Source organism: Rhipicephalus sanguineus, chromosome 8, assembly GCF_013339695.2.
Source record: "Rhipicephalus sanguineus isolate Rsan-2018 chromosome 8, BIME_Rsan_1.4, whole genome shotgun sequence".
In the NCBI taxonomy this organism is placed as follows: domain Eukaryota; kingdom Metazoa; phylum Arthropoda; class Arachnida; order Ixodida; family Ixodidae; genus Rhipicephalus; species Rhipicephalus sanguineus.
The window spans coordinates 84,045,787-84,117,875 of NC_051183.1; the positions used below are offsets into that span (position 1 = coordinate 84,045,787).

Consider the following 72,089-nt stretch of genomic DNA (forward strand, 5'->3'; position numbering starts at 1 on the left):
GCAGCGGTGTTCCTGTAAGATAAGTTCAAGAAAAAAAATATTAGATTTTGTTCACTTGACTTATTCGCTGAGTGGTGCGTACAAGTGGTCTAGACAGAGCGGACGTACGATTTTATCACAAAATATCTCGGGCTTCGCAAGCATAGACACCTGAACGAGATAGCCAGGAGGCGTGAATGAAGCTTTATGGTATTGTGCGTACTTACACTGAATCGCATACAACAGTTAACATGACAATAAATAGTAGCTTGCTGGAAAATGTATTATTAGCATATAATGAAGGGGACTTACCCAATTTTTGTTACAGGGCAGAGGAGCGTTGCTCGTGCGTACCCACAGCAAGGCAGAGTTCTCTTAAAAACTGCGTAATATCTTATCATATTTCTACAGTACTTGATGTAAGAGATATGCTGCTTATTAGTTCATGCAGGCGAGGTTACTATAATTCAGCCAGTATACTGCCATTGACCATTAGCACGGCACGTTGTTTTGTCACTGTACAAGATAGCTCAGCAAATTTTACCAGCATTGTTTTAACGCGATAGCGTTAAAGAGCTCGTATCGCAGAAATGCGGCCGTCGGCGTCGGCGCCGTTGGTTGTGAGCGAAAAATCATCATCTTGTCCGTGACCGAAAAATCGAAAAAGCTGCAAATAAAATAAATAATAAAATGTTGGGTCCAAGTGAGAATCGAACCCAGGCCGTCTGCGTGGCGAGCAGGTGTTGTATCACAAAGCCACGCCTCTGCTTAGAGCTGCACTGAAAGTAACCTTCATGCTTCCCAAAAATACGCGTCCTGTATACGGGTGTCACAGTACGAAATATATCGCAGTAATATTGCGTGGTACAAGCGTACATTGCCATCGGGCGTCGCACCATGTCAACATCATAACGACTTGGTGGTTTAAAGACAGCCACCCATTACAAAAGGCACACACATTACTGCGCGTATTCCCTTAACACCATGCAGTGGGTGCATCGCAACTTCGAAAAAGTTTCTCGCGCATAACTGCTCCTGGTTGAAAGCATGCTACCCATTACATAGGGCACACACCTTAGTGCGCGCATTCTGTTAAACACTCGTAGTGTTCGAAGTGCGCACTAGGGGCAGGATATCGCTATTGCGTTCAACTCTTAAAGGCGAAGCTTAAGCGTCCCCCAATTTTTCTTCTGCCTATTTTGATATGCATTTTCCACTTTCAGATATTTATTCCCGCCCTCAGCGCTCTTTTTGGTCCTTCTCTATGTACAGGACGGTGATTTTATGACGGATATTTGCCAGTATGCGGCCGATGAGTACAGTCTTGAGCTGTTACCCTGACGTTTCTTTGACGTTGATGCACCTGATCGAAACATAAAGTTCTGCCACAAATGTACATGTCTACACTCTATATGTCGCACGCGAACATAATAACAAGGCAAAACTTCACAATTAAACAAACGCGTCATGTGAAATTTTGCAGTTGAGCCATGGATATCTCTACATGTGATAATGTAGCAATACCCCATATATTAGGTTCTGAATACTAGGTTAGCAATTAAATCTCAATATTGTGCACCAGTTTTGGGAAAGCTTCGAAGCAGAGTCGCGGCGCCCAATAAAAAATTGGTATTGAATGCGTAGTCACAGTGCTGTAGATTCCTTGCAACTTCAAGTACAGACAGCTTTTGTCCTTAAAGTTAATTTCGTTTTTTGACAGTTGTACCTGTTTTCAGTAGTATACAGTGCAAAACTAGCGTGACAACTGTTTTTTCGCTGTTTGCATTGTTATGCTCTGGAATACATTATTGTTTGCACTTTTGCAAGAAAGGTATGAAACGTTAAGGAGACTGTTCAAACCGCGTAAATATTATGTAACGAGGTTAATTGTTTGCAGTTATTACACATCGTCTTGTAGATGAATGCAATAGTGCAAAAAATGCAGCCAGGCTCGAACATGAGGAAGATACGTACTCCGAAATGCCCTGGGGATTAGAGCTTGGAATCTTCCTGGATTTTGATGTCCGCCTGGACCTTGCTGTACTCTTGTACCTTGATGTACTCTTGGACCTTGGTGTACTCCTGTACCATGATGTACTCTTGAACCTTGGTGTACTACTAGAGTTTGAGGTGCTCTTGTGCCTTGATGTCCTCCTGCAAGGTAATGAGTGGAATGTCAATATTGAAACTTTGGCTTTTATTATTCATTTGGTGCGACGCACTCGTGGTCAAAAGAGGGAAGCTGTCAAATTGACTATCACCACTTCAATGAAAAACAAGGAGGAAAATGAAGTGCTAACAGTTAAATCTGCATATAAGCAAATGGGTTGATTTGAAATATAATTGCAAGTTGTTTATGCGATCTCAACAGGTGCAGTTTTATTCTAGGTTGCATATCCCTTGAACATTGTATATGGGCGGCGTCGGCATGGTGTCCTCGTTCTAGCTTTGTCAGCGTCTCCAGCGGCCTTATTGAAGCCGCATCCCGTTACCACAGAAACGCACGTTTCGCATCGAATTGCCGCACCTTCGTATTCTTTCTGATATCTGCAATCCTTCAGTCAGTTTTTCTTCTTGTCCTAGAGTAGAATTGTATTCCTTCATAAAACGTTCTACTGTGCAATCGTTCTGCACCAAGGGTGCGATCCATTCATAGGGTTCACATACATTGGTGTTGTGTAACCCACTGTTTAAGGTACTTGCCACCTGAGCGTGGGGCAAGGGGATCAAGCCGTGCACCTCTAAGATGACTTCTCTTTGGTCAGTTTATTATTTTAGACTGACGATCGTCTATCGCGACTGAGGGACGGACGCGTACTATTTTTCTTGTGTCGTCATATATATTCCTATGCACTTAAACTATCGGTGCCGGAGATTTTTCAGTAATATCTCTCACAACCATATAAGCTTGTATGTGGCAGCTAAGATGTGTGGGCGAAGCTTCAATAATATATTAATGGATACATTCAGTGCAGTAGTGCAGTAGAATAGAAGCTGGCTATTAATGTTACTAAACTTGTTTCGGAGTAGTATACAAGTAATTTTTCGTGAGAAAGAGACGAGTGGTTGCTTCTGTTTTTACGCAGCAGTGTAGGCCTGAGTTTTTCGCTCAGCGCGGTGGTAACATGTTACAATGTTTACACAGAAAAATGTGTTGACAAGGAAACCGCCCAAATAGTTCAAGCAGGCAAGGTGGCGGCGATTTAAGTTGCATAACATTAGTGATTATAAGCACGGCACAATCCTTTTTCAGCATGCTAATACCTTTCATCGCTTAATATACAATATTTTAAACATAATATTTTAGTACTTTGTCTATATTTGTTATTTGTGTTATATATTTTAGTCCACATTAACCTCAGTTCTATGAAGTCTTATTAAAGGTACTTCTTGCCAACTCAGGAGTCCCACTGTTAGTGGTGCAGCCTCAGAATTCTCACTAAGTAATGCATGATTATCGTTGACAATTCATGGCGGGTCATGAAATTTAAAAAAAAAACGCGAAGTGCTGCATCTGTTTTCGCACAAAAAAACAAGTACAGTGACATGGGTTTTAAGTATATTTCAAAATGTTAAGAAAATATGCAACATACATCGCCATAAGGAGAGCTGCAGAATGACAAATATTCGGCGTACTTTTCATGCCTCTGTACCAAAACAAAATATATAGCGATGATGTGCAATTGTATGGTGTATATTTCCTCCGGGAAAATAGGACAAAACGTTCAAATTTAAGCAAATACTTCGAGGAACCTGTTGCAATAGAGCAACGACTGTCTCTTGATATGGTCTCAAAAAACATTACGACAAACGTTAGGTCCAAAGTACGCGATTAGTGGATGAAACTGAATATAGCGTACAAGTTTTGCAGAAGTTTTGTAGAAGTTAAGACAGCGAGCAATACATGCCTTGTAGCGAATGGGGAGTTACAGTGGTGTCGATTGCTTGTAGGAGAAATACGGATAAGTTTTAGTAGAAATATACTAACTTCGTTTAAGGTGCGCTGTATATCAGTATTATCTTTTGTCAAACTAGCGTAACTGTTTTCTTTTCGCTATATTTGCGGATATGTTGTGGCATACATTATTGAAGGCATTGCGATTGTATAGAAATGTAATGTGCAGCTGGTCGATGAAAATGGGTGCATAAGAAATGCCTCAGAAGCCTAAGCGACTCAGGACAGCTTGACCAAGGTCACTGCTTTAAACTTTTCACACATAATCGCCTGAATGTATCGAATAGACTGAAAATATGTAGATTTTTCGCAGGCTGGTATGTTAGCAAGATACGTACTCTGAAATAGTATAGAAAAAAGCGGTGTTCGTCCTCCTGGCGATCGGGGCGTTGTTCCTGTGATACAATGACTCAAATTTAAAACATTCGATTTTTTAAAAACTTTTATTTCTTTGTGTCATGCTAAGGCAGAGTTCATAAAGGGAACGGAAGAATAGCAGATGCAACGAACAATAGATCGAAAATAAAGTTAAAATGGCGTTAGACTTTTTTTATATCTCTCGCAGTTCACATGTAAAGGCATACGAACGTGGCATCTAATGATGCCGGAGCGTACCTTACTGCCATCGTACATGCTTACACTAGATGAGTTGTTACACTGATTGAAGCTCCACGCTATGGTGTTTATGAGCATAATTCTGAGTAGAAGGTAACCAATTTTCGATGCCTATGCGTTAATGCAGCATTTCATGATAAAGTTGTTCCCTTCCAAGTAAGATTACATCCATAGATTGGCAAAAAAGTGAAGCACAGTCAGACTCACTCAAGAAATATATTTCGCGCTTTTAAGTCTCCCTCGGACTCCAACTCATAAAAATTTTCCTCACCTGGGCTAACTCGGGTTAAGACGCGCTAGTTCTTCTCAACCGCACTCACTCGGACTCCTAAGCATCATTATTTTCGTCAACCGGACTCTCTCGGACTCTTACCGAGTATTACTACCTTACCGAGTAATACTCAGCCGCACTCACTCGCACTCATACTCACGGCTCGACCTGAGTCTGTACGAGTCGACTCATTAGTGGGTTTGCCACCCTACTGTTGCATTTATTCATGCTCATGCAACAAATGGCGTTTACAGGTAAAACACATTTCTTCATGTAAGCTCGGGTACTGTGATTCCGGCAGATACCCTTAGTGATTATTAGCACGGCCCATTCCACCGGCGCAAAAACTAATCGTCTTGTACTCGATGAAGCGTGTAGTGCCTATTGCTACTCTGTTTTCTATGTGGCTAAAAGGTTCACGGAAAAAACGCCTCAATTTTTGGCTGCGTAATGCACGCATTTCCTCTTCCTTGTGCTTAGGTCTATAGAATACGCGCAAAGAGGCCTTGCAGCCGGTTTTCTAGATATAGGACATGGTTATCCGAGTGTTTGTTTAATTTTTGCTATAATGACGTGTTTCATTCCGTAAGCGCTGTAATACTGGCATCACTTGAGATTCCTGATGTAAGGGATGAAAATAAGCACAATACGTACCCTCGCGCGGAATTTGAGGAAATGTCACGATCAATTCCGTAATATTTGACACTGTAGAAAACAAAAATATGTTTTCAGAGGGAAAACTTGTCGGCGAAAATCCTGAATCATAATTTCTTCGGTAAAAGCATGCCATCGTGTTCTTTTACACGCAAGTCTTATTACCATTTGCCTCTACCATATTTTTGTGGACACTGCGATGCGTTTTCTCACATATATTAGCGCTGTCGATCAGGCCAGCGTAGTGACAGGCAGTGATCACAGTCATCCAGTAAGGTGTTTTCATGTTCGTACATGCTGGACCGGACGACGACGAAGTGTCTGTCTGTCAGAACGTTGTTTGAGTATCTCCTGCCTTTTTTCGATTATAGTTTGCAAACATCGCTTCCGTGTTCGTCGGCGATGGACGTGGACCACCACGGACGCATGCCAAGTCCGGCGGCGTCGGCGGCGGCCACATCCAGGAAGCGCACGGGCCCCTATAGCGACTCTGACAGCGAGGGCACTCATGTCTACTCACTGAGCAGCGAGGAACCTTCCAACGACGATTTTGAGCTTGTAATGAGCCGTAAGGCGAAGAGGCGGAACACCAGAACCTCTTCGTCATCGAGTACGTTGAATGAGAGAGCGCAAAGGAGACCCGTGACCAACACCATCCTTTTCGTCCCTGAGATACCGCACGGCAACATGAAACGCCTCAACAGGCAATCTGTTTCGGCGCTGCTGGAAGGACTGGTGCCAAATGAGATCACGGACATCCGAGTGAACACGCGTAAGAACTTCTTGGCGATCGACGTTTCAAATGCTGCCGCACTTAACACACTGCGCAACGCCACCGAACTGGATGGAATGAAGGTTCGTTCCTATATTCCGTTGGGCTCTAGCGTCGTCACTGGAGTGATCTACGACGTGGATACTGCCATTCCCAGCTCTGAATTCGATATCCTTTTCAAGCCGGCAAATGAAGACAGCGTCATCGCAAAGGTTTTCCGTTTGGGCAACTCGCACTGCCTAAAGATAGTGTTCAAGGGCGACTCTCTTCCTTCGCACGTAAAGGTGGGCCATTTTCGACATCCTGTGCGACCTTTCATACCGAAGCCACTACAGTGTTATAACTGCATGAAGATGGGCCACGTGAAAAGCGTATGCGAAAACAAGACAGTGTGTTCTCGCTGCGCCGAGACCCATTCTGCGGATGAATGCAAAGCAACTATCCTCAAATGTTCGAATTGCGATGGATCTCATGCAGCTTCGTCAAAAGAATGCCCAAAAATTCAAAGGGAAATAGCAGTGTTGAAACAAATGGTGAGAGACCATTCTTCGCATCGGGAGGCTGCCAAGACCGCCAGAAAGAGGCGACATCGTCGCCGCAGTTCTTTAAAGAATGCCACAGACTCTGCATCGGCCGCGCCCCTCCACCGCCCTTCTTTTTCACCGCCCTTGCCTCCAAGACCGAAGGCGGCCAGCGCGACCAACAAACCGACGAACAGCATTGTTGCTGTTGAGTCAGTTTGGCCTACATTGCCGAAGTCACAGCCACCTGCAAGTTCCAAGTTCACATCGAAAGCCATAACCTCCGAACCAGCCGCCGACAAGCTGCCTGGGGAGGACAAAGAAGTCATCACAATGTTTCGAACGCTGCTGGATGCCCTGCGAAAGCTCTGCAGCAATCTGAAATCCCCGCTGGCTCAGAGTGCACTACAAGTACTGGATGCTCTAAATCCAGTATTTGCAAGCCTCCAGTAGAAACCATGGCTCGTCCAATCCTGTCATTCCGCAACGAGGTCAGACAAGCGTCGATTCTACAGTGGAACGCAAGAGGCCTGAGGTCCCGCATCTCATCATTCCGACCGTACGTATTCACGAATCGGATTCCCGTAATTGTTATCTGCGAACCAAACATAGAAAAACCTATCAAACTATCAGGGTACGAAGCTTTTGTTTCTTCAACGTGCGTGGAACGCAGCAAGGTGGTTGTATACATTCGCACGGATTTTACGTATGTTCACCACGCAGTTCAACCACATGATGACAATCAATATGTCTGTTTACGTGTAAGAAAGGAGAAAGTGTCATTCACACTCATTGGTGTCTACATATCGCCAGCCGGACGATTTGAACAGGACAGACTACGAGACATATTGTCAGCAACTAGTGGCCCTTGGGTCATATCTGGTGACTTCAACGCACATCACTTACTTTGGGGTAGTTCGACGATCAATGCTAAAGGAAGAAACCTCGTGTCATTCGCCTCTAAGCACGACCTGTGTTTTATAAATGATGGCAGTCTTACATACCTGCGGGGGCTTACGTACAGCAGTTGCCTAGATTTGACCCTGGTATCCAGAAGCTTCCGGTCGCAAGTCCAGTGGTTTTCAGACATTGAAACACATGGTAGTGACCACATTCCAACTTATGTGCGAATCAGAGGTCTTACCAACTCCTCCTCTAGGAATAAAATACGGAGAATCGATTGGCAAAAATTTCAGCGTCTCATGGAAAATGCATGCCGAGAAGACTTTGGCCATAACTTGGAAGATGTTATCAAAGAGGCAATGAGAAAAGCTTTCTGCATGCTCCCGTTTGCCGGCAAGCGTTCAGACTTTGACGTTGAACTGGAGAAACTGTGCACGCTTCGCCGAAGGGCGGAAAGGAGATACAGACGCACGAAGGCAATATGTGACTTATGGCTGGCACGGCGCATACAGAAAAAAGTCCAACGACGTTTGGACAAACTTGAAGAGCAGCACTGGAAATCATTCTGCGAGTCATTGGATGCTCGCAAGCCATTGTCACGCATCTGGAGCACTATTCGTGGCTTGCGCTCGACTCCCCAACAAAGACATCCTTTCATGGCTCTAGCCCTACATCTAGGCCGGACCCAACTTGAAGTGGCGAATGAATTTTGTACGCGAATCGCTGGTGTGTGTGCCATGCCCGCTTCCGCCGTTCAGAGTGTTTTTCCTGAGCCCCGCATCCTAGAAATGGACAAAGATTTCACTATGGAAGAAATGGACGCATCCTTGGCGGCTTCCCGACGATCATCTTCACCAGGGCCTGATGGCGTCACCTACGCCGCTTTAGCCAACCTTGAAAAAGAGGCGAGAGGAAAGCTGTGAGATATTACAACCACTCATGGCATGCTGGCATTGTTCCCCAGCAATGGAAGATAAGTCGGCTTGTGCCACTACTCAAACCAGGAAAGTCTCCATTCGATTTGACGTCATTTCGCCCTATTGCCCTGGCAAGTTGCGTCGGGAAAGTCATGGAAAGGATGATACTTCTACGCCTAGAATGGTATCTCGAGCGCTACAATGGGTACCCAGACTGCATGACGGGCTTTCGGCGAGGCAGGTCATCCGTTGACAACGTCATTGACCTCACAACCTTTGTCCAACAGCAAAAGTGCCTCAAGCGCATATCACTGGCGCTATTTCTCGATGTGAAAGGGGCGTACGACAACGTAACACATGACGCGATCCTCGAGTCCTTGGAGGCTGTCGGAATTGGCGGTCGGATGTTTCAGTGGATCCGCGATTATTTGACGAGGAGGTCCTTCTTTGTGCAGACAGAAGATGGTCCCACTGCCAACCACTATACTTCCCGTGGCGTCCCACAGGGCGGGGTTGATCCCCACTTTGTTTAATCTTGTGATGGTCGGCATTCGTGAGCTTTTACCAAGTACTGCTCACATATCAATATATGCTGACGACATTTGCCTTTGGTCTTCGGCTGTGACCCGTCTCCAAGTGCGCGCAAGAGTCCAGCAGGCTGCCACCTTAACCTGCTCATATCTCCGCAAACAGGGTCTTTCTGTCTCTACCGAGAAATGTGCGTTGGTCGCGTTTACACGCAAGGCCATGACACCATATCCTGTTATTATCAACGGCCAAAATGTCTCGTACCAGAAGAACCATCGCTTCCTAGGTGTGATTATTGACAGGGATCTTTCGTGGAGCGCCCACTGCGTTTACTTGAAGAGAAGACTAATTTCCATAGTTCACATATTGCGCTTCCTCTGCGGGAAAACTTGGGGCACATCGATACGTTCCATGATGCAGCTTTACAGAGCATTGTTTCTGGGATATTTACGTTACAGCTTGCCGATGCTGGCCAATACATGCAAGACGAACATCCGCACCCTCCAAAGTTTGCAAGGCCAGGCACTACGCACGTGCTTAGGATTACCACGCTGCACCTCCACGCACGGGACAATTACGATCGCAAGAGAGCATCCGATTCCAACATACGTCACTACTGACAATTTAAGAGCTCACATTAGACATCTCTGCCGAGTTTCCGGTCACCATATTGCTGCGTTGCCACTTCAGAGACCGCAAGCCATGTTTTCAAAGATTGGTTTCGACTCATAGAGAATGCCTTCCATCGGGCTTTACTCCAGCAGCAAGACCACTGTCGCCTCCGTGGTGCCTACAACAACCACAGGTAGGCCTCACAATTTCGGGAATAACGAAGAAGAGCCGTCATTCGACAGTGGCTCTACGACAGGTGACATTGTCACTACTCAACGAGGAGTATGGCCAAAGGACACACATTTATACCGATGGATCAGTCTTAGCCCACAGCTCCACAGGTGCTGTTGTTATTCCGGCCTGCCAAGTGACTGTCAAGTTCAGGGTGTCACACGGGACGACATCAACAGCAGCGGAGCTTGCCGCCTTACGTGCTGCTATCCTTTACATCGCGGAAGCCCAGCCTCAAAAGTGGGCTGTCTTTTGCGACTCTAAGGCATCCCTTCAGAGTCTGCAATCAGCATTACGACGAAGGGTGCACGAGCAGTTAGTGAACGAAATGAGAGAAGCTCTTCACCAAGCTTTATCGAAGGGACATGACGTTGTGTTCCAATGGCTGCCGGGACATTGTGGTATTGTGGGTAACAACCTCACTGATGATGCTGCTCGGTCCACTCACGAGGATGCCCAGATAACCCCAATACCCTTGTCGAGGACAGACGCTGCAAAGGGTCTACGCTCGTTCGCTGACACCATGACGCAAACTTGGTTGAGTGACCCCAGTGTCTGGAACCGTCGCGTGCATGAACTAGACCCATCGAGGAAGCTCCAAGTTCCATCGCACCTCTCCCGCCGTGATGCAACTTTACTGTGCCGCCTGTGGTTAGGAGTAGCTTTCACGAAGGCGTACTCTTTTCCCATAGGAATGGCAGACACCTCAAAAGGTGACTCGTGCAATAGCAACGAAACGATAGAACATCTACTGTGTTTCTGTGGACGTTTTGTGAACGAACGAAACGTTCTGCGCGATGCGCTGAACAAGTTAGACGACAGACCGTTTTCCGAAGAGAAGATCCTCGGATCGTGGCCCTACGCATCGCAGGCCAGCAAAGCGACGCGAGCATTACTGCTGTTTTTAAAATCGACCGGTTTAAACGACCGCTTGTAGGCATTCAATGGACAGGTGCATATGTACCCTGACAGTGCCTTCTTCCCTCTTCTTTCTTCCTTTTAATCCCTTCATCCCTTCCCCCCAGCGTAGGGTAGCAAACCGGACGCGCGTCTGGTTAACCTCCCTGCCTTTCCTTCATTTCCTTCCTCCTCCTCCTCCTCGTACATGCTGCTTAGGGCTCTATTCGCTACTGTATTTGAATAAGCGATTATTTAGTTTCATATGACAGGGTAAATAAAGGCACAATGCTTACTTTTTGCTGATGTCTAACTTGCTGATATCGCTATTATTCCTCAGCCTTTCTACCGATACTGTAACTTCTCAGCCGTACCATGCTCAGTCAGTGTGTTTTGCACTCACGCAATTTTTGTGGTAGACATGCGCAGTGGTCAAGCCGAAATATTACTAAAACAATGAGTTGGCGATAGATCCATGTGATCGCTCGCTTGTTACCTCATCCATGCCACCTTCGTATTAGTCATGCGGCATGACATTGTACAGCGAGAAATGCGTCTAACATTGCGTATGTTGTACCTTCGACCAATATTGTACACTAGTATTACGTTAGCGGCGTATTTGGCTTCCGATTTATCAATCGCCACAGCTCAATAGCGCCGCTTTAAAAAAGGTCTTTATTAGTTCTGCGTGGAAATGCTTGAACAGTAGGGCCATTCTCTGAGTATTCTCACGTGACATTGGCTTCAGTTTTCGCACTATAAGTAATGCCAGAGTTTGTAAGTATCGTGATATAATTGGTGGCTATGCCGCAAAAATGAAAAATTAACTAAATTTAACGGGTCGGAGTTGCACAGTACGACAATTGGCAGCAGGTGCGCCAAGATGCATACTTTTGTGTTTCGGAAAGCCCATGCTATATGATGTTCGGTTTGCGGTGTAGACATTAAAATAAAAAATACGTACTCCGTCGGCCTTTTAAAGCAAGCACGCAGGCTAGTTCAAACGTGAAGAAAAGAGATAAGCCCAGCAAGAATTGAAGGTCTTGACGGAATACCTTCATCCTAATTGACTGCCTGAAAACGAAGACAAAGTATTATTACACTTTGAATTTCAAATATACATGTTTACACTATTTGCGATTCTACAATAAAGTTAAACTTTTATCACATTGCGCTTCCATTGGGCGCACTTACCTTGTCGCCTTACTTTTCAATCTGTCGCCTTACCAATACACAGACACAGTCTTAGGGTTCCTCATATCAGCACACCTTATATTTAGATATTGACATCCAGCATACTTTACTTTGGATAGAGCTAACTGTTCTGTTTTCGTGAACCATTGCTGCAACTTAGCAACGTTGCTTGTTGGGCGAGTTGGAACGAGTCAGTCATAGCGTAGTTTAGCGCAAAAAACAGGCAACAGACGAGTGAGAGGACAAGGACACAGCGCCATTGCTGCAAGTCTGCGCCATTAAGTACTGTAACTGAAAGTAATTCAAGCTAAGGTACGATGTCTGTTCTAAAGAAACACTCCCTTTCTATAATCATATATAATCAGTAGAAGGGAAAGTTTCGCTTGAATGATAAAATTTGCTTCTGGCATAATCGAAGGAGCGTTCAATTGCAGTGCGCGCTGACCAGCCTGAGGAGGCGGGTTCAATGCCCGTCTACGATAGCCGTGTTTGGATGGTGTAGACATGCAACATACCAGTGCACTAGATCTCCAGGTGGTAGAAAGGGACTCAGAACACCCTACTAATGTATGCATCATCAGCACATCGTAGTTATGATTTTCATTTCTTTTGTTCATGTCATTCATTGGGTTGTCTCACAGATTTCCACGAGGGAGGAAAAAGAAGCGTGTGTCTTCTGACTTGGAGGCACTTCAAGCGTATACAGTACAAAACAGAGAAATATACAATTATAAACAAATATGCAATGAACACTGCAACAATCGGGGCATAAAAACACAGGCACAAGCAAACTGCTCGACACAAGAATAAATTTTACAAAACACAAAAATTCAGCACAACTTAGCACATGTTGAAATACATGGAAATGGAAAGTGCAGTAAGAAAAACAATAAATAATGCACTGAACACAACTGACACAGAATTGCATTGAAAATATGTTTCCTAATTTTTCACTGTTTTACTCAAGCTAGCATATTCAATTATTTCATTATTTCCCTCAGAATATCTGTAAAATGCACGCTACCCTATTTTTCTATTTTCTTCGGTATCAAGTTTCGGATCTGCGGTCACTATATGCCCAAAGTTTGACGTATTCCCTTACCAGTTACAGTGTGTCACTAGCTATCTCAAACCACTGGTCTCTTCTTGTACTGGTGAGCATTATTTTCGTTTTTGATAACATGGCAGGGGAGTCTATCCTCTTCCTCACCCGAAGCTCAGCAGAGCTCAGTCAGCTCCTCTGAGAATGATGCAGACGGGGTCTTTCCCGTCGCGAGGCATTCTCAGTAATATGTACTCGGACGTTGACCCTGGTTGCCCCGACTGCAGGGAAACCTTTTGTTCCCTGCCTCACATGCTCTGGCCATGTTCCGCGTTGCCTAAAAACCTTCTCTCCAGCGAAGCCGAATGGGAGGAGGCAACCAGGAGCACTGCACTCTGGAAGCAAGCCCAGGACATCCAGAGGACCCAGTAAAGGGTGGAGCGTCACGGCGTTCTGTCCTCTACATGGGCACGGCCAGCGGTTACAGCGACCTCCCATTAGGGGTTCATGTCAGCAACTCCTCAGGTTCCAATAAAGTTCGTTGTCTGTCTGTCTGTCTCGTAGAATAATTTGTGACCCAGCATTATGCAAATGCAGTTCAATTCAGTGATTATACCTTGCGAATGGTTCCCTAAGGTTCCGGCAAGATAAGTCAATCAGCGAACTGTGTGAAAATAAGTTATTCTTCATTAACTCGTACCTCCAAACGATCTCAAAGCAGGGTTCCTAAAATCGCCTACAGACATGTGGTTAACAGAATTGGACATATTCACCTTCCTGCATTACGCACTTTATTGAAATTTTATTGCTTGGTTTAGGCGGGAACATTATGAATGTGGGGACGTTGTAGGTCCTTGGAACCATGCTACGAGCGTTTGCTTTTTCTAATATTACGAATATACCCCGCCACGGTGGTCTAGTGGTTATGGCGCTCGGCTGCTGACCCGAAGGTCGCGGGATCGAATCCCGGCCGCGGCGGCTGCATTTTTGATGGAGGCGAAAATGTTTGAGGGCCGTGTACTTAGATTTAGGTGCTCGTTAAAGAACCCCAGATGGTCGAAATTTCCGGAGCCATCCACTACGGCGTCTCTCATAATCATATCGTGGTTTTGGGACGTTAAACCCCGGATATTATTATTATTATTATTATTAATATTACGAATATACGCACTTCGTCATGTTTGAGTAGCTCACAGGCGTTGCTTAATGAGACATGCTTCACCTGACAGATACCGCGACTATGTCAGAAGTTGCGATAACGCCATCTTGCGTTTCGCTTACCGTACGAAAACTATCTTGGAAGTATATTTGTGATACGAGACAGAAAGCCAGCGTCTGTCCCCAAGATAGTGTGTCCCATTCCCAGCGGCTACACCGCCAGGTCACGTTCTTGCTTCCATGAAGCTCAGTGCGGTCAATGAAAAACTGTCTGGCGCACAGGCTGTGGGTTGATTCGAGGAGGCACCGTCACTATGCTGCCTCACTCTTGCTTATGCAAGCATGTGTTATCTGCGTGTTCGTTTCCCACCAAGCTCTCGGTTGAATTCGAACGTCGCTTCGGTAATGACTATAAAGAAAACAAAACGTATGGGAGCCCCACTAATGTGAAACCGGAGGAAATACGTAGCACGGGCAGCCAAAGATTTCCGTTCGTAGAGTTCCCACTGCTCCACTTACCAAACCGTTGATGACACCACTGTCTGAAGTAAGCATGTAGGGTTTCTCCGCCACGAGTAGAATCTTCTTAGGAAGATTCGCAAACACGGTGTGCGGCATTTCAGCTACTTTTTGCTGCGCTTTATGGACGTCCTGCTTGTTACGGCATTAACATACGCGTAGTCTGCGGTGAGTTCTGTCAGGTAGTTTCCCCTATCAGATGCAGCGACGCAGCGGCGGCGAAAAAGTGCCGGGGGAGGGGCATTCGCTCTCGGCGAGGTGGTGGCGCTCACTCTTGGGCCGCGCCAAGTCAGTCACGCGTTTCCGAAACGTTTATAGCGACTTTACATCAATTACTTGGTTATTTCTAGTAACTATATTATTTTATACCTTGTTCGTTCATTTTAACCTGCTTTTGAGCATTGCTAGCGTTGTTGTCACCTATATTGAGCGCTTAACTGGGAGCGTGTTCACGTCACATGAGATGCATGGATGGACAACAAGCCGGGACTCTGAAAACTAAATGTTAGCGTTGGAGAGTTTCGATCTACATCCCCACATGTACAAGGTGAATATATTTACCACTGCTATGAGCACCGCCCGCTAAATAGCAGTCCTCTGCCCTCGGCTTGACGACATGTCGCTTAAACTTGAATATTGAAGTTACGTCAAATGTGAAGTAGATCTAGCCTATGAAAATTTCTGTACACGCACTATGACGTGATCAAGCAGAGTACACAAGCCTCCTATATAAGAAACGCGAAGCACTGTTCGCATATCTCTCTCTCTAACATTCACTGAACTACGCTGCTGCGCGCTTCTGCGTCCTTGGTGGACATTGTTGCAACTTCGGTCTCCCGTCGCTGCAATAAAGCGTTGGTGGATTGCGGTATTCCCAATTCACTCTGTGGAAGCACCCACGGATTTTTTTGCCTTAATGTAACAGAAACGTTGGTGTGAATTTTCATCTAACGATTCCAAGCCCGTTTGGTTATGAACGTTCGCTCAGTTTGATTCGTACGCTTAAGAAATGGTGTGGGAAGCGCCACGAAGCTGTGCAGAAACATGGTCCATCCGTTCAACCACGTGCTTGGCTTGACCAACGCGCAAGCGCCTTCTGCATACGGTTGCGCAATATCTTTACTTTGCACTGCAGCCTCTGGAGCCGCAAAAGGTGGTTTTCCTTTCACAATGAGACTACGTCACTGAAAGAACCTATTCAGCAACCTCACAGGATCCCGTATGCACACACCTAAGGGCGACTGGAAGGCAAAAGCTAACGTCGATGTATTGATCCTGCGCCGCCACTCATCGAAAGCTTTCTTAACCTAAAGCAGTTTTCCACTGCCTCCAGAATCGGAGGCACGTCACCTGGCTTTGCACTGCCTCCGTGATCGACGAACCCTTGACTAAGCTACACTTTCTAGTGATGACCTCATCTTGTGACATTGCGTCACGTGACGCTACTTTGACCTAATGATGACGTCACAAATAACGTGATAATTTTTTTAATCCCTCGTGTTGGCGCCGCCAACGGGGCACGCCGACGTGGGACGGCGGTAAGTTTGCACGTTGTATCAGGCATCTAAGCTTTTCGCCTTAGTATTTAGCGTTTTAGATAAATCAACGGGCAGCGCAAGGCAAGTCACGAGCTTGAGAAAAAGCAGTTATGTTTTAATGCAACCGTGTTAAAGAGCCCATGTCGCAGGAATTGCGATGTCTGTGTGTCCGATTGGCAGGGGCTGGTCGTGAGCGAAAATTGCGATTGATGCAAATAATAAAAATCATAGCTGATAAAAAGAAGAGGTTCGCGTCCAAATTGAACCCGGGATTTCTACGTGGCAGTCAGGGCGTCTACTACAGAGCCACACCTATGGCTGAAACTGCTTTAAAAAATATACAGGCTCATGTAGTCCGAGGAGTCGCGTTAAAAAATGTAATACTACATTAAAGAAGCGTAGCATCGCACCAGGTGTCACACTATGCACAATGCGCAGTGAGTGGATGGTGAAAAGACGCACCCTTTATAAATTAGAGATCCGAGACTGATCAACTGTTGCTGTTATTAACTGTTTAATCTCGACATTCGATCTTCTTCGTCTTCTCTTGTCGCTACCGCTCCTCTCCGTCTTCTGTTCGGGACAATACATCCTCCGGGTCTCTTATCGCCATTCCTCCGCGGATGGTATGGCACTAGGTTACTCACAGTTGTCACTTCTGTCTTGCCGGATGGTCCTTCTAAGTGCACAGACTTCAGTATACCTTGTTGTTTCACCGTTTTGAAGACGATATAAGGACCTGTAAAAGCATTCTTCGAATGATCAAGACCTTTCCGCACAAGTACCATGTCTCCGGGTTGTATATTGGGCATGCGAGTTGCATGGCGCAAGTCGTAGTACTTCTTCATTGAATTTTTATATTTGGTGGTTTCCTCGATTGTCTTCTTGCGTTCAGGAATATGAATCTTCCCTACTATGCCAAGTTCGTAATCTGCTGGTAGCCACGTCGTCTTCTGAAAGGCAGCAAACTGAGGGCTACAGCCAAGTCCAGCCGTGTGAGATTGATTGTGATGCCTCACCGCTGCCTCAAGGGCACACTTCCATCCTCCACAGAAGTCATCGTATATGGAAATAAAAGTCTTCAAGTCACGGATGAGGCGTTCCGCGAGAGCATTTCCTTCGGGGAGCTACGGTGTAGCGAATCTTAAGGTGATACCCTTTTCTTCGGCCCACCGTTGGAGCCTCTCACTGCGGAATGCAGGTCCATTATCAGATACAATTACCTTGGTGTGCCTAAATGCCTGTCTTTCCAATAATGAAATGACACTGTTCCTGCTGTTGCCGCAGCCATACGTGTGCGCTGGTCAACAGCCACTAGAAAGGACTGAGTTCCGCGTACACCCTCCCCTTTCTTTTTGAGCTCAGCAAAATCTAGGTGGACAACTTCGAATGGCACATCTGAATATGAAGGAATCACCATCTGGTTTCCTTTGGGGCAGAACTTCGCTTTCATCGTCTGGCATTGGTGACAGGTTCTTACGTAATTTTCTACATCGGCCTTCATGTTCTTCCAAGCAAAACGTTTGCGAATTTTCCAGTACGTCCGCCAAAAGCCGTCATGACTACCTGAATGTGGACTGTCGTGATAGAGCCACAATATTTTTGATATGTAGCTTTGAGGCACAACAAACTTTCCGTTCATCAGTTCTAAATCTTCGGTGCCTTCCCATACACTTGCGACGTGCGCCTATTGATAGTCATTCTTTTGCACCATGTGCAATCTTGATAAGGCGTCCGCGTCAGGTAGTTTGTCACTGGGTCTGTGGCTGACATCAAACGTGAACTGCTGAATTTCGCTGATCCACCTTGCTACTCTGCCCTTCGGTTGTGTAAGGCTCAGAAGGTACGTCAATGCTTGATTGTCTGTGAAAAGTTTGAAGTGACGGCCTTCCAAATAACTTCTGAAGTACCGCAACGCCAGCACCACTGCTAAGGCCTCCTTTTCCGTGGTCGTGTGGTTTACTTCAGCTCTTGAAACGTTGTAGGAATAATAACCGATGACCTTCAATTGGTGGCTTCGGTCTTGGGTTATGTCTCTTTGGTATAACACTGCTCCTGCTCCGTAATTGGACGCATCGGTGCAGAGCTCGAATGGTTTGGTGAAATCGGGTAATATGAGGATTGGGTCTGAAGATATGGCACGCACCAGTTCTTGATATGCACGTTCGCACTCATCGCTCCATACGAAAGGGACTTCCTTTTGACTTAGTCTTGTAAGGCACCTGGATATTCCAGCAAAATCTTTGATGAATGCCCTAAAATGTCCGGGTAGCCCTAGGAAGACGCGCAGTGAGTGGACATCGCAGGGTTTCTGCATCTCCTTGATGCGTTGCACGGACTGTTCCTTTGTGGTCTTTGTGAAGCCGTCGAGGACTCTGCCGAGAAACACCACTTTTCTCTGGAAGAATTCACTTTTCTTCTTATTTATTTTCAGGTGTGAATTGCTCAGTGCCTCTAGTACCTGAGACAAGTGGGAACAATGCTCTTCCTCTGTACGAGAATAAATGATGACATCATCGACATAAACATTGTAGAAGTCTCCTATGAACTCTTTAAGTACAGTGTTCATCATGCGCTGAAACCAAGCTCCTGAATTCTTCCAACCGAACGGCAGGCGGTTGTATTCGTATACATCAAATGGCGTTATAAATGACGTGTATGTTTTCTATTCTTCCTGGAGAGGTACCTGCCAGTAACCTTTGCACAAGTCGATTCGGGAGAACCATTTGCAGCCTCCGGTGTCGTTAATAATGTCGTCAACAAAGGGCATAGGGTATGGATATAGCTTTGCTTGGGCGTCGTTTTGCCGGTAATCGGTACAGAGTCGCAGTGAACCTTTAGGGACAATCGACGCAAACGGTGACATCGATGGCCTTATGATTCCAGCGTTTAGCATTTGTTGCAGTTCTTGCTTCAGCCATGTCTTCTTTTCATGGGATATCCTATAGGCTCTTTTTCGCACAATAGTCGTGTCGCGAAGGTCGAAAGGTGCTTCGGGTACGAAAGCTGCAGGTGGATATGTGTCCAAGCATACAAGCTCCGGAAAAACTGTCCATACATCACGAGCGCATTTGACAGTTTTCATCTGCGTCGGTGTCTGGATAGATGAAACCATGGAATCTAGAGTGACTTCATCTTTCCAAGAAATGTTCATTCTTAGCTTCTTGATGTCGGGTCTTGACAGTATAAACGAAAATGCGACATCACGCATGACCAGTGCTTCTATCGTGAAGTCTTCCCCAGCCAAATGTGCATTAGCTCTAGTCCAGGTATGCAGTGTACGAGATGATCCATCATAGCTCTTAACTGTAATCGTTTTACCTTGTCGCATCTCCTCTGGCTTCACCATGATTTCATTGATCAGGCTTACTGAAGCTCCTGTGTTAACTAATGCATTTACTTTTCTTCCATTTATAATCAGTGCAGTTTGTAAAACATTTGACTGAATCAAGTAGACAGCCTCATTTTGGTTACACGGGTGGGGCTGTTACACCCACGTTTATTAGTTTTTTGTCTCCTGGGGGTCTCCGTTGCTAGACCGATAGTATGAAGCGGTACTTCTTGGGACTGTTGTGACTGCTGGCGCTGCATTATCTGCAGGAACTCTCACTGAGTGAGTCAAGTTATGCTGTGCAGCGTGCCCAGACGTCTCATGGTAAACGTCCTTAAGACATCCCAATAATTCTTCAACAGTCTTGGGCGACCTCATTTGCACTTGCTTTTGACATTCCTTCGTCATACCATGAATGACTAAAGGCACAATAGATGATTCAGGCAGCTCATGGTCTGCAAACTGCAATAGCCGTCTCTTCTCATAGAAGTAATCAATTAGTGATCCTGAACGTTGCTTGAAAAATATAGCCCTGTCCCACCGGTCGACAGGGTTTTGGTCAAAAGCCGAGATGAAACTTGCTGTCCAGTGATCCCAGGAATCGTCTTGATGGTCTAATATTCGGCGCACGTACCACTTGGCATTGTGAATGAGGAACAACCTCATATTCTGCACTTTATCTTGTGACGTCGTCCACCTATTCTTCTCACACGCGTACTCGAAGAATTTTAGCCAAGTAGGTGCTGACGAGGAGGCCCCGTCGAACATGTCCGGCTTGAATAAATCATTTTTGGGACCAGTCTTAGCTCGTAGTGTCTCCGTTAGCACAGCAAGTAATTGTCCATGTTGCTCAGTTTGTAATGCCTGCACTTGCAACATCTGCTCCATAAGCACCGCAATGTGCTGGTTTGTGCCAGTTGAAAACGGCTCGTCACGGGTTAGCTGCCTGAAGTGCTTTTCATAGTCGGACATCTTGATATTGATTTTCCATGTACCTCGGTTGATGAGGTCCGCCTCGCTGATATTCGCCTTGCTTGCGATGCACTGTAGCAGGCTTGGTGACGTCGCTGACTCCTGGAGTTCGACTTGTTGCTCGTCTTCAGCTTTGTAGGACGTGACGTACGGTTGTCCCGCAGCAGTAGTACCAACTCTTACTTCTATCCACATCCTGTCGGGCTGCGCCAAATATAAAATAGAGATCCGAGACTGATCAACTGTTGCTGTTGTTAACTGTTTAATCTCGACATTCGATCTTCTTCGTCTTCTCTTGTCGCTACAGCTCCTCTTCCTCTTCTGTTCGGGACAATACACCCTTTACAAAGGGCTCAGATATATATTCTCATCATCAGTGAGATCATTAAGAAAGCGTGTAGCAGCGTAGGTTCGCTTCCTGCCTATCAGACGCGGAGCAATTCGCAAGTTCACAAAATCCATAAATATGGCGTAGGGGGCACTTAGCAATATTACTGTGCCGCAGGGGTAGTCAGAAGTTTCCAGACCGCAGTCTCATGTAATATTATAATAGAGTGGCCTGTTAACATTTGACCGCCCTCTCCATGCCATCGCGCCAAAGCCGATAACTTCATGTTTCTTTAGCTCTTAAATCCAGGCCTCAATCGTTGAGTGTTGCCCCGCCAGATGTCACTCGCCCATCTCAGCGCCGCAAGTGGCGATGGCGTCAAGGTTGGCGCAACTACTACCCCTGAACAAGCTGATTTTTTAGTCTCCATGTTTGTCGCGATATGATTGCATCACTCTTCTTGCTAATGAGGCCAACGCTCACTCACGCGTTTTGGCTTCGCACTGCTAAATTTTCGAAATCTGTGATCGACCCTCGTGCCAGACCAAGTATGCCAACTACCTAATCAACATTGGTTATGGCCGACTCCCCGTTTCCCTCAACGTGTTCCCGCATTAGAGTGAAATGGCATTAAAAAGGAGCTACCTTAGTGCTTGCAAAGGACACCGTCGAACCATCACCCAGCTCTTGGGCTTCCCCAGTCTTATTAGTGAAGACGGTTCCTAGCGTATCTGCACTAATTATCGGCTTGTCAAAACAAATTGAGCAAGAGGGCGCGTAATGTCTTCCAAGTATTCGACGCATTCGACAGCATCCATGGTGCGACACGTATACCTCCCACTCCCTTTTATAATAACAATGGTATATATTTAGCAAAAACAGCATCCTTGTAAAAGAACGTGCTACGCCACCGAGAGAACACACCAGCCGCCTGCTGCAGGAACATATCGCGTCCTCAATTTACCTCAATCTCAAGAGCAATGCGCGATTACCTATAGTATTGGTACTTTGCAAGTTATAAGTTTGTACATATGGCGATGTATGCGAATTGATGTAGCTTGTGGTAAATCCCTTTAGGATGATGGGAATGCTAAGCGGCTTCTTAAACGTTTGCTTAATTATTATTGCTGGATTGTTTCGTGCCAAAGTCTGTTATGAGACACGCCGAAGTGAACGGCGGCGTGCCTTATATTGAGAGCGGGGTTCCTTAACCTGCACCTAAATGTAAGTACGCGGGCCTATAGCCTCCCTGAAAATACTGCAGCCGTAGCCATGATAGAAGCGATGACTTTAGGAACATTTGCTTACCTATGTACCATGTGATTAGCTATTTCCTAACGAGGTAACGCTGCCCAGCATTTTGACAGGATCACGTCTGTTCGAAATATTCACACGTTCTAAGACCATAAACCATTCGTCCGTCTTTATCTCAAACTCCCCCTGCCCCCACCACATATAGAGCTCTTGGTCTACGTTTCACTTATACGTAAGAGTTTAGAGTATGCAAACATTGTCTGGTTTGATTACGCACCTACCTGCGCAGCTACACTTGAATGGGTGCAGCGAAAAGCTGTACCATTTGCTACAAGTGACACCGGGGCACATATTCACCTACGGAATGATTTCGACTTGCCGGCTTCTGCCGTTTGTCTAGCAGATAGAAGCTTCATCGTGTAAAGTTTCGTTGCTTACTTCTGCACAATTTCTTCAAGATTAAAGCTTCAGGTTACATCAATATGAGTCATTCTTGGAACACCCGACACAAACACCCACTCACTCTTGATGAATTCTTTTGTAGCAATAGCACTTCTTAATACTCCTTTCTTTCCGTTTTCGGTGCGCGAATGGAACGCGCCAGACGCCTCAACTGTATTTCAAGCAACAGTACACAAGTTTTTAGAACGTGCCGAGCTCTACATTACGACACCAATATGACGAAAGGGTGATACACTAGTGCTAAATGCTTTTGCATTATAAGATAGATTAATGAATATTATGCTGCTTGTTTGATGCTTAACTATGTACGTAACCCATGTGAATTACCTATGTTATGTGTGTATGTTAACACCTGCTTACCGATCTCTAGGCACCTATGTATAAACTGTACCTATACACGCATTGTAAAATTTGTGTATCTTGATTTCTAGACCTTTTCACTCATGTTCGCCCACCCTTGCGAAAACCCCATTTGGGGGACCGTATAAAAATAAAATTAAAAATAAGAAATTTATCTCTGTAGTTATAAAACGAACAAAGAAACACAACTGATGTTGAATACCTTTCATTAGTAAAACCTACTGAGACTTACTCCTTAATTCCCAGCTGTCATGCCCCAAGCAAGTCATTTGAAGTCAGCAGAAGCAAGATTAGCCATGTTCATGGAAGAAGTGTAACGCTGTAGACACGGAGACAATGTATTTATAGTGTTGTGAACTTCGCAATACCATTCCATAAATTGACAATATCAAGTACGGCTAATATTAGCGCATTTCTAACCGCAAAATTTGTAACATTTTTATGTTCCGGGAGGATGAGTCAAGTATTATATTTACCTCATGATGAGGTGCGCATCGACAACAATTATCTGGTGGCTAAATAATTCTTAGCACTGCAGTATCATTCTTCATTTATCATGTGTCGCCTTATAGACAGCGAGACAATTGAAATTTTCAGCACATGCCAATAAAAGCTAAAAAAATATGCTGAATTGTTCATGAAAGCGGTTACCGTGAAGGATTTTGACGTCTACATGAGCAGATCATTCGAATGTACGATGGTTCGTCTGGCTGTATAAAGGGCTAAATGAAAAGCTCGCGCACATATTTTCTTGTATATCTACGCGAGTTGCACAGATTAACATATCTTCACGCTCATAGGAGTGTAGGAAAGTGAATACCCAAGAGAAGAGTTGGCAGGATATGAATCTAATTATCGATCATAGGTAACTGAAATAAGTGACGAATAATAGACATACGACGACCAAATGCGCTGTAACAGCACATTTTGACAGGCATCCTTTGACACGGTGACATATGGTACAATGATTTGCGTCTATAATTATGTACCCAGCACAAAGTGCATGCATGTATAAACAGACTTATCACGGCAACCGGTTCTGTTGCCGCCAGTACCTTCACCGCTTTTCTTGCCCTTCATCGGTGGAACCTGCATTGCACGTCTTTAGTCCATGAAGGGCAAGACTCGTTACCGTTACCAAATCTCAACTGTGGCGTAAGGAGGCTTGGGGTACCTTTTGTTACATTTGTTCCTAATATGTGGAGAAAACATCCGGTTATCTTCTGTACAAAAGCAATATTGATGGCTACTTCGGAACATCATTGGAATGATTAATGGTGCGCGCCGTTGCATATGAATCAAAAGCTACAGTTCATGCTGCAGTGCACTTGATGCACTGCTCAGTGCATAGGTATACAGTAGGGGTGTGCAAATATTCGAAAGTTTCGAATATTCGTCGATTATTACATTCGAAATATTCGTATTCGATTCGGAAATTGTGTATTAGAAAAGTTTCGAATATTCGATAACTTCGAATATTCGATAACTTCGAATATTCGAAAAATTCGAATATGCTGCACTACCACTCGTTCACTATGCGGGACCACTTCTGAAGAAAGACAGTGCCCCACGTGACTGGTGGCGAACTGTAGGCACCTTGAGATACACCAGTCTCGCAAAGCTTTGCCCCATGTAACTCCCTATACCAGCCACTTCTGTTCCAAGCGAGCGTGCCTTTTCAGTGGCATGGGGGGGGGGGGTTGTCTCTGTTAGAAGGGAGCGCCTGCTGCCTGATCATGTGGAGCAACTCATATTTCTTCACGACAACATGTAGTCAATACTTTCATTGTGCCGTGATATTCGCTTCTGTTGTGATGTGCATTGTGCTAGCCTGGACTTTGTGTTCTGGAGATAGCAGTGTATGTTGTGTTGCTAGTCAGGCTTTTAACGTTTTTTTTTTCAAATAGCTATATGTTAAATAAAATATCTTTACTGTGGAGACATTTTTTCTTTGATATTCGATTCGATATTCGAAGGTGGATATTTGTATTCGATTCGTATTCGAAAAATTTGATTTTCGCGCACCCCTAGTATATAGGTAAGCGAGTAAGGGTGTGAATACATGAACAAAGTAACATTAGCATATGAAGGTATGTATATGCATAAATGTTACCATGAAACAAAGTGACGTATATTCAACAGCATGTGAAGCCCGGTGGCGCCATAGTACGTCATTTTGACATGTATCCTTTCTCGCTATGATGTAGGCAATAACTATTTCCGTTTCTCGCAATGTATCCAGCAAGAAGCGCATGCATACATGACGAAGATCGAGCATGGAAAGCAACCTTGTTATCACCTCTCTCAAGGCATAATGCGTGCCATTATCACTCTTCTTTTCACTAAAGGCCAGACATGTTAACAGAGCGAAATCTCAGCTTTGACGCACGCAGGCTTCGAACAATTCTTTGAGCACTATAATCGCTCACATGCTAATAATAAATGTAAGTTCCACCCAAAGCCGTCGCTGACTCACCCAGAGGAAATTCGCATAGGTGTCCTATCCATTCGCTTTTGATCAGCACCGTGACGTCCAGAGAGCTGGTTTTTCGTTGAAATCTTGAATTTCCTGTCAGATTTCACCAAATGTACCATCAACACTCTGGGGAAACCTTACATTTGAAGTACGGACGGTGATTCCTAATTAGTATGCCTGGTACTTAACATTGTGAACGTACTTACAGTTACGGCGATAAGCACCTGTATTCAATACCCTATCCCGACTTGTGGAAGCACGATGAAAACGAGGAAGGCTTTATTTTCCCAAAAATGAGGAAAGGAGCTATTGACCTCCCGATATCCACTTCTAACAGACGTCTTCTCGCTCTTGAAGTGGTAAACACCTTCCAGGAGCTCAAATAAGGTGATTGAACAAAGCAATACACACAAAGGACCACAAAGACGTGATCGGACGAACAAATCGACCACACATCCAATATGATATGCACATACAGGAAAGATGCAGAGTGCCTGAACTAAGGAGATGCGCCGTTCGAGTTCGACTTCTTCTTAAGAAGATTGATAGAGAAGACCGCACTGGACACCGCCAAGCGAGGGCGGAAGCTTTGGAACGTCTATATAGCAATAAACTTGGAGTTTACTATGTAGATGTCGCTGCGCGAAAGCGCGGTAGATGGTCTACGGCAGCACTTATACATCCGGGAAAATAGTTGGATGGTCTCAATTATTGTGCACCGGGTACCACACAAGCAGAGGACGTAGCCATCACCCTAGCTGCCTCAGACTCTAAGTCTGAATATGTTAATACGAATTCGCGTTGTGCATATCGCAGTTACGTGGCTGGCTGAGACACCGAACTTGCCAATCGAATACTGCAAACTGCAGCAGAGATACACATCCCACAACCCGCTGCATAGCCTGGACTTCTGGCCACCAGTACCTTCAAGGGAATGAAACTGCTGATGCGGCAGCGCGAGCACTCACTTACCGCGCGTCCTGTTTGACTCCTGAGAACCTGGAACAACAAGGCGGAATGCAATCAGTCAGTCAGCATTATTTTATCCGCTTCAATATTTAATGTATATACCATTTCCTCTCTTTTGTCCAATTCATTTAACTTGCGAAGACATTGCTACCTATTATAAGGACAGCGATCACCGATACCCCGCCGCAGCTAAATAACTAGGAAAAGCGAACGAGCTTCATTTGTCCAGATTTCATTTGTCTAGATTACCATAATGATGTTAGCGGCAATATTGTCACTTTGCAAGTTATAAGTGCTAAAATATTACTGCACCCAATCGCTGTCAAGCGCTTCTAGGCAAACGGATTTTCTAAGCAACTCTTTCAACATTTGGGGACAAGTCTGGGTGCCTAGTGAGCCATAAACCAGAAGATCGCATTTCCTAGCAATATATCAAAAACACATGCGTTTGAAGTGGTCACACGTTGCAACACTCTCAACCATCCATCCTGCCTCCAAATGGGATCCGTGCAGTAATAGAAGGAAAGAATGAAATGCAGTGAGTTCGATTACACTTACTCCTTGTTTCACCACTACCAACAACCTATAAATCGCTGTGAAACCTGTAGCGACCCTGACGGGAAGACCGCAGTGCGTTAGACAGGCCGGCAATTTATATGAAATACGGTGAGTGGGTTTATGCAATCTGAGTATTGGAGGATGTGATGTGTGACTAATATTGGCGCAACATTACATCAACCAATACTCGATTTTATTTCTATACACCAACAGGATGAGTCAAGTAATAAACTTATATTAGGATGAAGCCCGCATCGGCTACGAATATCGGATGACTAATTGATTGAAAGCCCTTGAGTTTAATTGCTGTACTGATCATGTTATGTCCCACAGGCCGCCAGATGATAGATATTCATAGATCATGCCTTCTGAACGCAAAAATCAAGATTAGTACAGCTATAATTTTAACTAACACAAGCTGTCTACAGCCCATTCTTCCATGGCATCTTGGCATCTTTGTATTTTACATTTCAATATATAACACATAAGGGCTTGATCATGTCCTTCATCTTTGACGTGATAAAGTGCGTTGCAATCAATATTGCTTACGCTGAGACTAGCCCAAAGCTTCACTTTACTAGGTTGAGAATCAAACGGATATTTATGCTCTCCTTGAAAATGTGACTCATCTTACTGGGGCATTGCGAGATAATGCTTAAGCATGCCTCTCATTATGATCACATTACAAACAAATTATAAAAGTGTTTAAAATTTGCAAAAATAACTCGATATTAGCTGTCCTGTAGCGAACACTAACCTCGATTTGTGGAATCTAAGTATCACTCGACGTTCATGGTAATCATGTTCCCATCCAGCTCATTTAGCCACACGATATCGCTCTCTGAAAGATTTCCAGTTCATCCTATCTTGTGCGAGTTGATTCCATTTCATCTCTTCGAATTTCATCGCGCCAGATAAATCGTTGCCATACTCAACCGCATTTAGTATCACCTGGTAAACACTATGTTGTCCTATTTCATCTGCGGTTGTCTGCCAAACGCATTATTAACATTTATCTCGCTCGAAGTAAAATAGAATATACTATACCCTTGTTTGTTCCCTGATTCATTATAGTGTCGCCCGGTTTGTCAAAGTTACGGCTATCATATTACTTTCGATTTTGCGCTGCCTCGTCCTGAACGTTTGGTCTAGTTTTTTCGTTGTCCTCCACTTTTACAGCGAAAGCTGTTATGAGATCATTTCACCGGCTGTTTTTGGCGCCGTAGTTGTCCGCCGCCGCCGCCGCCGCCGCCGCCGCCGGTGTCCGTAACCAGTATCGCTCGAGATAAGGAAAAAAAACGAAAGAAAAAGAATTCCAGGATGGAACGAGGTTCGAACCTGGGCCCCCTGCGTGGGAGCCCAGCATTCAACCTCTGCGCCATGCCGGTGCTTGAAACTGCTTTGCAAAAAGGTCCTATACAGGCTTCATCTCGGGAAGGAACCACATTAGCATATGCAATATAGCGTGGTAGAAGAGTAAAATAAGCACCAAGCATCGCAGAACGCGAATTCTGTAACCAGGCGTCACACAATGCGAATTGCGCAACGAGTAGGTTGTTGAATGCTGCCATCCTATTACAAAGGGTTCCGCCATAATTCTTCGTCGTCATAAGGCACAGCATCAACAAAGTGCGCATAATGCCTTACATGCCTTTAGCAGGCACCACGGCTCTCCGTAGAATGACGAAAAATGGCATGGTGCCTGCTGCCCTACTTCTAAAAAATTACAATTATTTATAGCGTAGTGGGTTCCTCCCAAGTGCACTTGTATTGGTTGCCAAGAAAGCCCATAAGCTCATGATCCACTTCCTTGGGGTCTCAGTAAATATACAATGATTTATAGCCTAGTAGGTTCCTCGCAAGTGCACTTGTATTGGTTGCCAAGGAAGCCCATAAGCGCATGATCCATTCCCTCGGGGTCTCAGTAAAGTTCTTCGCCCCCCCCCCCTCCATCTCTCTCCCACGTCAACGTATGTTATACAGCATGACGGGAGAGGGAAGTAGCAACCGGGCGTCACCCAATGCAAATAAATAACTGGTGGGCCGTTTAAAGATTCCAACCCATTACAAAGGGCTGAGCCATAATTCTTCATCGTCATCAGTCGTCGCGTCAACAAAGTGCACATAATGCCTTACAGACGTGTAGCTGGTCCCTCGCTTCTCCGCAGAATGACGAATTATGGCTTAGTAGGTGCTTCCCAACTTCTCAAAAATTGTGATTTATGGCGTAGTGGGTACCTCTCTAGTGTACTTGTATTATAGCCCCAAGAGAGCTTACAACGGGATCAAGAAACGCCGCTCTTCAAGCTTTCGCTGTGACTGTGCTGCGGTTTCAGCGCAGGCCTGGCGTTTTTTAACCCCTATCCGAATGACGTGTTGGTGTGCAGTGATTGTATACATTAGGTTTTAAGGAAAGGGACTGATGGCCTGTCATTATTTTGAGTGCTTGCCGTATGTGCTCCAGCTCGTCGTTATTCTGCGGTGCAATTGTTTTTCGTGAATAGAGCCCCCCCGCCCCATCCGCCAGCTAATAATTGACCTGGGTGTACATATTCTTGCATATACTGCAGTGGCTCATTTCCAGCCATGAACTCGCCAGGCTGATGATCGCCATCATTGTCTTCCGCATAATTATTAGATGCGAAGCAATTCTTTTCGAACCTTTGACACATTGAGCGTTTCTATATATCTATCAATCAAGCCGCCTACGTCTGGGTGCTTTCATGATCGCCTCCTTAACCTGATATTGAAGAAAATTGGCATTGTAGGGTAAGATGATTTGACGAATATGACTGTCGGGTCATGACATGACTAACTTGAAAATGCTGACGTGTACATCGTCAAACCTTTTCCTCCAGACATGTTTCGCTCATACCCGTTTACCATGGGCCGCGGTGTACGGGTATGCGCCACAGGTGATTGACAGCTTATATCTACTTTGTAACGGTGAGAACAGACATGGGTAATATAAATGCTAGGGCGTTAAGAAAAACCGACGTCACCAGCGTGGACCCGACGAATGGAAATAATAAAAATTAGGATCCCAGCAGGAAGCGAACCTTAGCATTCTGCGTGGCAATGAGGTATTCTACCACAGAGCCACGCCAGGTCTATAAAATGTTTTGAAAAAAACAGCCTATGCAGACATAATCAGTGCAACGTCAAATATGGTTTTGGTGCTGGCTATCAAATTTTACAAAAAAGCAATAAACACTACCTATGTACTAATATGACACAGGTGTCATGTAAGATTAAGTCAATGGTGTCAGTGTTGGCTACGCTTTCATAGCAGTCTAATAAACATTACAATTGTATTCCTATGTTTCAACAAGTTGCACTGAAGCGTCGCTTGACCCTGGAGGTATACATTAACGAAAGTTACGCGCAATATTCACATGATTGCACAATAAGGGGCACTTCGTCTCGATAATACTGATGTATGTACTCTAACGAGGGCTGACGTTACGTCGCACATTAAGTTACCATTTAAACGCCAGTGCTGTCAACGTCCCGAATATGCCCACGATGTGCACATAGCTACTACACTTACAAAAGCCCGTCGATCCACCTCGTAACGCTTGGTTCAAAGCCATAAAATACAGCATAGAAGTACTCGCCAACTGCTTCGCATGAAATCGATTCCCACAGCACGTGGGATCTGCCGAATTTTTTAGCCCTAGTTAAATATTATTTCAATATTTCTAGGAACTTCTAGGCGAATTCGGTTCGAATTTCATTAGGCTAGCACGCCATGCAAAAGAACAAAATACCCTGTCTGAGCATATCGCGACTTTTCGCTTTTCTTTTTAAATTTCAATGACTTCTGTCCTTTCTTTTCTTTTCTCTGTGAACTTTTTTAACATTCTCTACTAGGGCTTTTATGTTCTGTTGTCCTTCTTCTGGTCGTTGTTTACAGAATGTGCGGCGTTACAAAAACTTAAAGCTGTTTATTGGCACTTTTAAAACTTAACGATTGGATAAACCAATAAACTGGAAACAATACTTTTTGCACAGTGCCTAACAATATTGTATCGCTGAGCTGCATTTGATGAAGCGACAGACCAACATCCGATGGGCGAAAGAACAGGAACCTTCATTTGAGGCTCGATTATATAGGCAGGCCAACACGTGTGGCCAAGGATAAAGAGAAAGGGCGTATCTTGCGCCGAGTAACTAAAATACAGAACACTTCGGTGCATGTCTTATCACAGGGCGATGCAACCTTCTTCTGAACAAAAAAAAAAACGCAACAAAAGCATCATAATACGAACAGTGTTCACGGCACTTGGTTAAAGTTATGGTCGTACTGTAGCTGCGTGGGGGGCCGTCTCTGCCTACTCGATCTTCTAGGCAGAAGAGCGGATGCTTGCGCTGTCACCTGCGCTGTGCTATCATCCGCACTTGGTTGCACTGTCACTTTCACGTCCTGCGTGGGATTCTCGCCGGGATTCACTGGTGTAGCCGGCGTGAAGTGACGAACGTAATCGTCGCTGATGTCACCAAGAACATCGGGGTTGAAAGCTTCCTTTGTGGGTTACAGATGCTGCCTGTTCCGCCTAATGAGCTTGTTTCCCTGGGTTAAAACATTGTACAATCTCGGGGGCGTCTGACCAATTACTTGGCCTTTCTGCGACCAATCTTTCCTCTTGATGGCTGACTTTGCACTTGCTTTTGCTATGGCCGCAGGCAGATTAAAGTGACCATATACATTTATTATGCAATCATTTATGAAATGTAATATAAGTAACCACGCGAACAATGCGGGGGTTTTCGTGAGAAAACGTTTTAACGCTGAGTTGTACAACTAATCTTCAGAAGTACTTACGCCATGCCGAAGTTTGCCTCAAGGCGATTGTCTCTTCTTTTTCAAATGATTTGAGCGGGCTTGTCAGTCACACTCGTTTAAGCTTTCTTTCAGCCAGCAATATTCTGCGTGTTATCCGGGGTTTCTTTTTTAACATAATATTAACACGAAGGAATTATTTTTTTCCTGCAACATTGTATTGCATCAAGCGAAATATAAAACAATTTCCCATATGCCAGGCCCGCGAGATGTTGGACAGTCTAAAACTTGCCACGTGAAACCGGGTGGCCTCAGCCAGGATGTCAATCTACACCTTTTCAACAAAGCTTTGTCCTGTCTAAGTCCAGCCTTCAGTAGTACCATGTTCACATACTACAATAACGGAGTAGAAATAAGGTGGATGTGGTGGCACACTTGTTCTTCGCATAAACGAGACGAGTTGACTGTTCAGGTGGCGAACTTTTGTACGGTTGAATTAAAGAAGCTGACGAAGGCCTTGGGCAAAAATGCTTATATATGTTATATAATCGTTAGGGATTTACGTTCCAGAATTACGCTACGATTATGAGACACGCCGTAGTTGAGCGTTCTGAAAATGTCCACCACCTGGGGTTCTTTAGCGTGCACGTACGTACATGTAAGCACACGGGCATCTAGCATTTCGCCTACATCAAAACGCGGCCGCCATGACCTGGTTTCAATACTGCTACCTAAGGGGCGACAGTCAAGCGCCACAGCCACTTAGAAGTTAACATAATCACAGTGCATAATCACAGTTAACGCAGTGCTTAAAAGTTAACATAATCACGAACAAAAATGAAGACAGTTTGGGCAACCCAAAAACCGCCAAAATATTTTACTATTGGAAACATTATTCACAGAAATAGTGTCCTCACTTTTCGAATGCAATTCGTCTTTATTCTTCCTGCAACATCTAATAATACCGATATTTTAAAGTTCATAGCAGCTCCCTATACTTTTATGCACCAATCCTAGCTGTGTAACCTATTGATGATGCCCACGAACAAAGCAAGGGCTATTCGCAATTCCAAGAAAATTGGAAGAGTGCAGTTTTTGGACATATTTGCAGTAAATATCCATGTTGACCAGCCGATATGCTCTGTAAAAACTATCACTTTGTTCCTGAAACATTTTCCTTTTGTCATTACACGTAGTTTAAATCAAATGAATAAAATAGTGACATTACTTGAAAAATTTGCCATACTGCTGCCAGCGCATGTACCGAAAATATACTTCGAAAAGTCTATCTGCTCGAGCTGTATCATTACGACGCCCAACAATGATAGCACATTCTGATATATGGATTTTCATAGAATAGAATCTGCTATAACTAGGTACGTCTGAGTCATAAACATATATGCACATGAGTCATAAAGATCAAGCACGGCACCTATGAAGTTCCATGCCTTTCTGCCGTGTCAGAAAGCGCGGGCTCAGGTTACATCATCTAACGCCTGCGTTGTCTGCATGCCACTAATAAATGAAGTTTGACACTTCATTTATTAGTGGCATGAGCAAAAAAGTGACACTCTTGCTTCTCTTCCAAGAATGTCCGGTCGAGCGCTTTCTTTCGTTTTTCTGAATATTCATAAAATGCCTTCTAAAAAGTGGAAATCGATGGTTCTCGTTCAACTTAAGAGTTTTATGGGATACATGTGATATTGGAGCATAACATGACTGAAAATAATGGGCAGTTTACTGTACAATTATGCAGAAACATAATTGATTAAGGTCATTCAAAGATTATGGGCGGCTGATTTCGTTGCCGCACCTGGCGAAGCAAATCTCCACCAAACGCTTCTTTCTACCTTGCCTTTGACACCGTCTTCGTCAAACTAATGCGAAATCGACGGTTTTGGTTCAAGTTAGGAGTTATGATGAATTCATAAGATATCAGATCACAACTCTAAATAAGATAAGAACCAAAGAGCTGTCAGTACCACTAAAACGATGGTTGATCCCTCCTTTATAGGAATCGGAATAACACGGAAGTAAAGCGTGCCCTTACAGAAGTGACTGAATGTTTACAGAAGTAACTGAATTGATATAAGAGAATTTGCACAATGTATATTGATGTCTGGCAGCTATAGCACCATTTACCGTGTACCTAGCTTAAGGTGCACGTTAATGAACTCCAGGTAGTCGAAATTTCCGGAGCCCTCCACTACGGCGTCCCTCATAATCATCGTGGATTTGGGACTTTAAACCCCAGATATTATTATTAATATAGCACCGTTTAACGTGGATGCACCCACTTCGATGATTGGTGGTGCATCTCTATCCCGACGACTAACGTCCATGTTAAATGATTAAACAAATCCTTGTGGTAGCTGTAGTAGTTAACGGTGAAAGCGTAATCAGAGAACGAGGTGTGATAGCCAGAAGAGCGTCGCATATTGGACGCTGAACTAGGTCGCCTACCCGCGGCATGTTAAAATGTTACTGAACACCGCGGCCGGACTAGAGGGAAACGCAAAGCGCGTCCTGCCACCCCGGTAGCTCAGCCGCGATTTTGCTCGGGGCGAGCGCGTTAGCGGTGAACGCGGTGTTACAGCCAGGTGAGGCAGGCGCGCGTCGCAGAGCTATGAGCGAGGCCGACGCTTTTACGACGCTTGGTCTAAGATCGCCACCTAGCGGTATGTTAAGGCATTGACAAAATTGAACTTCTATTGAAAACGCGCCGGATGGGACGGACGTGTAACGCGTTGCAGGTGCTAATCGTGGAGGCCACAGTAATGACGAATTACTTTACAATACCGCTCCCAGAGGGCAACACCACACCGCCGACCGGGAGAGTGGTAGATATAAAAGGCGTGTTTGTAAAGCCTCTAGAGTATGTGGCCGTGGCGCAGTGGATAGCGTGCCCGGCATCCGTTGTTGCGGACCGAGCGGTCGTGGATTCGATGCCCGTTGACGGAACTTTTCTTCTTTGACATCTGATCGTGTAAACTTTTTCTACGTCATTTCCATGACGGAAATACGTCACTGAAGTCTTGGTTGACCCCGGCATAAAACAGTTTCGTGTTAAATTTAATTGAATGAGTTCATTCAAAGATTGTGAGCAGCTGGGATGTCTACGGCACCTGCCAGAGCGGATCCCAACCGCCCGTTACTTCGTACGTGGCCTCTGAGAACCTCTTCGGCAGCGCGCGAGACACAAAGTTAGCCCAAGGAATACACCCGGGCACACGAATGCCCACCAGCGAGTGTCACTACCAGACACCTAAGCCAAGGAGCAAGGTCGCCTCCAGAATTTTTAACACGTGTTTTATGCCACTGTACACCAAGATTTTTATGACGTATTTCTGTCACGGAAATACGTCATCAAAATGAACTCCGTCAAATGGCAAAGAAAAAGCTATAAGAAAAAGTTCCGCCGACAGCAGTCAAACCTGAAGGTAAAAACTGGTAAGCGCAAATAAACAAGACAGGGACACAGGAAGACTGAACACGGACAGGCGCTACTTTCAACTAACTTTTATTTATCTTCAACCTTCAATATATACTCATGATACAGGGATGATCCTGAGCACGTGGTCACATGGTCACAAATCTAACCGGTTACAGAAAAGCACTCAAAAAAGCACGTTCACTAGCAAACAATGATACGGACGTGTCGCTAACACATGCCTTCCCTCTTGCAGATATATGGAACGCCTCCATCAGTTCACGGGCGGTAGTATCTTTACTCCTGCCTAATATCTTAATGTTCGCGAAAACCGGTGCACACATGCAAGCCTGGCAATGCGCAGGTAAATGCGCGTTCCCATTATTCCTAATTGAGAGCTCATGTTCCCTTGTACGGTCGTTCACGCAGCGCCCAGTTTGGCCCACGTAAGATTTCCCACAAGACAGCGGTATTTCGTACACGACGCCAGTCGCACATCTAGTATACGCCGAAGCCTGCTTCTTTCCGCAACCGCCAGGTTTTATCTCGCCAGAGGAGATTCTGGGGCAAAGCCCAGCCAGCTTACGCGGGGCGGAAAAAACCAATGGCACATCATGCCTGCTCGCTATCTTCTTCAGGTTGTGGGATACGCGATGCATATATGGCATCACCTCGGGGCGCCTCCTACGTTGCGGGCCAGGGTTCACTTCATTGGAACGGGCTGCCTTAACAACACGCAGAAGTACCTCTGCGATCGCCGTCACGACCGTGCAAGGGTAACCAGCAGCTAATAAGCGCCGAACCTGATCGTTAAAGCTAGCTTGCATTGCATGTGGGCAAGATTTTGTGAGAGCAGAACGCAGGCACAGTTTGGCAATACCCCTCTTTACAAGCTTCGACTGCGCAGTATCGTAAGGCAACAGTGCCTTCTGCGCCCGGGGACTATAGCTCCAACACAAATGGTCAGCTGAAACGAGACGAAGATCTAAAAACTGCAGCGCGTTGTCAGTGGGTAATTCATAAGTGAAGGTCAAGCCTTTCGCGCACTGTCTAAAAGTGTTAAGAACAGCATCAACAGACTTGTCTAAGGATAAGACCTGCGGCTTCTTCAGAAGAATTAAAAAATCATCTACATACCTAAAAACTTTAAGAACACAAGTATCGTCAAGGTTACTGTTTAAACAACGATCAACGTCCGCTAAGAAAATATTGCACAAGACAGGCGCCACACAAGACCCAATGCAAATTACTTGCTTGTGCCAATATTTTCTTAGCGGACGTTGATCGTTGTTTAAACAGTAACCTTGACGATACTTGTGTTCTTAAAGTTTTTAGGTATGTAGATGATTTTTTAATTCTTCTGAAGAAGCCGCAGGTCTTATCCTTAGACAAGTCTGTTGATGCTGTTCTTAACACTTTTAGACAGTGCGCGAAAGGCTTGACCTTCACTTATGAATTACCCACTGACAACGCGCTGCAGTTTTTAGATCTTCGTCTCGTTTCAGCTGACCATTTGTGTTGGAGCTATAGTCCCCGGGCGCAGAAGGCACTGTTGCCTTACGATACTGCGCAGTCGAAGCTTGTAAAGAGGGGTATTGCCAAACTGTGCCTGCGTTCTGCTCTCACAAAATCTTGCCCACATGCAATGCAAGCTAGCTTTAACGATCAGGTTCGGCGCTTATTAGCTGCTGGTTACCCTTGCACGGTCGTGACGGCGATCGCAGAGGTACTTCTGCGTGTTGTTAAGGCAGCCCGTTCCAATGAAGTGAACCCTGGCCCGCAACGTAGGAGGCGCCCCGAGGTGATGCCATACATGCATCGCGTATCCCACAACCTGAAGAAGATAGCAAGCAGGCATGATGTGCCATTGGTTTTTTCCGCCCCGCGTAAGCTGGCTGGGCTTTGCCCCAGAATCTCCTCTGGCGAGATAAAACCTGGCGGTTGCGGAAAGAAGCACGCTTCGGCGTATACTAGATGTGCGACTGGCGTCGTGTACGAAATACCGCTGTCTTGTGGGAAATCTTACGTGGGCCAAACTGGGCGCTGCGTGAACGACCGTACAAGGGAACATGAGCTCTCAATTAGGAATAATGGGAACGCGCATTTACCTGCGCATTGCCAGGCTTGCATGTGTGCACCGGTTTTCGCGAACATTAAGATATTAGGCAGGAGTAAAGATACTACCACCCGTGAACTGATGGAGGCGTTCCATATATCTGCAAGAGGGAAGGCATGTGTTAGCGACACGTCCGTATCATTGTTTGCTAGTGAACGTGCTTTTTTGAGTGCTTTTCTGTAACCGGTTAGATTTGTGACCATGTGACCACGTGCTCAGGATCATCCCTGTATCATGAGTATATATTGAAGGTTGAAGATAAATAAAAGTTAGTTGAAAGTAGCGCCTGTCCGTGTTCAGTCTTCCTGTGTCCCTGTCTTGTTTATTTGCGCTTACCAGGTTTTACCTTCAAGTATGAACCAACTCGCCCAGTTACAAGTTTTATTGAGCAGTCAAAGCCATGACATATCGGTCCGTGACGATGGCTGGCGGGCGTTTAGCCCACTGAGCTATCGCCAAACGCAAAACGGAGGCGACATTAACGCGCCTTTTATGTTTCACACTTTCCTCTCCCAGTGCCCTTGCATGGATGGATGGATGGATGGATGCCATGAGCGTCCCTTTTATAACGAGGTGGTGACATGTGCGCCATCAGACTCGAAAAAAAACGTGCCGTTCCTGCGACCGTCCCATTCGGCACGTTTCCAATAGAAGTTTAATTTCGTTTAACACACCGCGAGGTGGTGGCGTTAGCCTAAGCCTCGTTCATAGGATCCATCAATATCGAAAAATAGCTATCCGATGCTCAACTTTCTGTCGCACCGCATTGCCCTCTCGCCCCGTGAGAAATAACTGCGACACTTTGGAGGAGTGCATACCGAGCATCAGTGTTTGATTCCATATTTGCGCGGGATTCACCACATGCGGTGTCCTCGTATATGTTAGAGCTTCAGCTACTGCACGGGCTCAATCATCATCATGGGCGTTAGTCGTCGGTACGGAGATGTGCCACTAGGCGTCAACGCGAGTGTGTCCACATCAGGCGGTGCTACATCTGTCAAACAACAATAGATATTATACAAGTTCTGATATACCAATGCACTAAAGGAATCAACTACTTTTGTGACGACACGTTTCACTTTCGTGTTATACCCACTCCTATGACAGAGTGATCAACAATCTATTTCTTATTTGATTACGTATTTATTTAGTCTTGCGTTGCACCGCAAGGCTTCCGAAGAAGCATACAGTGAGAAGGCGGAAAGTAATAAGTGTGCAAGAAAGAGCCACCTGTGCTGGTACTTCAAATATGTGCATTTTCAGCAAATTGGTACACCACGAAAATAAAAAAGGAAGAATAGTATCCAGACCTCTAATGAAAACTTTCGGAGAGCACCGCGAACACTGCAGCCAACAGTTCCCACTCAGCCAAAGTAGCGGCACACGCCGGCACACTCAGTCAAGATATCCTGTCGACTGACGAAGCCGTGGAAATAACGGGGCGTCATCCACAGAATCATGATCCGTCTATGTAATTCTGTTATCCCTCACCAACAGTTGAGGTAATACAGATCTCCAAGACCAGGCTTTTCCTCGCAGAAAAATGACACGTAATGGGTTTTGTGCGTCTGCATTGCACATTCGCCGCGCCAATTGTAAGCAAAGGTGTCTAATGTTCCAATCTTTCCGGTTCTCATGGTATAAGTGTCGACCTATATACGAATGTTTTTTTTTTTAATTCTCGTGGTGCACAATATATAGCGGTCAGCCTATATTCGTGTTGGACCTCTTTTAGTGTTATACGATACCTGTAGGCTATGCATATGTACTTTGGTTTTTCACAGCACTAAGCAATTGTATTCTATGTATTGTGGTTCCCCAGCATCTCAACTACGTATGGCGGTACGGTTGGAAAGACGTTTACTTAGCCTCGAATTTGGGAACGGACAAGCGAAACGGACACGATAATGGTTACACTGCGACAAATAGGATGAATGGGGAAACCAATGATGAATACGATGGTGATAATGTAGAGATGAAATGCAAGTGCAAGTGTCCATTGTGTTCAAGTTTTGCACGAAAGGTTGATGATGTTTAACCAACAATTCCCCAAGTCAGGTCTTAGGCTAATGAACGTGCTCGGAGACTGCTGTTACGCTCACACAGGAATTAGGCCACCGCTGCCGTGAACCAAGCCAACTACCTCAAGTTTAGCGGCGCCATACACAAACCTCCTAAGCAACCACGGTGGGTGAAATGAAAATTGAAGGACCCTTTGTAAATTTGAAAGTCTGTTCGCCGAAAGCCTGTGCCCATTCCACTGGGGCCTTGGTGCCCGATGACATGTTAGGCCGCCGCATGCGCATTCACTCATTCTTCTGGCGTTTGATAACGGGGGAATCCAGGTTCTTGGGGCGCTACTCCGAACCGCTTGTCTTGGAATCATCCCCGGGCAGCTTGGGAGCCATCCGACTATACCGACTGCTGTAACGAGACATCTGACCAAGGAGCGTGGCCGTGTGCGCCGTTGTGCCATCACGTGCTTGCTGAGAGAGTGTATGGGGGAGAGGCCACAGATGTGGCGGTGCAGCTGTTGCTATGCCGCTGTGCCATCGCGGGGTTGCTAAGGGAGTGTGAGGGGGAGAGGCCATAGCTGGCACTGTTCTAGGGCACGGACGGACGGATGGTCGGACGTCCGGACTGTGAGACATCAAAGGTTTTTCGCCTTAATATTGAGCAGGTATGTGTGATGTCAACGTAAACTGTGCAAGAATACAGAAAAAAAGCCAAAAGTTGCAGAAACAATTTTCTGAATATATTTTACTACGGCATCAGTGAGGAACAGACGAGCAGTTTTCACTGTGTTGATGCAAAGACGTCTTGCACTGTGCACGTGCAGGTTCTTGTTATAAATCGAAAACTTAGCGAACGTAACTTGAATAATTTGTTTATGGCGCCAGCATTCGGGGGCCTCTTCAACCTAACCACACAATTTTAGTCGCCTTTTCAGGAGCAACCTATTTTTCCAGGTCGTAGCCGAATACGGGCCTCTGGTCTTCCTTGAAGCCGTGCGCATTGTTGCACTGTATTAGGCTTACGTTTGTGGTACGTTTTGGAGCTCATTAACTGGAGGCTAAGTATTGTCACAATTCCAATTTCTCAATCAGCTGTGTCCTATTTTCTTCGCGCTCAGCAGCGCTCCAACATACTGTCGGTTCCTCAGCCGGGTGATGTGGCGCTGTGGCAAGGACTATACTCCTGTAGAAAAATGAAATAGTAGGAGTGAGTGACAAGCCAAGATACTCTCTCTGTAAATACATTCACAGTATACTGTTTGAAGCCTAGCAAGATGTCAACAGAAATTTAAACCGCGCCACGCTGCACGTCTAAGTTGGTTGCTGTCGAATAGCGCCCGCCTTGTGTTTCGAACGAACCCGCCACGGTGGTCTAGTGGTTATGCTGCTGAACCGCTGACCCGAAGGTCGCGGGTTCGAATCCCCGCCGCGGCAGCCGCATCTTTGATGCAGGTGAAAAATGCTTGAGGCCCGTGGCCTTGTATTTAGGTGCGCGTTAAAAAACAACAAGTGATTAAAATTTCCGGAGGCCTCCACTACTGCGTGCCTCATAACCATAATCTGTAAGTCCGATGCCTCACGCCAACAATTATTGTGTACGTCGAACTGCATGGCCATCAACAGGGATTGCTGTGACCAAATAATTAGTTCTGGTTTGATCTTACGATTGTTGGCTTGCGTGGTGAGCAAACGTGAACCGGTAGGAGCAGCTAAAGGATGTTATTTTGCAATTACGCAAGGCGATATGCACTCGGAAAGCACTTTGTTGGAAAGTAAGTGTAATGGCGAAATAGTTAAAATTAAGCCGTCTTCACATAGGTAACCCACTGTCCACGTAATCATAAGACAGGACCTATAAAACATCATTTTCAATGTCAAGAAACCAAGGTCAGCTATCTTAGGACTGTTTCTGTTTGGCTAAAACCTACAAGCAGGATACTTATGCTAAATCATTTCTTTAAGAAAACTAAGCCTGACAGTTTGAAGTAGCTTTCTTTTACTACGATGAACACTTGCCCCTAAGGCATGAGAAGAGACACAAGCTTCGCAAGTCAGCTGCAGAACTGCTCAGCGTCAATCACTTTTTAGACCCTTGCTCGGCAGGTTACATTTCAGCTCCAGCTCATCAAAACTCCTCAAATCCACAAGAGCAAAACGGCCCCCTTTTTTGGTAGCTCGCCTGTGAACTAGTCGTGTGAAGACATGATAGAGTTAAGGTCCTTACTCAGGCTGAAAAATAGAGTAAGGCTGAGGATCGCCCACCTAATATTGTTACCCACTGTACACAATACTCTAAAAACTATGAAGGCGCAGAGAATAAACAAGCGAGGGAACAATGCCACCTATATACAAGCTTGTTTTGCACACCATTTATTGCACACTTACATCCGCGCGTGTTTAACCTAAAGCTTAAATGAAAAGCAAGTTTACGGCCTTTACGTGCTTCTTGAAGCCTCTACGCTCAAGTGAGTTAGCTATCCTTAGTTGCACATCTGCCACAACTCAATCAAGCTGCAAGAGGAACAAATATTTTTGGCGTGCTTATCGAACTCTCTGCACAAAAGCAAAAGTTCTGGCATAATATTATAGAATGACTTATTGGTGGGCGAGTTGGTGCATGTCTACGTGTCTGACATAACGGTTCATTTATATTGCCACGCGCGCTTCTTTTGTTATGATTGTGTAACTGGTGCATTGCACGTGTTATCGCTGTCTTGCGCGGTCCGCACGAGAATTTCTGGAACATTCCAGATCGTAGCAGATCATTTTGTCAAGATTGCGCACATGACGCGAATAGCCAAGATTATGCCAGAGCTGGCGCAACCACCAGTTATAAGGCTAGAAAGTTCGATGCATGATATATAAAAGACGGCGCGTCCCAGCGATGAGCAGTTTTATCGACGTCCGGCGCTCTGTTCACCGCTATCAGTGTACAGTGTGTATTCCTGTAGTTTGACTTTCGTTTCCCGACCACAAGTTCGGCCAAATAAAAGGTTTCACCTTGGACACGCCGACTGCTACCTTCGTCGACGTCACGACCACGTGACAATGTACGGTAAAGTTAAGTACCACGCAAAATAAGACCTATGGTGCAGTTCACAGATAAACAAACGTACAGTAAACTGGGCTAATTGGTAAAGGATCAATATGTTACAGTGCGACAAGAACAACGAAAAAGCCAAGTCACACACACGATGGGACGCGGCTCAGCATTAGGTACATATGGCGCGAATAAAAGGTACAACTTAATATTGTCTACGATCTTTGCAAAAGCTTGATAGAAGGTCAAAATGGTGTCCACTTGGGCTTGTTAGTTCATTAGGCCGAGTAGTGTGGCGCATAGGACGGGACAAAAGAAGGAATATCGCGCTGTGTGTGTGTCATCGTGTTTCTTCGTATGTCCCCTTCCATGCGCAACAATACACGTTCTTGATAAGAGCTTGTACAGTGGTCAATAAGGTATCTTGGAAAATGGGGAGGCACTGTGGCCCCGATTCCTTGTAAGGGTAAGTTGACGTATTTCGCAAAAAAAAAGAAAAACAGCAACTGCCAGTGTTAGGTGAAGAGGCTTTGAGTAGTAGATGTAGACTATATTATTGGAGGCGTTTGAACAGGAGATGAAGGTCACGTTCAGATGACTGACGAAACTACCCGCGTAGTAAAAAGAAAGTGTAAACGCCAAATAATGCTAATCAGGGCGGCTTAACCGAGGTTCCCTGCTTTGTATCTTTTACGAATATTCTTGCGAATGAATGTACATGCACTAAAGAGATCTAGCATTCTAGCAGGCCTCTATGAAGGCAAGCTACTTACTCCGAAGCCATGTAGGATTTGGCGGGATACGTTTTCCTGTTGGTAGGACCAGTCTAGCTGTAACACAATGAGGTGATTATAGTAGGACGTTATATATAAGGAGGTGGTAATTTCGTTGGACTTATGCACTATACTTCCCGCGGGAAGGGTGACGTGGCGAGAAGCCAACGTGCACTTCGCAAAAGCACATAAATGAAGGAAAAGAAACAGCGCACCTCTTTGCTCAAGGTGCGCGAGCTGCCCGTTCACTTCGTATTTGTAATATTTGCTTGACTTAATAAGCCAAAAAGCGGCGGTCGCATCCCGCGTCATGATGTCAAATGACCATTCGCGTGCCTCGAGATCGATGCACGCGAGCTGCGCGTCCATTTCTTTGTGGCGGTCGCATGAATAAAAAAAAGAAGAGGCATTCGCTTGACCCTCACTTCGTCTTTGTGAAAGTGTCAAACCGCGACAATAGTGATGACAGGTAAGATAACCCCTGGTGCAGCAGACGTCACGGAAAGATTCCGCGGAGTGGCGCCGGTCACTTGAAAAGTACATGAAGGCGGCGCCCCGCCACGGTGGTCTAGTGGTTATGGCGCTCGACTGCTGACCCGAAGGTGGCGGGATCGAATCCCGGCCGCGGCGGCTGCATTTACGATGGAGGCGAAAATGCTTGAGGCCCGTGTACTTAGATTTAGGTGCATGTTAAAGAACCCCAGGTGGTCGAAATTTCCGGAGCCCTCCACTACGGCGTCTCTCATATTCATATAGTGGTTTTGGGACGTTAGACACCAGATATTATTATACATGAAGGCGGTGTTCGCGTTTTTCGGCATACCGACGTTCAAGGGAAGAAACAGCATGCAAAAAGGAGTGAATACATGACTGTGCTGATATGGTGATAATTACAGCAATCTGAACCTGAATCTGGGTAAAATATGAACGCTGGACATCGATATAAAGTGCCCGTCAATGTAGCCGTCTTGGGCGAATATTTAAGGAACACTGAGTTTTCAATCATGGAGTGCTGCATAGGCGCAGTCCAAAATAGCGAACGCGACAAACGATGCATTCAATAACAAAATAAATGAAACGAAGGACAATACGTCTAGTATGACGTAAGACTTTTCTGCAATATTTCACACACTTCACAAGCATACCCATTTGAACGAGAAAAATGGAGACATTTGGAGAATGATACATTCGGAGATAAAGAAAATACGTACGAGGCGCGAGTGTGTTTGGCGGAGCAAGCTTAGGAACCTTGCGGGGCGCTGAAGATAAAATGACGGCATATTTGTTTCATTAGGAAAAAAAGCCATAATCGCCAAAAATGCGCTAGGAGAATACTATAAGTGTCTAGAGTTTATAGGGTCAACAAGGTGAAACTACTTATCAGTGTAAGCTCACAACGTCTAGAATAGCTTTGATAACGTTCATTTCGTTGGTTTATGTTGATTACTGTAACTCAGATTTTTTTTTCTGCTACGTGTCATAACGTCAACCTTATCGCGTCAATGAGGTATCTTTTTTTTTGCAGTTGTTATTATTTATATTACATGTCCACAGTGAGTTAGAAAACGACACCAACTAAAGCCACGTCAGACTTGAGAGGTCCTCATGCTCTCAGCAGGAAAGCTCCGACAGGTGAGATTTCGCTCAGTAATGACATGTACGTCGTCTATGCGTGCATGTCTTTTGATTACAAAATAATTCTGACCGCCGACCACGGTGTAAAAACGACGTCTGTCGTGGCACTGTGGAGGAGTGTATTACAGTGCAATATAACATAATCGAGAATAGGCGGAAAAAGGTATTTCAAATAAGAGCAACGTGGTATTATACATTACGTGACTATAAAGAAAGAAAACACTGTTGTGTAGATAAGAATTATTGTGCCACTTGATCCTGTTTTTGAGGAAAGGAATTTTTTTTCTTCTGTGTAATTTTTTAAGGGACATGTGTAAACGACTCCTCATACACTGTATCATTCTTCTAACTACAAGCAACTTGTCTATGTACAGGGCAGATCCATTAGGAACTCAGATAATTGCATTTTCAACAGCGGAGGTGTTTAGGCTGGGCATTGCAATATCCGCGATGTGGGAACAGAAACCATCATAACCGGCACGCGCTCTTTTCATCATCTTCGTCCTTTACCACTTCGCTACCAGAACACGTGTGCCGCTTTCTCCAGCGTAGCCTCTAATAATCCTGGTGAGTGAGACAACAAGTAGGGTAGATAGAAAGAAAGAGGAATTCGTGGCAAAAAAAAAAAATTCTTCACGAGGAAGGATTCGAAGCCGCGTACCCACGATCCAAAGGCAAGCATCTTGACCACCCGGCATTGGATAAATTTAAAGACTTCGCACATCTAAGATATGGCTGGAATAAACAATGGTGTTTATCTCGCCAATTAGAAGTTTCATACACCAGATTAAGATGTAAGATTCCGCAATTGAATTATTACCTACATAAAGCTGGCCTCAAGGCGTCCTCGTTATGCATGTTTTGCAATGAAATTGAAAGAATAGATAATTTCTTTTTATTTTGTCGCCGCTACTCTAATCAGAGAAAAAGATACCTTGTAGCTCCATTTAAGAAGTTAGGATTAGCAATGAATGTTCCAGAAATTTTATCATTTGGCGGCACTTTGTTAGGGTATAGCCACAGGGATGTCTGCTCTGCTGTGTTCGATTACATCAATGAAACAAAAAGATTACCGTGTTAATCTTGATTCAAAATCTGTTATTATTTATCTTAGAAACTACCGAAACGATAGTCTGTTCGCTTGCTCCTTCAACAATTACATTTTTTTTAACCTAAATTTAAAGATTTGTTTAGTATAATTGGTGATTACCTCAAGCATCCTGCCGCCCGGTTCTTGGCCCATCCCCCTTTGTGGGTGAGCGCCATCAAGACGAGGACATCATCATCATCATCATCTATACTGGCATGCCACCAGAGTCTAGCAGAGCCTTTTATAGTATAATATAGAAAGGGAGTGGGAACGGGAAGTGGGGGCGGAGAAGAGGTAAAGACGGGGAGAAAAGAAATCATAGCAGAGAAGGAATGAAAAAGAGAGAAATAGGAGAAAGATATTTTTAACGAGAAAGAAAGGCAGAAACAGAGGGAATCATAGAAAGAGAGAGAAAGAAATCGAGCGAAAGTGAAAAATATAGAAAGGCGAAGCAAGTGAGATTATAGAGAGAGAGAGAGAGAGAGAGATAGAAAGAGATACAGAGATGGAAAGAAATAATAGAACTCTACAGAGAAAAAAAAAGGGATAGAATAAACACAGAGAAGAGAGAAAAAGGAAGAAAGAGAGAACTAAATACAAGCAAGGAAGGCAGCTCCGCACTTCCTTCAGGCTTTTTTTTTAAATGCACGCCAATGCGAAGAAGGAACGTGGCTTTACGGCCTCATCGTGATTGTCAATGACGCAGTCTATGTCCACACACGAGGCCACACATAATTAGGCTCACCACAAGACAGAACGTCTGGGAATAGGCCAATTTTTTTAGCGTACACATAGCCTACTGTCCATGAAAAAGGAATTCACTTGAAAATTCATGCGCTATCCCCATCTTTCAAGCAACTTCCTTACGCGGAAATATTTTGTATCTTAGTCGAAAAAGTGGGCGTACGTAATATAATCGTCGTGCATTTAAAGGAAAATGACTACAACCAATAACATGGCGTTGAAACGCTCATGTGGTATCCTCATCTTCTATACATTATGATTGAAGTTGAGTTCGCTGTCTTTGTGTAGATCTAGGAATGCTTTATATATATATTTGGTGTATACCACTGGGCCGGCCGAGTATTAATGAATGTAACAACTGCAATTAGTATTTGTCAGTAGAACTTATTACGACTTTCTTACACCATGTGGCCTTTATTAAAAAAACATTGGGTGTACGGCATAGAAAGAAGCAGATACGTACGTTCTTCAGGTGTAGGAGCAGCACGCACATACACTAAAAATAGAATAAAACAAATATTTACAGAACAAAGATTATTTATAAATGAAAAATTCCTACATCAGGGATTGTTAGATGAAAAGTGCGCCAGAATTTCTTTGATTCCTAAAGTTTAAAATTTGTATAAGCAATATATGCTACACATTGCGATGTGGTTGCTCGCTTTTCGTCGCGTATTTCATCATGCTAGCGCCCGAACAGGCACTGTTCTCACTATAAATGAGACTTTTTCATGTCTGGATGTGTTGAATGACAGCATACTTCTTACTTTAACTAATGACGTATTGTTCATTTTATACACCGGGCAAATCAAACTACATCACGTCCTTTGTCTTCTCGTCTAATGCAATGCTGTTCTTATTGAAGCTTAGCCTTTCGGCCTATACTACTGTTTCTTTCAGTTAACTTTTAACAGCGTAGCTCTTCTACTGCAGCGTAAAATATGTGGCCGTGCCCGAAAACTATCATCATCATCATGAACAGGTATTTTCTGTAGAATTTGGGAAATCCCACTGTTCACCGGAACGGCGTGGCCTGTAATAACCCTCAGAACGAGTACAGACAGAGAGAGAAAAAAAATGAAATAGAGAAAGAAACAGACACGGAACTGAAGGTATAAACAAAGAGAAAATCCCTGCCGAAAAATATCGTTCACAAGGCAGCATTCGAACCACCGTACCCTCGATCCGAAGGCGAGCGTCCAAACCGCTCGGCTATCCAGGCACGCTAGCTGATCATAGCATAGCCTTGTATAGTACAGTGTAGCAAGGGGGTGGGAAAGGAAAATGAGCGTGAGGAGGAAGGAAAGGGGGAGGGGAAAGAGTAAACCGTAGCTCAGAAGGAATGAGAAAGAGAAAAATAGAGAGAAATACATGCAAAAAGAAAATGAAATAGACACAGAGAGAACATCAACGAAAGAGATAGAAACAAGTAGAGAGAGAGAAAAAAAATTGAAAGATAGAGGAAGCATGTACCGCGTCGTCTAGCGACGAGATACCGCACAGCCTGGCCAAGCCGCGCATACGCAGTAGCTTAGGCACGCCCACCGACGGAGTCATCGGGCGCAACCTCCACTCTATTGTACATATCCTACCTGCGTACTATCGATGAGGAAGCCGTGCATCTAGAATCTGGAGGTGTCGGTCGGCGGCAAATACGAGTGGCGACGGCCCCGTGCTTGGCTGTGCCAAGCTTTGAGCAACTTAGAAAATATTCCGGCATTTTTTACAGCGATAGCTGTTATGAGATTACAACAAGGGCCGTTTTTAGCGCCATAGTTGTCCGCCGCCGCCGCCGCCGGTATCCGTAACCGCTATCGCCGAAATAAGGAAAAGACGAAATAGCCAAGCATTTCTACGATGGAACCAGGTTCGAACCTCGGCACTCTGCGGCGGGGCCCAGTATTCTGCCCCAGAGCCATGCCTGTGCTTTAAACTGCTTTGAAAAAAGAACCTATAGGGGCTTCATGTCGGAAAAGAACCCCATTGACATATGTATTATAGCGTGGTAGAAGAGCAAAATAACAACGAGGCGTCACACAATGCGAATTGCGCAACGAGTGGGTTGTTGAATGCTTCCAACCCATCACAAAGGGCTCTGCCATAATTCTTCATTGTCATTCACCACAGTATCAGCAAAGTGCACATAATGCCGTACAAGTGTTTAGCGGATACCATGGTTTCCGCAGAATGAAGAAAAATGGCAGAGTGGCTGCTTCCCTACTTCACAAAAATTATGATGATTTTTAGCGTAGTGGTTTCCTGCAAGTGCACTTATATTGGTTGCCAAGGAAGCCCATACGGCCCCCATGATCCATTTCCTCAGGGTATCAATAATGTTCTTTCCCTCCCCCTCTTTCTCACTTTACCACATGTTATATAGCCTGGTGGGAGAGTGAGAAAGAGACCGGGCGTCACGCAATGCAAATTGCGTAGCTAGTGGGTCGTTTTGAGCTTCCAGCCCATAACGAAGGGCTCAGCCATAATTCTTCATCGTCATCAACCATCACATCAACAAAGTGCACATAATGCCTTAAATTTGGTAGCTCGCTGCTCGCCACAATGACGAATAATGGCGAAGTGGGTGCTTCCTAGCTTAACAAAAAATATGATTTCTGACGTAGCGGCTACGTTGCTAGTGTACTTGACACAAGAGAGTTTATAACGGGCTCTAAAGATGCCGCTGTTGCTGCTTTCGCTGTGACCGTGCTGCGCTTTCCCCGCAGGCCTGGCGTTCTTTTTTTCTCTTAGTAATGAGCAGGGGTTAAGAAAAGGCTCTCTCAAAACTAGTTGCCTCCCCGGTCATGGAATCTAATCGTTTGCTTTATGCTTAATCAATACAGGTTTTGTATTTGTAATGCAATATAAACCAGCACACATAGAACTTCGTTCAACATGGTAAGAATTGCGCCCACGACGGAAATGGAATGCTTCTACATCTCTTTCGGTAAACTGGCCTTGCTGTTCCGCATGCATCAGATTTAGATCGCACCGCTTCTAACATCTATCGTTATTAGGCGCGTCTTCAAGTGCATGCGTGAGATCCTTGCCAACGAAACATTCACGGATGATGCTCAGCACTTGTGCTCCAACTCGAGGATGACTTTATGGAGCTCTGTGGTATACGTGGTGTCTGGAGTACAATAATTAACATCAACTAATTCAACCTTTTGAGCTGGCAATGTTGAGAAATACACAAAGATGCACAGTTTTGTGATACATGGCCTAGAGTCGTCTTTATGGCAGGAAAGTTTAAATCACGTGCCGGATAGCATCCCACCGCCCACGTGAAGCAGCCCAGTAACTAAGCTCGTAAATAAAAGGACGCAGTTATGCCGTTCCTTCTGGTGCCGTTAATGCCATTAGGAATGTGTTTCTATGTTCATACGCGTTGTTTTTTATATCAGTTGTGTGTGGAAGTATATTGACAAACAAGGACGCTATTCGATAATTATTGTTCCGATCACTTCATCGGAAGCATCAGGGGCAAAACGAAATTTATAACTCCATTTGCAAGGTGTACAAGTGTTAGAAATAATGTCCCCGGTCTCTTGTTTTCATTTCACATGCCTCCACTGCGCTGCACCACACGTTGCCTTCAAGGATATCTGTCCTGTGCCCGTGTGTTCCGTTTCATAAATATGACGGCTGTACCTACAGATTTAGGTGTAAGCACGAAAACAAAAAAATACGTACTGTGTGGGCGTTTTACGGCAAGTACGCAGGTTCGTTCAATTCTTAAGAGGAGACATAAGCCGAGCAAGATTACAATGTCCAGACGAAATGCCTTCATGCTAACTTATCACCTGAAAGGAAGCCACACATAAGATTACATTCGCTAGTTCATATGCGTTGCTGGGTAGACATGTAATACAACTATACATTTCACTACCTTATACTATAGTGCGTTTTTGCCGTGCTCGCATTCCCTGTCATTCTAGTGATTACGCAAATTTAGTGAGACTGTGCATCATTTCAACATCTTCAGTTAGTCACTCGCGCTGGAAAATGGCGTCTTATTTATCAATGCAAGGTTCTGGCATAATTTACAGTAGACCGAGCAAAGTAGTGCGACTCAGTGAAGCGCCACTGTAAATTTGCGTAGTGATATTTGAAACCTCAGATTCTTCAAACCAACATATACCATCTGTCTCTAGCGAACACTATCTCTTTTCATCGATAACGAAAATCAGTAAACCAGGAGGTTATATTTTCAATAAAATTTCAATATTCAGTTGGTTCACAATTATTACAGTACGGTGTCCTCTGCTGTAAGCGTTAGTCTATGAAAGTAATATGAATGCTTGACTTAACATTTCTCCATGATACTTTGTGAGCAAATTTTGCAAGCGAAGACTGGCTTTAGAAGTCAGCGCACTTCCTGCCTTGAATTCTTTGAGTCCATGGTTTATTTTCCGCGTATTTTTGCCGTCGTCGTCTTGTTCCGTACACAGTTCAAGTCGATAACATCGCCCAGTACATTGTATGTTCTACGCGTGAATTAAAGCGCGCGAGTGCTGGCCACGAGCGCAGCTCAAGCAGATTTTACACGCACCGGCCATCTTCGTCGCTCGAAGGGGACATGCGATAACACCACCCCACGTCGGAGGCCTGGTATCCATCGCTGATTAGGCAGAGAGGAAACACCCCGCCCGTGTCCCCTTCATGGGAAGTACCTACGTCTGCGGTGGGGTGGGTGTCATGTTTTAAAAGTACGTCCACGTATCTGGCAACAGGAGGCGACACTCGTGCGCTTTCCTGACACATAGGTGTAGGTGTCGTGGGGAGCAGCGTGGTCTCTGTCGACACTGGTGTAGGATATCCGGCGGTGTGTGTTGCGCCTGGGGTGGCAGAAGGGTGTCTGTATGAGGTACACTTCCTCTTTTAGCATTAGCTCAAGCTGTGCTGGTCGCTCGGTCGTCATCTGTGGCTGTAGTGTGACCTGAACTTCAGAGACTGCGTTCCCGGTCCAGTGTGGCACGGAACAGCCGTGGGACACTCTCAGGCAGATAGCCGCTATTGAAAAGACGGCACTCTGTTTGAGAGCGCTTTTGAATATAGAATAGGCTTCCTTGTAAGCTATTGCAAGCGCTACCAGTAGGCTTTCCGTCGTTTTTACCGAGCTCTTCCTTGTTGAGGCGCACGGTAAATAAACTTGGCCTGCGGGCCATGCCATGTGTGCCACATCGGGCTGTGTCCTTTTGAATTGTGTTTGGTTGCGTTCCGTACTGCTTTATGAGTGGCCTGGCTTGGGAGTCACGACACTCTCGACGGTACAAGGGATGCATGTTCTTCGGCATCGTTGGTGTGGAATCGGTCAGAGATATCGTTGCAAAATTGTAGATGTTCATCGTCACTGTATGGCGGCCGCATGAGATACCATATGCCGTGTGCAATATTCCTACCCGTGGAAGCTAAATAATGGCACCCATGTGCTTCCGTCTCCTCTTATGTCATCCTGTGGAAATTAATGTTATCGAATCGCTGAACTGAAAGGCGCAGTCTTTGAGGTAGGCGGCTGTTAGCCAGACGAAAAGCCAATTGGTCTAAACGATTTTCACCATGGCAGCGTGAAGAGAGATATTTCCTTCAAGAACCAGCTAGCATACACGGATATGGGTTTTATATCTTGTTACAGTGGCCCGTATAGATCGTTGATCATGAGCAGTTTAGCACATAGAGAGCGTACTTCGTTCGAGCTAATACAATACATCTTATCTGTATTGATTCTCTAGATTTCGAAAGCGCTGTTGTCGATAGCATGCCTTCTTTAAACGTTACAAACTTAAAATATCCATGTGCGTAAATTATTTTCCCTTTACATATCCCTTCAGTATAACGTGCTTGCTATATATACAGGTTTTTAGTCGTGTGCTTCGATATATTGAACCTGATTGGTGGTTGCATGGAAAGAAGTTCACGTTCCCTGGCATGATGATGGGATGACATGTGTTGACAGTGGCGACGCACTCCAAGATATCCAACCATCCTTGAAACGGATTCCGTATGGAATAAAATGTAAAAAAATACAAGGCGAGTTACGTACGCTTATCATTTTACGTCTCAAACATCCTATTACACTTACTACTTGATTGACCGCTGCCAACAAGCGAGCAGGTGTTCTGTAGTCAGAAGAAGAAGGCTGCTTAACAAAAAATGAATCCTGTAGAGTGAGCGATAATATATGCTAGGTTTCATGGGCGGTAATGCAATCGTAATAATGGAGGCTATGATGAACAGCTAATATTAACTTTCTCATTACAAGAACAATTGTTATGTTCCTGCGTTCCAACATGATGAGTCAAACGATACGCTTATGCCGTGAATAACATGGTAACACTTAAGGTTAGTACTGACGAATATATTTTAGGCATTGCACTGCTGTTGTGGCATTTGTCACGTTATGTCTCATCGGCAACGATACGTTCGAGGTTTTTCAGGTATTTCTTCTGTGCGCAAGGGGATCAATTATCGCAACCATATACTGAAGAAATACAACCTAATTACAGTACGGCCTGTCATGGAGTGATACTTCAGTGTAACAGGACAACACAACAAAATAATCGGACTGAAAGGCTAAGAACGGCACAAACAAAAATCGCTGTTGTGTGTGTCGTTGTTCGGCTTTCAGCTCAGTTTTGCGGTGGTGCGCTGCCACACTGAGGCATGAACCGATACCAGCTCACACTAGCCACCGTCTTACGGATGGTTATTGGTTTATATTTCAAACTTCAAAATTCCTACCAGCAAAGATCAACGACGTTTGTCGCATCGATTTCAAATGAATGTACTGCAACCAATTGAAATTTTGCGGCGAATTTGTAGTGCCACTTCAAGTTTTGAACGAACTGATGTCAGAAATATATATCTGGAGCATTGCAAGATGGTGCAGTGAAGAAGTCTTTAAGGTCGGCCATATTAATAGAACATTCAGCCTACATTTCGTAAAGGTGACAAGTGTGCCACAACTCCATCGAGAAAACTATCGCCAGTATATAACTTCTGTAACATTAGGCTAAACACCACGCCAGTCTACTGGTGTTCGGGAAAACTGTGAGAAAAATTAACAATCAGTGAGGAACCTGCATAAGGTGAACTGTTGAGAATACGTTCTGGAGAAAAATTGCAATGAAAACGATGAAAATTGCTTTACGAACATGTGTGGAACAGCTTCACAATCGTGACCACTTCAAAAAAGAGAGGCAGGATGATCCGGATGGCGTGGTGATGTATAAAGCAGTGATGGTAAACGGGGTTTGTGTGTTGGAGCCGAGGCTTCGGCAAAGCAGGCTTGACTTCTTCAAGGCTGCAAATGAATAATACAAGTCCGCTTGTCCTGAAATGCCAACTCCAGCACACAAACGCTTGTTCACCAATATTTCATCGCAAGCTTCCATCTTCCCCTGCCTCCTGCCTTTTTTTGGATAAAGAAGCGGTGTCATGTCAGAATCAAGTGTCAATGAATTATTTGGCTTGATTCTTAAGAGATCAAGTCTGGTTTATCAGATATGTTTGCTGTGCGTCCGGTATACATGCCTATCAATGCACTAAACTCACAAGTAATCTTTGCGATATTTTAGTATAGTCCTCTGCAGTTGTGCGCGTAGCAATATATTCTCACTGCATCCACACGCCGAGCCTTAGCTTCACTGAAAATAGGCGCGAAATTACATGTGACGAAGCAACTTGACTATCGGCATCGGTTCGTGGCTCTGGTTTATTGTAGATCTGCGCAATTATTACAGCTGTTGCCAACATGTCATTGTTTTAACAAAAGTTTGTTTTGTGAACTTGAGCCAGCCATGATGATGAAGAGCCTACACTCGTGCTTTGTAAAATAAGATGTGTGTAAGAGTGCGGCCATAGCCTAGAAAAAACAATGGAATGCCAACGAGCCTACACTGTCTGCCCAATCGATTGCGTGGAGGATGAAAGTTGTAATCGTTGAATTACCCGCCACACCCACCACTACCAGTGCCAGAGTCGCCAGCAAAAGACCGTGAAGAAAATTAGGTTTTCTGGACAGCACATCAGGCATTTCAGACCATTTCGGCTAGGTGAGATCCAACGATGTTAACAACTCAGCTAAGATCCGCTTCTGGACTGTTTCCATAACACAATGCGCAGCATACAAACGTTGGTATTTCTTGCGCGGATATCTTTATTCGCGCGGTCAAAAACGATTAATATACTGGACCGTGATTTCTCTTTGTGTACTACAGGAGAATTCTTCACATGGTAGTGGAGCGTAAATGCACTAGTCCTCCTTTACATACGAGAAAGTGCGTCAAATTTCGCTTTATTTTTGGCAAAAAGCTTCCAGCTCGAGAATGAGCAGCAAACACGAAAAATACGAAGTGCAGATTCATATTTTATCCAACAGGGTTCCAAATATGAAGTGAAAATACAGTACGACAGTACAGGGTGATTCTGTTAGAACTGAACTATTTCACTGAGCCGCATTTTGATGCGGTGTTAATGCGGTTTGTGGCAGAAGATTCAAGAAGGATTAAAAATTCGTTTTTGATGCACAATACCGAAAAAATAAATAAGAAATAACGAGTACCTAGAAATTATATACAAGGCGTGATTGCTTGCGCCTTTAAAACGATTACCATGCGGCATATCAAACGTGACTAATAAACATTTGTAAAGGCTACAAAGTTTATAAAAGCTTATAATCACTAAATCTACCGCAGGTGTGGAAAATGACCGCCCTCCTGACACGCATAACCAAACTCGCCGCTCCTGTTGGCTGCAACACTCCGCAATCCGTCGGCAGTGATGTGCGCAGTTTCTCTCGTACATTTTCGGCATTGTTCATAAAAAAAATGGGACTGCCAAATAAATTTTCATCCTTTCTTAGGTGGACATCCCAAGAGAGGCGAGGGAAAGAATGATAATACTCCCCATACCAAAGAACATGCACCCAGAACACAATACAGACCGACGAGAGAAAAGAGCAAGGGAAATACAGAAGAAGTTCGGCAATGACGAGGACGCAGTATTCGTAGACGCTGCTCGATACAAGCGCAGACGGGGGTTTACGGCAGCCGTACTCGATAGCGACAAACGCTGTAAGACGTGTGCGACGATACGCACCACAAGTAACGAGACAGCGGAAGAGGTAGCCATAGCGCTCGCGGTAGCTCAGACACACGCAACTGTGATAGTCAGCGACTCTCAGACGGCTGTAAGGAACTTTGCCAACGGCCGCATCTCCCCGGAGGCACTACGCATTCTGCTTGTAGGAGGCCAAGCGTGCAAAAGAGATATATTCATTACATGGACACCCGCTCACGCTCTCGCGGAGGACAGCAACAACGGCGCGGTACACGACGCGGCTCGAGGGCTTACGGACCGAGCTGCGATCTCAAGTGCCGCCGCAGCACCCTCCGGACGTGACGGCGCGGTAGACGAATGGGAGTGGGAAGACCGAATGACCAGATACAACGACATCACAAAACATTATAGGTTACAGAGGGGCATATTTCCGCCACCTCACCCAAAATTGACAAAAAAGCAGTCTGTCGAATGGCGGCGGTTACAAACTAGGACGTATCCGAATCCCGCGCTCTCGCACATCATATATCCGGATATATACGAAACGGACCAATGTAAACAATGTGAATCCAGAGCCACTCTGGAGCATATGTTATGGGAATGCCGAGGGATTAGTCACAATACCGAGAAAGCGGCCTCTAGTGACAGCCTTCGCGCACGCTGGGAAGCCGCGCTGCTCTGCTCCGCCCTCGAGGATCAGCTCTGGGCCGTCCAGCGGGCCGAGGAAGCCGCCAGGGTTCAAGGACTCCTGGCCGTCTCCTAGGCGGGGCCATCGGCCCGCCCCACCAACTCGCAGGACTCGTAATAAAGTTATTTCCTCCTTTCTTCATATTTTGACTCAAACCGCAATTAATTCGGATAATGTGTAACATAACTAGAGCCCAACGAATAGGTCAGTCCTAATAGAATTGCCCTGCATTTTTAGAGAAGAAATAATACTGATAGACGTGCTACCTGTCATGACAGGAATTAGCAGACGACTCATACCTCAGTGCGTGTCATTCGCGCCACTCAGTTGGCGATGATATGGTAGACAGCACGATGATCACGTCGCTCGCTGCAGCGTACGCGCTTTCTCACATTATTTTGCTAGGTCACGCCAAATCAGGTGCTGAATGAGTTAGCTACTAGCAGTTCTTCGTGCAACATTCCAAGTTGTTCTATTGCATTCATTACGTGGCCCGTGAGATGAAAGTGCCTTTTTCAGTAATCTCATGTTAGGTAATTTTATGTTTGTTCCTGTTTTACGATTCAGAAAGCGGCGCATACTACCCCCTTCCAGGTGCCATGCTTATGTATTATTATGATTAAAATAATTACAGTTGACGCACAAGATTGCCACAGGGTTGGAAACGCATGCGCCCAAGATATCCCACAAAGAGTATTTGCCATCGAGCTGCTCCATTATGACGACCATACCTGCTTTAATAACCCATTTTTGACATATGCAGTTTAATAGATGTGTTTGCTTGGTTGGTTCTACCTGCAGCGTGTTATGGTAACCGTCTCGTTGTAGCCTTGTGACTCGCTACTGCTGCTGGGAGATATTTGGAGCGGCCAACGATTGAGAAGGCACCGAGCTCGTCCACGCTGAAACAAGGTAAGCAAGGGCAGTAGTTAATTTCTGTCTTCGTTTTACTGACAGCCACGGTGAAGCTCTGTGAGTTCCTTGTCTTGCATAACGGGTAATGGGCTTCAGCACCGCAACTGCTGCGAATGCCGTAACATCTTGTAGGGCTGTATTGAACAGCCTTCCTACTGCCACTTCATGCTGTACGCTTTAAGCCTTTTTTTGTGTGGCGGCCATGTCCCTCTTCTCCGTTCGCGTAATTCCAGTAATTTCTATGACAGATTTGAATTCACTATTAAACGTAATGTAACACCAGAACGTGTTCTGCGTTATGAGGCTTTGAAAAGCTTGCCAACTGACAGAGGGAGCGTGCTGCGACTTCGATCAAGCCTGGTGCAGGCCTAGGCATATACCTCCGATTAACCGCCTTTTGCTCAGTCCATTAGTTTGCTAGCTCCAGTTAATGAAGTTAGTGCGTGCAGGTTATGCTCCTAGGGCTGCTAACAATGTAAGAGTAGAGGACCTTGAAGTATGGCCTACAGGGGCCTCAAGATCGCCTTTATGATGGGACGACCTAGACGAAAAACACAGTTCCACATGTTCAAAAAAATAATTTCGCAAAGTGTTCCACGTGCTAACAGCGCTAGAAAACCAAGAGACGGGCACTTCATGCGGTCTCTATCTTTTTATCATGGCAACTATCCTAACTTTCTGCTAATGCGCGCCGCTCATAAGAGAAGCGACGCACGATGCTGCCGATAAGAAGTATTTTCTACCCCATATCAAGAAATAGGGTTTACTCGCCTCTAAACGAACGTCGTACTCACGCTCTTCATTTGTGCGACGCATCTTCTGAATATTTCCGACGAACCTATGGCACTGTGGAGTTATTCTCTCACGCCGTAAACGTGATTAGCGGCGTACAAGTCGCCACCCCCAAGCGAACTATTTCCTTATGAAGTATTTCTTAACATTTGCTATTCGTCCGTAGCCGCAAAAAAGTAAGTGGTGCTCTTTTTAAGTTGCGATTTTGACGCTTCGGCATTCAGCGCACACAACTTCGAGCTACGCGCCTGGAAGGCAACAGGAACAAAATGTGCGAAGTGGCCGCGTTGACACTGCGCACTCGCAGCGCGGTGGGCCATCAAATGAGCACACGAGGCCTACAGCAGAATGTCACACTCCCATTGTTGCCCACCTCGCCGCATTCTAGGGTCCTAGTCCCTGTAGACTTTTAGTGTGTACGAAACTTAAAAAGATGTCTTTCCAAACCATATAAAGAAGTTTAAGAAAAATGCGACAAGAGGCGTTCGCGCCTTCCTAGAATGTGTATCCCATGAGGGTTTTTCAAAAAATTAAGAAGCGATGGCAACTGTGTATTGCAAGTGTGGGGTACTACGTTGATGGGGACATGGCTTTAAGGTTGTCCAATAAGCACTAAATGCGTTACAGAAAAAGTTCGGGTTGTTTTTGAACACAACTTGTATGTCTCATCTCTATACTTTATTAAACCGCTTTTCTTCATTCTTTCAACCACTATTGCTTCATCAGATTTTCTTTCGCTTTTGTGCTCTTTGAATGGTTAAGTTGCACGCTTACTATATCTGAGAACTATGCATAGTTCTAAGATATAGTAAGTTCAGCATCTGTGTTCAGCATCAGGGCGATTCTTTTTCAGAGGGGGCATTGCCACACCCTGTAATGTCTTCATTTTGATGTACTCATCTTTTCCTCACCAAAAACTGTTGGCAGCGGTGGTGGTGGTCTCTGTATTGCACCCAAAAGAAGGGACCAGTACGGAGATCGGTTGCTATGCTGGCTAGAGCGGTCTGCGCCTGCCGCCCTTGAATGTTTGGAAGCTTCGCGATAGTTTGAGACTGCTTGTCTAAGATTACGCGCGGAACGCGAATGGCCAAGTTTACAGGCGAGCTCACGCGAATACCAGCGATAACGCTGGAAAGTTCGATCACTGATGTAAAAAGACGACGCGTTCTGGTGACGATCAGATTACCGGCGGCCAACGATTATTATCGCCGCTGTCAGTGTATGTACATCGCTTATTGCTTGCACTCCGACTTTTCATTTCCTGGGCACAAGTTCGCCCAACAGTGATTTGTCAGCTGTACATGCTTGTCCTCTGCGTATTTACGCAGAGGACAAGCGTAGATACGAACCACGTGACAATATTTCCCATGATATTCTGCATGTTCAGGAAGTGTGCGAGAAGACAGGCGTAATACCAATGCGGTTATGTACCGAAGCAATTACAGATATGACTTTCAAGTATTTGGATACCACTAAAATAGGTTTTTAAGTATTTCTTGCATATTAACCAACAAGACAACGTTTGCAGACGGTTTGGCCTCGATGTAGGCGTTTTTCTTGTTTAACCTGACTGCCCCAATTTTTCTTAAGTCATGAAAGATCGCTTTCATCACTTCTTATTCTACAGACTCTTGTTTGCTCTTAACCTCCACTTTTGATTGGCAGAGAAGATGATAAACATAAAAGTATTTATTTCACTCCTCGGCCGAGCCAATAAATCGCTGGTTTTAGAAACATTAATCCTCCTCAATTCAAGGCTTCGAAAAACAAAAGTAAATTATCCGAAGAGGAGTGTCAGTTCTAGCCCATAATCAGCAGGGAAGCGGTAAATACCACAATGACTATTATTATTATTGAAGCTGGACTTTTGTATAGAAATATATGTGGCGTTTTTTTTTTCATAAAGAGCCAACTGCACTTAAACTGAAACTGAGAACAACGCACTTTTTGGCTGCTGAAAATATGGTCGGGCCTACTCCAACAATATTTTGCCTGTATGTTCGGGTCCTCTAAATACCTCAAATCTATAATTCGGCTAAAATCTATATAGCCCACTATCATCGGTATTCATTAGTGAAATTTGTATTTGGTAATTATAGATTGTAACATTTCATGTTGCCTTGAATTAGCTCGTAAATTGGCCTAAAACGGTTCGAATGTATGGTACAGCAATATTTTGCGATACGATTAACATCATTCTTGTGCTTCCGTGTGTGCTGTCATTCGTCGCAAGGGCGTAATGGCGATGCGAATGGTCCATTCTGAGAAAAAGCGCGGTATTCTGGACTGTCGGCAGCGTTTCCTTGTTCCTGGCATCTATTGAGCTCCATGAAAAGTGCTCCAGCTCTTCTTATCAGCTTTTCTTATGCCATGCCATTTCGGGTAACTTCTTCTTTAAGGGATTGATCGGTGCACAACATCGTCATTTCATATGTCTTTTATTTCATGTGTAACGTCTTGGAGCGAAACAAGGGCAGGATGCCGTAACGCCAAACTCCAAAAGATACACTAAGATGCAAAAAGAAATGGGCTAGTGCATCTTCGACTTTTTTCCTGCATCATGACCTTCCGTAAGTGCCAACTCACCCTAGAAAAACTAATTGTGGAAGGTAAACACGAAAGCAAGGAAACTAGGACACAAACGAAACGTATTGGATGAGACCATGTTGGTTGTTTTGGTAATGATTGCTAACGCAGCGCTCGTTGAATCAATGTGGCTCAGTTTGATTGAAACAGATGCAGGATTTAGCTGATTTTTTATTAGAAACTTCATTTTTGAGTTCACGTTCAGAGCAGGAATGGCCCCATTTTGATTAAATCTGTTATAGAAGGTAAAGATACTTAGGCGCGCTTTAAGCACCCTTGAAATTTAGCCCAGTCTCGGTTTCTGTATATGGCTCTTTTTGAAAAAAGAACGCCACATATATACATACGGGATCAAGTTATTCCAACGGCGAAGCTGTTTATACTGGCCATTAGTCCGTCGATTATTCGCCGAAACTCGGCTTGGCTTTGGCGAGTATGTGCCGCTGAAAGCTAATGTGTGCCAAGCAGCTCCTAGCATGGCCGTCGACGCTTAGCAATAGCCAATCAATAAACAATCAATAGCAAACCGACAATTGAATAATAACCAATAAACTCTGGAAAATGCTTGTATGTTCTTAGCATGGCCCAAATATATGGCCAAAGCCTTGCGATAGCCAATCGATAACCAAATATTAGCTAAATGGTAATGAATAAATAATTGATAAGTTTTAGAACATGCTTGGTTGTGCTTAGCATGACTAAAATATATGGCAAAAGCCTAGAGATAGCCTATCGGTAACCATATATTGGCCAATCGGTAATGGACCAATAACCAATATATTCTAGAAGATGCCTGGATGATCTTAGCTTGGCCCGAATGCATGACCGTGACGTTCTGATAGCCAATTGACAGAGCACAAATAATTCAACAATAAACCATAAAGTCTAGAAAATGCTTTGTCGTGCTTACACTAGCCATGTATATTATAGTATAGCAGGTGGGTGAAAGAGAAGTGATGGTAAGAAGGAGTGAACGCTGAGTGTCAGAGAGTACATTACAGCATAGTCTTGCATAGTAAAGTGTACCAAGGAGTGGGAAAGCGTAGTGATGGTGAGCAGGAGCGGAAGGAGGAGGGCAACGCCTTCAACTCGCTGCTTTGTCAGTCTTCGCGCCGGAAATGCGTAGTTGCCCCAATTGTCGATCCGCAACAATTTTTTCATTCGATATTTTTGCTTGTTTGCTAGAAGCAAAACATCGATATTGTGCATGCATCATTTAGGATAAAGCCAATAAAAGGCTCAAAAAAAGTTCTTGAATTGTTATGGAATCGTTGCACTGCTGTGTTTCAAGACAATGCCTCCGTTATCGGCCCGCCTTTGACCAAGCGGCGATGTCATGCGATTACGGCATCACGTGACGTCACGTTATGTGACGCCTTTATGACGTCGCACGTTTTGACGATTTATGACCTCATTAGTGAACGTCATCACATGACTACTTTTCCATAATTCGTGTTGACGACGCCGACGCAAAATGCCAACGTGACTTTTCGCGTTTCATGAGGCGTCGAAGGCTTTCGCTTTAAGAATGGGAGCCTTTGTAAAGCATGCCAGTGCTTTTATTTGGAAAATAAGTATGCAGACTTTGAAACTTCTCAAAGTAACTTCATCTCGAAAAAAATTCCACAATAAAAATTACATGTTGGTCAGTTCTAATGATGTATATCACAAAGAGCTATTACAGTACCACTGGGTGTCATAACGCTACAGCTGGAGAGCAAGAACTGCATGACAGGAGGGACGATATGACGTGAAGAAGGATGGTCTGACTCCGTCGTCGCATGCTGCACTTAATTATACAGACAGCGAAGCAAAAGAACATAGGTTACACAGTTCGCTTTCACGGATTGCTAGCCTTTTTTGTACGAAGCCGGTTTCGGAGTATAACGCGCGCTGAGCCTGCGGCAACCGTAGGCTCAGCGTGCGGTTGCGGCAACACCTGATTAGCACGCAGAACGCCTGGGTTTGGTTCCGGCTCCGACTCATGCGTTTTATCATTTGCATTCGTCGCGATTTGTCGCTTAGAGGGAACGGCGATTTTCGCACACAAAGACGCCGACACCGAAATTTCTGCGAAATCAGCTGATTACGCTGTTACATTCAACTTTAGAACTTGTGAAATTGGGTACCAAACACCCGTGTCGCGTAGCTACTGGCCGTGCCGTTTGTGAAACACTCCCAGACGCTCACGAACGCTATAACGAAGAACAAAGAAGCCATGCAGAAGCCTACCAAAAACGATGTTTCCAAGAAGGCTGTAATATGAAATAAGTCTCCCCTGGCGCGTCACTTAAACAACTCTCTGAGAAGATTCTGCGTGAATTCTTTTTTATTCTTACATTGCCGCTTTCAAAATTTCAGAAAATAAACATAAGATGACATTTTTCTATCACTCGGGTATCCCCTCTTGTACCCACTAGGTCATGTTACATGGCCATATAATTTTGGTCAGAAGCAAATTGAGTGGAGGCAATGCATTTAAGGGCGTTTGACATGGATGGGAAGTGTGTATGCATGCGCATAAGGGAAGTCACAAGTCCTCAAAACTGTTTGTTGAATACATTTTATTAACACATTCATAGCGAGGAACAGACAAGAAGTTTTCATAGTGTGCACAAGCAACACCATCGCGCACTGTACATGCATAGCCTTTCAACCAATCCTAAAACAGCCGCGAAAATGATAGAAACCCTGAAAATACATTCCCATGGTCTGCTCAGTTCAGGTGCCTGCTCCGTTTGAATCTCTTTTCTCGAATCACTCATTACATTAGGAACAGGTATATGCTTTTTTGTAGCAACTTGCCCTGAATGTGGACTTCCGGTCAGCCCTGAACCTGTACACATTTCTGCACTCTAATAGGTTGACTTTTGTGGCACTCTCTCGGTCCTTGTATTGGGGGTCTGTCATGTCACGATCTGCTTCTTCAAAAGTACTGCGTCCTGGTGCTTGCGCTCAGGGGTGTTCCAACAAACTGTAGTTCCTCGCTGAGAAGTGGGGTGGTGTGCCACATACTAACCTGTCGGTGAGAGAAAGGGTAGACAATTGAACGATAAATAGAGGAGCAGCGTTAGCTGGATCAGTTGGGTGTGCAGTTCCCGCAATATTGATGTGGCTCTATATCGCTCCTGTGAAGAGTCGTAAACGTCAGAGTTTCATTTCAGAAACTTTAAATGTCCAAATCTCCTTCTACATATAGTTGTCTTTTTTATTATCAGTACGCTTCACACAGGTACTGTATAATAACGTTTTGCAGTCAATGCATGAAACATCAAACGAAATGGCACCCTTTGGTAAGCGAATTGATTTCCATGTTCGCACAAACTTAGATAGCAACGCCTGTGCTAAAGCTTTCTCCCCTTAGCGAGCAGCACTACTGTCAACCTGGTGGTCAACTTAACTTTGTCTCGAACCCTCATAAGTCGGATCCACACATAATGAAATATTGTGCACTTTCAAAAATTGTGAAATCTCTTTGAATATATTATCTACGCATAAAATATATTACATATCGAATTACCTCCATATAGAATGAATTTTATGCGAACTTTTTAAACACTACATATCCGGGTTCGACAATTTACTGCTGGCACGTTTATTCGATGGCACATATGGTCAGGACGTCTTGAGGGGCTAGTTGGCTCATACTATGCAGGAAAATTTGCGCTAAAATAGAAGAGGACAACACAAAGAAGGAACACTTCAATAGATCGAGTGCACATTACCAACTGTTTTTATTGAATGTAGAGCATCGGTTAAATAGGGAAACCCGAACTGCGCAGACACCCCGTGGCTGCGCATAGCTGCACAGACACATCGAGGAACATCACGTGCTAACGCACCTTATTCATCAAAAAAGACACTTCTGCACCTTAGAGCAATACCGAGGCCTCACTTACACAGCTATCTCTTTTCTCGTTAATGAAGAACGCTTCCAAGACCTCTCGAGCACACGTGTTTTTGCTATGTCCCAGTATCTTAGTCTGTTGGAATCGTGCTTCGTATCCACAGGCAGCGCAGTGAGCTTGCAAATTCACCATTTCTTTATTTATGATCGACAGCTGGTGTTTACGTGCGCGGTCATTTACGCAGCGGCTTGTTTGGCCCACATAAAACCTGCCGCAGGAAAGCGGAATCTCGTACACCACTCCTACATCGCATTGCACCACCGGGTTGGCATGCTTTTTGCTACACAGGCTACCGCGCTCTTCGCCGCTCAAAATGCGCGCGCACAGCTTCGAAAGCTTCTTAGGCGCAGAGAACACCATGCCAACTCCGTGGCGATCGGCAACCTTTTTCAGGTTGTGTGTCACCCGGTGTATATAGGGTAACACAATCGGCTTCTCACGCCCATTGGACGAGTCCCCCAGCTGCGGTTTTCGCGAACGCCCTTTTAGCTTTTTTAGGAGGGTTTCAGCCACCGCCGTCAGCACAGACTGCGGGAACCCAGCTGCCTTCAGTCGCCCAATCTGAGCCCGGAAGCTGGCCAGCCTCTCATGCGGGCACGACCTCACCAGTGCAGACTCCAAACACAGAGACGCGATCGGCCTCTTTACTACCTTGGAGTGTGATGAACTGTATGGTAAAGGCTTCTTCCTAGCCCGCGGACAGTACGAATAACATGTATGGTTATGCTTGAAAATGAGCTTATGATCTAAAAACTGAAGCGTTCCCTCCTGCGGTAGTTCGTACGTAAAACATAGATCCCTCCCATACTTGTTAAACATCATTAACACGTTGTCCACACAATCGCTTGTGCTTGCTTGTTTGTCCAAAACTACCAGGAAATCGTCTACTTACCTGAATATCTTTAACACACCGTCACTTGTATACGCTTCAAGCAGATCGCGGTCAATGTAGGCTAAAAAAATGTTGCACAAAACTGGGGCAGCACGCGCTCTAATGCAAATGCCTTCTCTTTGCAGGTACAAACCCTTGTCAAAACCTAACGTTCAATAAAAACAGTTGGTAGTGTGCGCCCGATCTGTTGAAGTGTTCTTTCTTTGTGTTCTCCTTTTCTAGTATAGCGCAAATTTTCCTGCACACATATGGTCAATAAGAGCTATTTTGGTATCACAATTAGTAACAGTGGCGAATATCAGTGCTCCCACGTAAATACTGTGTGGTTGTGTAGTCGTCAGTATTTCGCAATGTTTAAGTAATATTAAACCAATTATGCGTTTTATCAGTCTATGGGAATGAAGGTACTCTAACGTAGCAGTTTTGGGAAGAAATATACAATCTTTTGCTTCTACTTGCGTAACACGTGGGATGAAAATGGCTTCTTTTTTTAACTTTTGTGACTGTGCGTTGCAGTGTGATAGTAGTAGAAGATGAGGTAGATGCGTACCTTTATGAGTTTTAGGACGTCCACCTTTGTTACTGTATACAGGACCTGCAGGGTGCTTAGGTCCGGCTAAAATACAAAATTCCCGATATATTAAGTTTCATCGCACTACAAAAGATGCCAAGAAGACCACACTCTGCAGTGAGATCTGAAGCGTTTCCATTTAAAAGGTGCACTAAAGCAACACCTTCGCTCAGACTACGCTGATATACTATAATGCGAAAACTCTCTGGTGACTTTTTGCTACCATGAGGTTTAGAAGTGAGTAGTAAATTTTTTTTTTTTCATTTCCCACAAAATCGTCATTGTTGGTGCGTCAGTGGCATCACAGATTTAAAAGTAGGTTGCCGAATTTTTGCCACCCTCGTCTCACGAAACGTCGCGAACATTGCTACGATATGTCCATTGCTTTTTAGAGCACGCTGTGGTTCATTTTCATTCAAACTTATTACGCGAAAGTCCACATCATTAACCAGTCAGAGGCACGCGCTCTGGATGGTGAGGGGATTGGAGAAGATGACTCCCTAATCATTCAACGGGGGCGCCCAGTCCGCCCTATATCTTCACTCAGTGGGGCCTGTTTACATCAATGTTTATGGCGAAGCGTTGTGGCAATGCATGTTTTTGACAATAATGGCGGTCTCTCATGTTGCAGACCAAGGACGGTGTACCTCGCACATTGCCCTAACGAGGCCGGGCACAAAAACAGGTTCTTGGAAGCAGCACGCAACTGCTGAAATTTTATTCTTGCGTCCATTACAAAGCTTATTTTCTCACACTTTTCCGATTGGGGGGAGGGTTACCGGTGAAATTTAGCATCCCAAATAAAGAACCTTGGCACCCTAAGTTCGCAGTCCATTTTTTTTTGGCCGAACACTCTCTGCTTCTCAAGATTATACAGGCGGCAGAATGAAGCAATTCTGTGGTCTTTTTGCAGAGGATTATTACTTTGACAGTAAAAAAAATCTTTCCTCATTTGGAGACTACTTAAAGAATTGACCCTTAGTGCTCCCTTGAAGGGCCCCTCACCAGGTTTGACAACTTTGAGCTGACGAGCGCAATGCATACACTGGGCGTTCACGATCACGTCTGCCGAAATTTGCAAAGCTACGCGCCGCGGAAATGGGTCAAATTTCAAGGTGAACGCTGTTTGCCCTTCCTCTCGCGGGCGCGCGCTTTAGAGAATGAGGGGATGACGTACATGAGAAAATGGCCCTACGTAGATGGTAGTGCTGTGACGTCGCTCCTCTACGTAGACGATTGTGGTCTGACGTCACCAACAGTAGCACGTGACACTGCGATAATTATTTGACGCGACAAGTGTAGCTTGTGTAATTTGTTGCTTGAATAGATTAATAAAACTTGAGAAAAATAATGAGACACACAAAGGGAATGTGTGCGTTTTTTTTTTCATTTTTTTGTGAATTGCAGCGAGATGCGGGGCTAATGCGCCTCCCTTTCCCATGCGTTCGTGTCCCCGCGGTTAGCGCATCGAGCAGACGCCAGCCCTGGAAACGAAAGTAATGTTCTGGCGCGTGCGAGCACTCATTATGCTCATTTGTTCTACCGCGTCCAAGTAAACGTTAATGCGACACTGGCTCATGATACGGCCACTCTCCTGCCCGTACAAATGACTCAAATTTCATGCCCGTCCCGCAGAAACAGGCAGTACACCGCAGAGAACGCCCACAAAACGCCCACGGCTGCTACATAAAAAAAAGAGGTAGCGGCCGTGCAACGCCGCACGCGTGCTCGGGCTGGCTCGGGCACGTCATGCGCACGTGACCATGCATGCGCATGACGTGTTCATGCGTATGAATCAAGTGAAGAGGGCAGGGAAGAAATTTGGCTTGCTAAGGCTACACGGGGCGAGTGGCAAGGGTTTGAAACTCGCCTCCTCGCATCGTGGTTTCCCGCCGCTACAACTTATTGTTTTTCCCAGCTCGTAATGAACCAATTTGAAAAATTCTTGCGGCATACTGCTCGTTATTCGGCACACAACAACCTCCAGCGTCTAACTGAAATTTGGTATGTGGCCTTGTGGAGGGCCCTTTGAGGCGTTTTCACTGAGTGCCGACAGCCAAACCTTTGAAAAGGGCGCCGCGTTATGTCTCCAACTACATGAGAAAAATCTTCCGAATGAAGGCGACTCTGTAACTTATCGCCCCTACAGTGCCCAAATTTTTAACGGTACTACCTGGTAGTCTAAAGCACCTGAGCGTGAGGGCTGTATTACATAATCTCCTTATGTGACGTTTTATTCCGTCAGCACCGTGAGTGTGGCTGACTTGTATATATACGACGCAGGACGTGTAAAGAAAAATAATACGTACAGACGGGTCCACTGTTAAAGGGAACACTTGCGTGCAGGGCATGTTTGGATTTCGCTCTCTTGCAAAAACATAGTGACTTAGATTTGCATAAAACTACTGGTGGTTGACAGTTCAGCTTCCTTTTGACAAACTCGTGCAGTGTATGAACAATGTTTCCCTGTCCGCTTCCTGTTAGAGGGCCAGCAAAATGAAAGGTGCTCATTGGAGTGTTCCCTTTAACAATGGACTGTACTGTGCATGGAGTTTTTTTAGCACCACCTTTACCTGGTCGTTTCGTTCCTCTGGCTGGACAAGCAGAAAATTCATTTTCAGAACACCGAACACTCGTATTTTAGATGCAAGATCTGCATGATTCCGTTTAAAGGGTGGTTTTAGAAAATAATGAATGGGCGCTCCTGATAACCTTTTTTTGCAGAAATTTTTTGCGTACGTTTTGCATCAAGAACAATGATCCTTTAGTTAGTCTTGTAAAAAAAAAAAATTGAGTAAAGAACGCACGAATTTCGGTCGCCAAAATGCTCCAATCACCGATTTCGCGCTTTCTGAATATTGAACACACTTATTAAAGCAATGGTATTATTGCTGATGAGCTTTTCAAACAAGGTAAAGTGTTACTCAGGCATATGAGTAATTACTGTGCTTGACTGCAGAAGAAAATTCGGGAAAATATTGAGGCAGGATACATTCCACCAAAAGATCAGCATTTCTGTCCTAAAACACAGTAGCCATACCCATCCTGTCAGGGAATCTTTGCTTAAACTTCTTTATTCTCGGGGAATCACAATGCTTCCATTGTTTGGATTGCGCTTTCGTTTGTTTGGATTTGTAACGGACTCCTGTGTCCTCCCTTGTTGCTGTTCTATTCAAAAAATTATTCTGCTTTTTCCTTCTGTGGCCAATCGAACCTTGAAAAAAAATGCGTTCGTATTTGTGCGTTGAAATGCTTGCTTAAAATTGTCCTCTCGGGAATAATCTCTCGTCGCGTAGTCGTTAATCACTACTGCCTTCTGTTATGGACGCTAAGTGGTGCAATCCACCTACTTTTGCGGTAACTAGTAACTTTTATAGGCAATAAGGGCTAGGTTGTACAGATGAAAAGAAGAGAATACGTACTTGTAAAAACATTTACCCCATCTACGCAGGTAAGTTCAAACGCGAAGAGAAGAAATAGGCCCAGAAGGAGTAGAATGTCTGGACGGAAGAGCTTCATCTTAATTTGGCCCTGAAAAGCAACCGAGGATATCACTTCCTAAGGAAGCCATAATATTCCCGCCTTTATGTGATAAAGTTATACATTTAATATTTTTATTGCTTACTGCTTCTCTCTGTCGCGCAGGCTTTTGCTTTCATAATTACACTTTCTGTTGTTTTCTTCCTTGCTTCCTTCCTTCTTGCTATTATACAAAGATAGTGTGAATGTTCAACAGTTCTTTGATTTCACTTGTTATGTATGCCTTATTTTTCGATAAAGAGGTCTGGCGTAATCTGCGCTCAACTAAGAGAAGTATTGAGCATAGTCAAACACTGCCGGAACTTGGCGGAATCGTGTACTACAACCTGGAATTGTAGCAAATAATATATAATATGTATCTAAAGAGAACACTCTTTTTTTCCGCAAACAATGCTAATCGGTAAACCAGAACCCTTTATTGTAAAATAAGTATTGTCATTCGTTCGCACATAGTAAAATATGGTGTTATTTCGGAGAAAGCGTTTCGCATAGTGTATTGCCCTGAGCCCGAACCCATCAATGCATGTTGCGGAAGAAAAGAGCGCTGATGCGAACAAAATACGTATCCTACTAAGCCACATCAATGCCATAACAATCGTAACGTCACAGGTTTCTGCAAGAATTCTCGTGAAAAAAAGTTGCAGGCAGTTTGCACAAAGTGGTGCAAGGCTTGGCACAGCAAAGCACGGACCCGTCACTGCTCTTACTCCCCGTCAACCGACATGTCTAGCTTCAAGATGCGTGACTTCCTGCTCGGGAGTACGTAGCCAGGCTATGCACTATAGAGCGGAGGTTGCGCGCGATGTATCCGTCGGTGGGCGTGGTTTAGCTTCTCAGCACGCGCGGCTTGGCCAGGTGGCGCGGTATCGCGTTGCTAGATGACGCGATACTTGCTTCCTATTTCTGTACATGTTTTTTTAACACGATATGTTTTATGCCGGGGTCCACCAAGTACATCCGTCACGGATATGACGTTGATAAAATGGACGCCAACGGGTGAGAAAGAAAAAACCAAGAAATATATACCCCGCTGGGAATCGAACCCACGACGTTGCGGGCGCGACGGCAAGCGCCCGACGCGCTACCGAGTAAGCTAACTCGGGAGATGCTAGACACGGCGCGAACGCGCCTTATATCTTTCACACATTCTCTTTCGCGGCGGGCGGAGCGGGGCGGTGCCGCCGTCTGTGAGGTGTGAAAAGAAGTAATGCTTCACGATCGACACTTACTAGCGCTTCCTCCGAGATTGCACGCGATATCGGAGGCATAGAGTTAATGTATATTAACTCTATGATCGGAGGTAATGGTTAAAGCGTCTCGATACCAGAGAGGTAGACTGGCCGCGCTGGCGTCGCCGAGGCACGATTGACGCAGTTACGTTCTTTGCCTTTGGCTTCGTGTTAGCGTGCGTCGGCTCATCGGAGTAGTGCAGCTTCCACGTGCACCAACGGGATTTCTCCGCGGCCGACTGCTTCAATTGCGAGAGCACCGACTAACAAAACTGCTGCAATATGCGTTGCAGAAAGGACGCGATTTCGACGGGCGAATGTCGTGCCTTGGTGGAGCGAGAGCCGCGCCTGCGAGACAGAGGCCAGCGGGACGCACGCGTTTGCGGCTCAGGCTACGAACCTCTACCTCCCGTGTTGCTGAAGCGCAGTGTGTGTTAGTGTATGCATGAGCACAGGCGTCGGCTACCCATTACTAGAAAGCGCACACCGTGCCGTTTCTCTCCTTAATTGACGACGCTTTGAAGAAGCGCATACCGGGTACCAGTGTTGATTATGAGCTTGTTGATATCATCCTTACGCGGGATTCACGATTCGCTGTGTCCAAATATCACATCGTCAGCTACCAGAACGGTTTAATAATGATCATGGGCGTTAGTCGTCGCGATAGAGACGTGCTGTCAACATGGGTGCATCCACGTCAAACGGTGCTATAGCTGCCAAACACGAATAGACATTGTACAAGCTCTCATACATCACTACACAATAAGCACTACTTCTGTGAAGACACGTTTAACTTTCGTGTTATACCGATTCCTATGACGGAGGGATCAGCCATGTTTTTTTTTTCATTCTCTACTTCTTTCTCTCTCTTTCGTTGATGTTCTCTGTGCCTGTCTTTTTTTTTCTGCATTTCTTTGTCTCTATTTCTCTCTTTGACACATTTGACGCTTAACACACATGTGTTTCAGTATTAGGACGTCCCCTCGTCAGTTATCAGAAATATAGGACCTCCAAATATAATTGATATCACTAATTACGTTGCATTGTAAAGAAACTGAATAAACTGAATGTTTCATTCTTTCTGCGCTACACATTACACTCTCCCCTCCTTCTTTCTGTTTTCCTCACCATCACATTTTTCTTCTTCACGCTCACTTCCCTTTTCCACCTCCTTGCCATTCTAAACAAGGTTATGCTATGCTCTGCTAGCGTGCCTAGATAGCCGAGTGATTAGGACTCGCCTTCAGATCGAGGGTACGCGCGTTC

The 72,089-nt window shown here is 44.9% G+C and overlaps 1 long non-coding RNA gene across 1 annotated transcript; it reads right to left on the minus strand.

The window, feature by feature from the left end:
• Nucleotides 1–40,129: 40,129 nt before the first annotated feature.
• On the minus strand, nucleotides 40,130–44,482 carry LOC119402865 (uncharacterized). Its single transcript, XR_005185977.2, has 3 exons — nucleotides 44,385–44,482; nucleotides 43,174–43,230; nucleotides 40,130–40,543 (listed from the first exon to the last, which is right to left on the minus strand). It is a non-coding gene; the product is annotated as an uncharacterized LOC119402865 (long non-coding RNA).
• Nucleotides 44,483–72,089: the final 27,607 nt, after the last annotated feature.